The sequence below is a fragment of the Alnus glutinosa genome, chromosome 5, assembly GCF_958979055.1.
Source record: "Alnus glutinosa chromosome 5, dhAlnGlut1.1, whole genome shotgun sequence".
In the NCBI taxonomy this organism is placed as follows: domain Eukaryota; kingdom Viridiplantae; phylum Streptophyta; class Magnoliopsida; order Fagales; family Betulaceae; genus Alnus; species Alnus glutinosa.
The window spans coordinates 32,465,839-32,535,704 of NC_084890.1; the positions used below are offsets into that span (position 1 = coordinate 32,465,839).

Below are 69,866 nucleotides of genomic sequence, written 5' to 3' on the forward strand. Positions count from 1 at the left end.
TAATTGGTTATCACTTGCCAAGAAATTGGTGCAAAGAATCCACACATCCGAGTCTTCTGCGTGCAAATTGGAATTGCGTGTTAAGACGTGCGTTCCATTTGGATGACTTGAAACATTTGGAAGGATATTGGCAATTATTTCTACTCAAATTTGTAAAATATTAAGTTAATTAACTGATAATTAACTTCAAATGCTACTATAATACTATCACATTATCATAATTAATTAATTTATGCGGAGGAATTGTAGATCATGATTCATGAGAGATCTAAGATTTCCTATATTCTACTCCCACATTTTTTCTCTCTTTTCCTTTCCACTGTTATCATTAGTATCATAGCTCCTAAATACATTATCCCTTGCAACTTGTCTTTGCCTCTCAATTTACAAACCAATGTACCAATAACATGACATCCCACTACGGCTTCGAAATCCCTTAATTACTTTTAGCCTTCTCTGTGTATTGTTGCTAGCTAATTGATCTGTAAATTAAATAAGATCGTTTTACAAATAGAAAATATGTAAGTTCACGACTTTGTAAGGAAATCACCAACGAAACTTAGCACATATAGTCATGAGCCCTTTTTGTATTAGTAAAAGAAGGTTAAACATATAAATAAGCACAATAACCATTGTGAGAAATCATTGGCGGCGATAGAACTAAGGTTAAAACACCTTATAATTGACAAGTTATGCTTAACGACCGGAAATATTACTGTAACCTTTGTTAATTAAAAATGATGTGTTTGGCAAAAAGATTATGCATGGTATTGTACTCAAAAAATCATGCACCAGTTAAAGATATATAGAAAATCATACACCGGTTGAATTAGATAGAAAATCATGTTAATGAGGTGCACATTATAATACTAAAACATATATTAACAGTCATAACTATTCTCCTTTTTATTTTATTTTATTTTATCTATCTATTTATCTATCTTAACAGTCATAACTATTCTCTATATGGCATATTCGTGCCCTTAAACATTTCACACGAGGTGGCCGCGCGGCCTCCCCAAGTACCGGGGGTAGCGCGGCCAACCACAGCCACTGGTTTTTTCGTTGTTTAGCGGTCAACTGAAAAATGGACTAGACTTTTGGTTGGTCATGGAAAAGAAGAGGTTGTATGCTTAATTGCGTGTATGCTGGTTCAAAAAAGCCCCACATTACTTGTGTGCTAATTAGTCAAGAGTAATCCCAACGTTCTGACTGCAGCTAGATTTGTCCTGCTCAGACAAATTTCCAACCCATTTTCTAAAGCATCATACGAATATGGAGAAAGAAAAAGTGGTTGGTTGAGCATAACTGAAACTGAATATATATAATACTCTTTATATGGTTAATATAAACATATAAACCCATATAGTTATGTAACGCCCACCAAGACCCTCTCCTTTTCTACTCAAAAGAAAAGAAAAGAAAAGACCCCCTCTTTTGTTGTGTCTTTAACTTCAACTGAAGCTAATTTCTTCATTGTTTGGGGTACCACTCAAGTGATAAACAGCAGCCATCACACCACCAGCAAGCTACCTTCCTCTGCCAACACTTTTGTCAAACTCTTCACCCACAAAATGCGGCCATACCTAATGTAATTCAAGGTAAAACCTTCAAATTCCTCTAGTTTCTGCAATTTTCTTTGTAAGCATAGATTTTATTTTATTGTTCTATTTAGTTGAATGTGCCTCTTCTTATTGGGTATTCTTTTCTTTTGCTTTAAAGATTGGATTTTTATCTGGGTTTTCTGTTTTTGGTTTTGTGGGTGTTCTTCTTTACTCCTTAGAATTGGGATGCCTCTCAAAAAACACAGACCAAATGTTGTGGGCTGTTCGCTGAAACAATGTCATGTAGTTTTCCTATTGGGTTATCGGCATTTGTAGTTTATTGAAATTTAAACAGCATCGTGCATTTTGGAGTTCCTTTCAATTATAGTACTATATGGTACCAAGATGTCGAAAAAAGTTTATAGGGGTTTGATGGACATGTATGAAATGTTGGGTCTGGTACTGATATATATACAGGGGTGGAACCATAGCCAAGGTCTCCCAAAAAATTTTAAATTCTCTTTAAAATATATAAATTTATAACTTTGTCCCCGAAATTTTTTTTGTTTATATTTTGACCCCTTGTTCATTTTGAAAGACTAAAAATATGCATAATTTCTACCGTTAGAACATTCACAACAATTTTCCAACCATTTTACCTATATGTTGGAACAATACCATTTTTTTTTCCAATCATTTTTTTTATATCATTAAAATAATATATTTTCGTACTTTATTCCATAAACTATTTTTTTTTCACTCTCTTTTACCGTCTGTCTTGTTCCTCTCTCGCCCATCACTCTCGTCTCTATGCAATCTCTAATTCTTCTTCCATTTATTTTTCCCAAAATCACAGCTTCCATTTCTTTGTCTCTCTATATATCTCGTTGTAGATCTCTCCATCTCCTTCTCTTCGAGGGTCCCAAGAGGTTTAGTCGCTGCTTCAGATCTCGCAGCGATTCGAATCCCCCACGAGCTTCGATTTTTGCCTCGCAGCTGGTATTCTAACATGTACAATTTCAGCATTCGCCATTTTGTCCTACAAGTAGTCTGTAGTCAATTACCTGTTTGTCCCTTATTGGGTCTTTTTGTTCTGGTTTTGTTTACTGATTTTCTTTTCTGGTAAGGATTTGCAAGTGAAAGTTGAGCATCGTTGTTGATTTCGTCATCGTTGTTGAGACTATATGGTCGGAAAATGTCGTGGGAAAGGGACGAGGGGTTCATTTTCTGGGGGACGAAGAAGGAAAAGGTGGAGACTAAGGCAGAGTTGACTAGGCGTAGCTAAGTTTGTATAAGTTTGTATAAGTTTGTCTTCCTTTACCAAAAATTCTAGTTCTGTCCCTGTATATTTATGATGGTTATGGGCTGAGAAACACACAACTTATCTTTAATTGTAAACAAATGAACATTATTCATTTGTCTGTATCTAAGACACTATTAGCAGGTTAGCAGAAGAAATTGATGTACTGATCAAGCATTCAGAGTTGTCTTTATTGGCTTTTGTTAAGGGTGGTGAAGGATAGGGATGAATTCCAAATCTAGGTAGGTGCACTAATGGGAAGTTTGGAAGAATTTGGAGGAAATTCAAACACTGTGGTGTCTATGTTTAAGAGATGTCAAGTAAAGTTTGTTTGTAGAAATGAGGTTTAGGCTTTATGAATTAGGGCATATTTATTTTTTATTTTTTATAGATAATTAGGGCATATTTATTGTTATCTTATTATTGTCACTCATAATGTCAGTTTTTCTTATTTTAAATTTAGTTTATTAGAATAAATAGAATTTTTTTTCAAACTTTGACGAATTGTTATAAACAGTTTTGGGGCTGATTGAGTTGTTGTTGCAACTTTTGGGAGACAACTTGGTTTGTTGGAGAGCGAGGTATGTAGCTTAGCTAATGGAATTTGAAAAATATCATTTTTACTTGTTTAAACATGATTCTAGAACCTTATGCATGAAAGTAAAATTATTTTTATACTGCTGGATATTTTCTTGTACTTGTGTGAACGTTGAGAAGATTACATGCACTTTGTAAATGCATTACTTGATATTACTTATGGGGAATTGTCGAGTTGTTGATTTGTGGTATTGAATATCATTGCAACTTGATGTAAATGTAATTTATCAATGTTCTTAATGAATTTTACATGGAAAATTAAACATGTGAGTATTTTATAAATTTATCCTTGAGCTTTTGATAATTGATGTCTTCGTGGCATAATTGAAGTCGTTGTGGCATAATTGATGTCTTTGTGGCATAAAAATGATTACTCTATCGTGTTACCTTGGATAGGTTCATAGTCAAAATATTCTTTCGTGGGGAATTTGATTGACTCGAAGTGTTTTGGAATTTGATATGTTATTTAGCATAAACTTGCAATTCCTTTGGCAGTATTATCTATGCTGCTTACAAAACATTAGCTCCTTTTTTTCTTTTCTTTTTTCTTGGTTTAAATATCAAAATTAGGGGGAGGTCACTCAAATTGAGATACTCAATTAGCTGATTGTTGGAATTTGGTTAGGATTAGAGGTTTCAATAAGTACGTCGTTGTATTTGTTATTTGTATTGTTGGAAGATGAGACTTGGAGTTTGTAGTTAAACGTCTGTTTGGATGTTGAATCCAAATATTATTTAAATTCACCGCGCGGATTACGAAGTTTGATTTTGTGAGATAAAATTTGAAAAAATTTGAAAAAGTTGAATAAAATATGATTTATTTATGAAAAAAGTATAATATTATTCCAAATATTATTTGAACCAATTAAACACACCACATTAGACCCAGATTGTGATGCTAGTAGAATATATCTTAGAGGGGAATTGGGATTTATGATTTATTGTGTTTAGCAATTATGGAGTAATTTAACAAGAAAATGTATTTTGTTATTAAGTTTTGTTGGAATATTTATTGATCTCTAATTGATGTTTTATAAGCAATATGGTAGTATAAATAATTGGTTTTTGGATAAAAAAAAGTTGTAAGAAAATGTTACAATTAGTTTTAATATCAATTCTTACTATAAATAGTATTTGTTCTTCTATACTCTTTACCTTTGAACTATTGTGTTTGTCTTTCCTAATTTGCTCAATTTTCAAGAATTCTTGTTCTCTTTTCTCTTTCTAGCTAAAGGCTTCTCTTGTATTTCGCATTTTAATGATATTGCGATTACTTAGAAAAATAAAATATATGTTCTTAGTATGTGTCATGCCCTCCTTTGGGCTAGGGCCATGACAATTAACCCAAATTCTTTTCTAATTGTGACAGTATCATTAACTAAGTGAAGATCATATAGGAAACCATGACAGAAACCATTGTGACCCTTGTCATCAACGAGCTAGTTCAGTTGATCGTCCATGAATCAAAATTGCTAAGGGGTGTCCACCGGGAAGTTGTGGACATTCGAGATGAACTTGAGAGCATCCAGTGTTTTCTCAAAGATACAGATAAAGGAGGAGAGCTCCAAGATGGTGTCAAAATTTGGGTGAAACAAGTGAGAGAAATAGCATATCATATAGAAGATGTAATAGATGAACACGTTCTTCACGAGGCACAACGTCTTCATCAGCAAAGTTTTATTGCTTTTCTCCATAAAATTGGCCATTTATTGAAAAAAATAAAACCACATCATGACATAGCTACCAAGATTCAAGATATCAAAATATCAGTCCGTGAAATCAAGGAACGAAGAGAAAGATATGGTTTTAGTTCCTCAGATCGAGGATCAAGTAGCAGAGCAACAAATGTTACATGGCATGACCCTCGAGTGGGTTCACTTTTCATTGAGGAAGATGAAGTTGTGGGTATTGAGTCTACGAGGGATGAACTCATAAGCTGGTTGGTGGGGGGAGTATCTAAACGCTCTGTGATTTCAGTGGTAGGCATGGGCGGAATTGGTAAGACAACTCTTACTAAGAAAGTATATGAGAATGAATCAGTGAAAGGACATTTTGATTGCAGTGTTTGGATCACTGTGTCTCAGTCATACAACGTGTCGAAGATACTCATGTCCATGATAAAGCAAATCTACCAAGCAAAAGATACTGCTCCGGGGCAAGTAGACATGACAGACGAGATCACACTAATTAGCCAGCTGAGGAAATGTTTACAGCAAAAGAGGTATGTTGTGGTTTTTGATGATGTCTGGAAGACAGAGTTTTGGGAAATTGTGAAACATGCTTTACCATACAATGACAGAGGCAGTAGGATTATCATCACAACACGTAGTGATCTCATTGGTGTTTCTTGTAGAGAATCTTTATCCGATCAAGTGCACAAGCTACAACCTCTATCTCAAGACAAGGCTTGGGAATTGTTTTGCAGAAAGGCATTCCAGACCGAGTTCCAAAGGTGTTGTCCAAGAGAATTGGTGAGAATGTCGATGGACATTGTCAAAAAATGTGAAGGGCTACCACTTGCAATTGTTGCCATAGGTGGTCTTCTGTCAACGAAGGAGAAGGTGCCGTTAGAATGGCAAAAGTTGCTCGATAGCCTCAACTCTGAGCTAGAATGTAATCCCCACCTTACAAGTATCACTAACATTCTCTGTCTTAGTTATCATGATCTTCCATACTACCTAAAGTCATGCTACTTGTACTTCGGCATTTTCCCGGAGGACTACTCAATTAGTGGTTTAAGATTAATTTGGCTATGGGTAGCTGAGGGCTTTATAGAAGGAAGGAAGGGAAAATCATTGGAAGACGTGGCAGAAGAATACTTAATGGAGCTCATCAACAGAAACTTGGTTCAAGTTTCATTTGGGGAACTTGATTACGAGATAGAGAGAAAATATAGAGTCCATGATTTGCTGCATGAAATCATCCTATCGAAGGCTGAAGAGTTGAATTTTTGCCAAGTTCTAGAAGCCGGTGACACAACTTCCCATGAAAAAAAGTCGATGCCTATCAATCCACGGTGTTAGAGAAAATGTTTTCGAGACAAGTAAGTACTCTCGAGTTCGTTCTGTTTTTCTCTTCAACATTAGTGAAATGCCCAGGTCTTTCGTTGTTAAATTGTTCAAAAAGTTCAAGCTTTTGAAAGTGTTGGATTTTGAAGATGCTCCTATTGATTATCTTCCTCAAGAAGTGGGTAATTTATTCCACTTAAAGCACTTAAGTTTGAGGAGAACAAAAGTAAAGATGCTTCCTAAGTCAGTGGGTAGGCTGCAGAATCTACAGACTCTAAATGTCTTGGAAACCGCAATGCCTGAGTTACCAATTGAGATATTTAGGCTTTCTAAGCTGAGACATCTTTTGGCTCATTCTCATGACTACGAAATTAAAAGTAGCTTTCATTCTGTGCGAGGAGTAAAAATACATGAAGGGATTGGATGTTTAAAAGACTTGCAAACATTAGCAAGTGTTGATGATCTTGGGGTTGGTCTATTTGAAGAGCTTAGAAAGTTGTGTCAGTTGAGGACGCTGGGCATTACAAATATGACAGCAAAACGTGGGAGGGCTCTTTGTATCTCCATACAAAATATGGTCCACCTTAAAATTTTGGTTGTAGGCTCCATCAGTGAGGATGAGATTCTAGACTTGCAATCAATTTCTTCACCACCTCCATTTCTAGAGTGTATCTATCTAAGGGGGCGATTGGAGAAGTTGCCCAATTGGGTTCTAGAGCTTCAGAATCTGGTCACACTAATCTTATTTTTCTCATCATTGAAGGAAGATCCATTGTCGTGTGTCCAAGCTTTGCCAAATCTAGTTACCCTTTCCCTCAATCATGCTTATGATGGGGAGCAGCTGCATTTTGAGGAAGGTGGTTTTCGAAAACTCAAGAAGCTCACACTCAGAGAATTGAAAAGATTAAAGATGGTGGAAATAGATAGGGGATCACTGCCTGTTCTTGAGCAACTTGAGATTGGGCCTTGCCCGCATATGAAAGAGGTACCCTCTGGAATCCACCACCTGAAAAGCCTAAAGATTCTCGACTTCTATGAAATGCAGGGAGAATTTGTCCTACGTATGCAGCCAGATACAGGCGAAGATTATTGGAAAGTCAATAAGGTAACTACTATCCGTTTCAAGTATAGGATTAAAGGAGAACGATATCAAATATACAAGCTTGGTGACTCAGACTTGTTGGAGCATCTGCAACAGTGAGTCTTGGAGGATCTAATCGCCATGCAGTTCAGTGATAGACAAGGCATGTGCCTCTGAGCCACAAGACTTCCATGAATTTTTAATTTTTTTCTTTCTAGTTTTGTTATATGTAATGCTAAAATTCTTCACATTATGTGGCTGACTAAGCAAGACTTGCATTGGGCGGTGAGTTCCAACCTAGGCAACAGTTTGAAATGTTACCACAACCTTTTACACTTTATATTGTGTTTAATTTCCTGTTTTTTTGTACTTCTTTTTATTTGATATTTTAATGTTTCATCAGTAAAAATGGTTTGATACTAATCTATGTTACAACTAGGATCTAGCACATTCCACTGTCATAATAGATTAATATTTGTGATAGATTTCCCTATAAATTGGAAATATTCCTGACTTCCAAACTCGCACATTCTACTATCCAATTTTTATTTTTATTTTTTTTTTTTTTTTAAAAAAAAAAAGTATTTAACATACAAAGCTATTTGAAACTCGCTACATCAACATATTGGATTATGAAATGGATGTGATAAATGTGTGAAAAAGAAACAGACTTTCTCGTTTTCATGGTGCTTGAAGCCTACTGAGATCGAAGAACTGTTAGAAAATTGGAAGTGGCCTCGATCTTGTGAAATTGTTCAAGCACAGCAATTTGGCTTTTTATGCCATTGCTTATGAAAACTGATTTTGCCCATCTTCATAATATAATGCTACTTTTTTTTCACATTTATTTTTTAAGTGATTTCTTAAGTCAGCCACTTAAAATAAAAATAATTAAAAAAAAAAAAAGGCACTTAAAACGCACAACTTCAACCGATATGAAATGAATATAAAAAATAGCATTACTCATCTTCATAAGCTAGCAAAGGAGAAGGAAAACACTGATGAAAATCACAGTTAACACATTCTTGGTCATTGTCGGCTTTGGATGAGATTTTGAAAGCTATGCGGTGTGATTGCTGGCAGTGGATGCTGATCATGTACGTGTTTCTGGAGTTGTTCTTGAGACGACAAAGCATTTTGTTGTTTGGGAAAATTACGACAACAGATTGGGCCATTTAGGGATATAGTAGACGTCATTCTATTCACTTCAATTTGCAATAATTGGTTAATTAACAAATGGAGTGTAACAATGTTCTAAAAAAAAAAAATCAAAGTGAAAACCTAGTCATCAACTAGGCAACCAATTTATGTTCACAAAGATAAGGAAGATATGTCTTTATATATTTGTGGTCGGGAAAAAAAAATGTTAAATATACATGATTAAGTGTAAAAAAAAATTATGTCTTTGGAAAGATGTTAAGATAACATAATTGACCGAAATCCATCAGTTTAAGTAATTAAAAGACTTCAAAATTATTTTCACTACTGCTATAAGGAGCGTTCGATCACATCTCTTGGTGTACAACAAATTTCGATTTTAGTAACGTGCAAATTTTGGTGGGTTACTAATATTAGTAACGTGCTAACAATTCGCACGTTACTAAAAACTTTAGTAATGTGCAAAATTTGCACGTTACTAAATTTGGTACATTACTAAAGTAGTAACCCTAAAATTTTCCACGTTACTATATTAGTAACGTGCAAAATTTAGCACATTACTATTTAGTAACATGCTAAAATTTGCACATTACTAAATATTGTGTCAATATAATTTTTTTTAAAGTAATAAAATTTTAAATAATTAGTAACCTAACTAATTTTGCACGTTACTAAATTTAGTAACACGCAAATTGTTTGCACGTTATTGAATTAGTAACGTTCAAATTCTTGCACATTACAAAAATAGTAACATGCAAAATTCTTGCACGTTACTAAGTTGGTATAAAAAAAAAAATTTTAAAATTTAAATTATTAATGACGTGTCAAATTTAACACCTCGCTAAATAATAATGATCTATCATCATCTACCATCTATTGATTTATCATGATCGATCGGATAATTTATCATGATCGATCGGATGATTTACCATGATTGATTGGATAATTTATCGATCCTATTGATCTATCATGATCGATCGGATAATCTATCGATCCTATAGATGTATCATGATCAATTGGATGATCTATCATGATTGATCGGATGATCTATCGATCCTATTGATCTATCATGATCGATTTGATGATCTACCATGATTGATTGGATGATCTATTGATCCTATTGATCTATCATGATCGATCGGATGATCTATCGATCCTATTGATCTATCATGATTGATCGGATGATCTATCGCTTCTATTGATCTATCATGATCGATTGGATGATCTATCATGATGGATCAGATGATCTATCGATCATATTGATCTATGATGATCTATCAATCCTATTGATCTATCATGGTCAATGAGATGATCTACCATGATTTATTGGATGATCTATCGATCCTATTTATCTATCATGATCAATCGGATGATCTACCATGATTGATTGGATGATCTATCGATCCTATTGATCTATCGTGATCAATCAGATGATTTATCATGGATCAATTGGATGATCTATCATGATTGATCAGATGATTTATCATGATCGATCGGATGATCTATCATGATTGATTGGATAATCTATCGATCCTATTGATCTATCATGATCAATCAGATGATCTATCGATCTTATTGATCTATCATGATCGATTGGATGATCTACCATGATTGATCGATCGGATGATCTATCGATCCTATTGACCTATCATGATCGATCTGATGATCTACCATGATTGATTAGATGATCTATTTATCCTATTGATTTATCATGATCGATCGGATGATCTATCGATCCTATTGATCTATCATGATTGATCGGATGATCTATCAATCCTATTGATCTATCATGATCGATCGAATGATCTATTGATCTTATAGATCTATCATGAATGATCGAATGATCTATTGATCGTGATACAGTTTGATCAATCATACTTGACACAGTAAAGGTTCGATCGAACATCCGATCGATCCTAATAAGTACTAGTCCGATCGATCATGATAGGATCATAAGATCGATAGAATATCTGATCGATCAAAGCGTATTGCTCCAATCTGATCTGTAAATCATGAGTAATGTGATCCATGCGTGTTTTTATATATATATAGCTTTTTCTTTTCTTTTTTTAAGTAAACTATATTTTATAGTTAGTTATATACTAACTATAAGATATATGTTATATAGTAAGTATTAATAATTAATTAATATGTTAGTTTAACAAACTATATAAGGCAAAAATGTATTTTTTCAATAAGACAAAAATATCTATAAATTCGAAAATATATATATATATATATATATATATATATATATATATATATATATATATATAAAGAAAAAAAGAAAAATAAAAAATTCAACCCAAAAAAAAAAGACGTTTTTTGTTTTTTGTTTTTTTTTTTTTAAAAAAAAACCCAAAATTAACTTAAAATTAAAAAATTAAAAAAATTAAAAAATGAGAAAGAATTTGATTTAAAAGAACAAACGAAAAAATAATTAATAGTTATGAAAACAATATTTTTTGGAAAAAAGAAAACAAACGAAAATTAAAAAAGAAAACCTGTTTTTTTTTTTATTAATTTTTTTTTAAAAAAAAAAAAAGAAAAGAAAAGAAAAGAAAAGTAATTTTTCTTTTTTTAAAAAATATAAATGAAAATTATGAATAAATACCATTATATATATATATATATATACAAAAAAATTTAATTAAAAAACAAAAAAGCTTGTGACTATTGAGCCTTTTGGGGGGAAGTATGGCGCGCGCGGGGCACGAAAATTTCGTGTCCCGCGCGCTCCTCATCCGAAAGTTTAATTATTTTTTTTCTAAAATTTTAGTAACGTGTAAATTTTCCACGTTACTAAATAGTAATGTGGTGATGATTTCCACGTTACTAAAATTAAATTTTAGTAACGTGCAAATTTTCCACGTTACTAAATAGTAATGTGGTGATGATTTCCACGTTACTAAAATTATTTTAGTAACTGAAAATCACGTGACTGAAATAAGGTTACTACGCTTTAGTAACGTGCAGAAGGGTTTTGCACGTTACTAAAATCTAAATTTTATCTAGTCATATGCACGCGGGACACGAAACAATTCCAGCCTTTTTGGGTCTTTTAAAACACCAATTCCAGCCATTTTTTTCTCCCCATGTGTTCCAAGCTTCCTTGCTTTCTCCCACAAGGTACTCTCTCACTTTCTCTCTCTCCCTCTCTCCCTCCCTTGGTTACGTCTTTTGGCTTCCTTCTCTTGTTTTGTCTGGCTTTGTTTTGTTTGCTAATTAAATAAATATTTAATATTTATCTGTTTTTTTCTTTTCTTTGTTTGGTTTATTTTTTTGTTTTTTATTTTTTTCAGTTATGAAGGTTACATTGTATGAGCAGAATGAGAAACCTTCTTCTGCCCTTGAGTAAGTTCGTTTCTTATATATATATATATATATTTTTTAAGCAAATGTATTTTTTGATCTGATTTCAAATATATGTGCGTCACTTTGTATTTGGGCATGAACTGGTGATAGAATATTCTTCTTCTATAGTTGTGCGTCACTTTCTTCTTCTGTTTTTTTTTTTTTTTTGGTTGCAGGTACATCGGAAGGAGCTGGCCGGCGTCACTTTCTCCTTTTTTATTTATTTATTTTTTTTTGTGGTTTTCAGGTATACCGGAAGGAGCCAGCATCACTTTCTTCTTCATTTTTTTTTTTTTTGGTTTTCAGTTACACCGGAAGGAGCTAGCCATCTCTGTTCGGTCTCTTTTTTCTTTTCTTTTCTTTTTTTTTTTAGGAAGGACCCAGCCATCTGCGTCGTCTTTCTTCTTCTTCTCTTCTTTTTCTTTTTCTTTTTTTTTCTTTTTTTTTTAAATTTTTTATATATACTTTAGTAACGTGTTGTATTAGTGTCAACACGTTACAAGTTAAATTATTATTATTATTATTATTATTCTTTTATATTGGAACTTAGTAACGTGCATTATTTTATTTTATTTTTTTAAAATTTTTTTTACATGGATTTAGTAACGTGCAAAAGTGTTGCACGTTACTAAAATATTTTTTTAATTTTTTTTTTTATATATCTTTAATAACGTGGAACACTTTTGCATGTTACTAAAATTAGTAACGTACAACTGTTTTGCACGTTACTAGACTTAGTAACGTTCAACGTAAATTATCACGTTACTATGTTTACTAGCGTCTAATTTGCACGTTACTATATATTTACTAACGTACATTTTTTTATGCGTTACTATTTAGTAATGTGATCTCTATTTGGACGTTACTAAAATTATTTTAGTAACTATGGGATTAGGAACGTGAAAATCACGCCACTAATTTCACGTTACTATAGTTTACTAACGTGTAAAAGGCTTTTGCACGTTAGTAAACCTAGGTTACTAAAATTGAAAATTTTTTTAGTTACGTGTTTGATCTTTGAGGTGAACTTTTTTGTTTCTGATTTTGATCAAAATCCCACATCTGCAGTACTCTCTCATCTTTTATTTATCAGCCTCACTGAAGTTTTTTTTTTTTTTTTTTTAATTTTTTTTAATTTTTTTTTTAATTTTTTTTTTTTTCCTTTGGTTGAGATACATCTCTGCCACCTCAAATCCCAAATGGGAACTTGACCTTATTTAGTTGACCCTTTTTCTTTTTCATCGCCAACCTAAGAACGTACATCATTATAGAATAGAAAAATATAAAAATTAACTATAATTAAAGTCAACATTTTAAGGACCTACCATCTCATCCAAATCCCCTTGCACATCTAAAAACACTCGGAAACATTCACCGCATTTAGATCGGTTCAAGCTACGTTTACCAGTATACCTACCCAACAACATAAGAAATTTAAAAAAAAAAAAAAAAGAAAAGAAAAGAAAAAGAAAAGATAAAGACTTGTATTGGTTCAGCTAAATTTTCAATTAGTCAAAGACAATATTATCAAAGAGTTCTATCCAAAATTTGTATAAGTTCTTCTCTTGGCCATAAATTTTTGTTAGAGCAATAGAACAAAGAGAGAATGGTTATGGCGTTGAGGTTCTAGGTTAGTGGGTTAGTGGATTTTCCCAATCTCAATCCGTTTCGATGTGATTTTTTAAAACCTCTATTGAAACATTTGTTCAGGTTCTGGGTTTTTGGTGTTTTTTCCTTGGCTGAATTTGAGATGGGTTTGTCTCACTTTGGTTTTTTCTTTATTTATTTTTATTTTTTTATTAATTTTTTTTTTTTGCAGGTGGCGTTTTTGAGTGTAAGCTCTAATTTTTTTGTTTGTTTGGGTGAAGGAAGAGAGCGATAAAGGAGGAGAGGGAGAGAGAAAAAAAAAATTATGATGTAAACAATGAATAAGCAAATTTCATGCCTCTTCTGTTGGATAAAATAAAATAAAATAAAATAAAAGAAGAAAAAAAAAAAAAAAAAAAAAAGGTTGAAAATATATAGTCAAATTTAACTAATATATAGAAGATTCGCCTACTCTGTTTGAAACCAAACAAAAATAAAATAAATAAATAGCCCAACGGATTATATTCACAACACCATCAAACCCCACGGCCTACCCCACCAAAATTTCCGCCCAACCGTTCCATTCTGGCTAAAGATGGCAGCCACCCACGCATTGGGGTGACTTTGAAAGCAAGCCCAATTTACTTGTGTTGTGTGTGTTGATTAGTCAAAAGTAATCCAGATGTCCTAGACCGCAGGCTGCCGCTACACTTGTCGTACTGAGAATGAGAGGTATTAAAAAGAAATGGTCAAAAGGAAATAGCTTTCCAAGGAGAACTACTTTATTTGAACAACTAAAGTCTAAAGCATCATAAAAATATGAAGCTTCGAGGTCAAAGCTTCAAATTCCCCTAGCTTCAACAATGTTTTTGTAAGCATAATTTTTTTTTTTTTTTTTTGTTTTAACGTGACTTCTTTTTTTTTTTTTTGGATATTCTTTTCTTTTGCTTTGAAGATTAAATTTTTATGTGAATTTCCTGTTTTTAGTTTGTGGGTGTTCTTGTTTTAATTCGGTTTGGTTCAAAGGAGAAGATCTAGAATATCGGTGTTTGCGTTTATGAGAAGTAGTTGGAAGAAGGAAATATGAGTGACTTATATATAGGGTGTGTTTGGTAAACATTTTGATAGTACTTTTTTTTAAAACAGAATCAAAAGTAATTGGCAAGATATTAAGAAAAAAAGAGTTTTGAATTTTTTTTATTTTTTATTTTTTAAGTAAAAGTGAAAAAGGTTGTAAAAAGTAATTGATGTAAAAAAAGAAAAAAAAAAGTTGTTATTCTTTTTTTCTCTTTCTAACTTTGTATTTCTCTCATATAGTTTTTGTGTACTTTGGTTGTGCTTTCACTTCTTAATGATATTTCGATTGTTTTTATTTTTTTAACAAAAATAAAAATTAGTTCTTAGTGGGTGTCATATCATGCTTTGGGCATGACACTTAACCCAATTCTTTTCTAATTGTGACAATATCATTCACTAGGTGAAGATTAGAGAGGAAACCATAATAGAAACCGTTGTGATCCTTGTCATCAACGAGCTAGTTTAGTTGATCGTTCATGAATCAAAACTGCTAAAGGGTGTCCACCAGAAAGTTGTGGACAATAGAGAAGAACTGGATAGCATCCGGTGTTTCCTCAAAGATGCAGATAAAGGAGACCTCCAAGATGGTTTAATAACGTGAGTGAAACAAGTGCGAAAAGTAGCTTATCATTTGATGCAATACCTTCTTCAAGAATCTTGGCTGTGGAGGGTTTTAAAAACTTTCAATTTCACCCTTCGAACTTCTAATTTGATGCAATATCCGCCATCTATTAGGGTTAGGCGTAAAATCAAACGGTAGAATGGGTAAAACGATCTTTTGCCATTTGGAGGTGGCCAAAACACCCCTAAGGGCCTTGGGGTGGTTCGTCCAATCTCATTGGCCCAAAAGGGGTGGCACAAGCCACCCCTGTTTTATTTTTTAGTTTACTTTTTTTTTTCTTGATTTTTATTTTTATTTTTATTTAAAAAAAAAATTCTTTGTATTTTTTTTAATGAGGTATATGACACTTGTCATTTTTTGATTGGGTTGTTGTTAGTTTTTTTGATGTCAAATGGACGGAAGTACTATTTGGATATATGCCCATAAGCAAGGTACCGTATGTGATCGAAAACAAAATTGAAATGGAAAAAAATGAAGCTGTTAAAACCAAGAGGGCAAAACGGTATTTAATTTTAATTTTTAATTCAAAATTAAGCGTAAATTTGAAATTTTATAAAAGTTTTAGGTGCATAAAGGTTATTTCACCCATTTTGCCATCTGATTTAATGCCTAACCCAAACGGAGGGGGACATTACATTAAATTAGAAGTTCGATGGGTAAAATTGAGAGTTTTTAAACGGAGTTGGTCGTTTCGAAACGAATAGACTTTCATTGAGTTCAAATTGTATCTTGTCGCAATACACACTTATATAGTAAAAAGGTCAAAAAAAAAAATCGAGGCCGCTACTGGAAAAAGGCCCAAAAATCATAATCACGTAATTGGGCGAGTAATACTATGAGGAGGACTCTTGTCCTGTTTGTATCTTTTTAAATGTCACGTGACTTTAAAATTATAATTAAATCAAAATTTAATAATAATAAACTCAAATTTAATGATAATTTTAAAAGGCCCAAAAGTCAAAAAGTCATAGTCATCCCTATAACATTACTTTGCTTACGCAAACATGTCAAGATCCACGGACCACGCCTAGCCTCCTTTACTCAAACATATCTTTTTGACTCTTTGGTTTATTGTGAGCAACTCGCTTACGCAAACATGTCAAGAGTAATCCCAACGTCCTGACTGCAGCAACAACAGAAACTCAATATATTTGTTATGTCTTTAACTTCTGCTCAGGAAAAAAAAAACTGAAACTGAAACTGAAGCTAATTTCTCCATCGCTTGGGCTACCACTCAAGTCAAAAACAGCAGCCATCACACCACCTGCAAGCTACCTTCCTCTGCCGACACTTTTGTCAAACTCTTCACCCACAAAATGCATCCATACCCAATGTAATTCAAGGTAAAAGCTTCAAATTCCCCTAGTTTCTGCAATCTTCTTTGTGAGCATAGATTTTATTTTATTATTTTATTTAGTTGGACGTGCCTCTTCTTTTTGGGAATTCTTTTCTTTTGCTTTAAAGATTCGATTTTTATGTGGGTTTTCTGATTTTGGTTTTGTGGGTGTACTTGTTTACTCCTTAGAATTGGGATGACTGTCAAAAAATACAGACCAAATGTTTATCTTATTCGTTTCACATGCGCATAGACACACAGACATGTTGAATCCTGCCTTCATCAATGTTAAGAGTAAGGGGTGAGATATCCAATTGTACGTGTAGCTAATTAACTTGCATGGAAATAAAAAAAATAAAAATAAAAATAAAAATGAATAAAGCAAGGAACTAGTTTCTTGATATTAGGAAATGACTTTTGCAACATAATTGGCAAACATAAAGATTGTAACCTAGTTGTTTTGGTTCTTTAAGGTTGCGAGTAGCGACTATCTATTGGACTCTTATCTCGAACTCCTTTTGTAGCTTTGGATCAAATCCAAATGAATACTTGTCGTACTCAGAGAAATTTCAAAGTTCCAACCCATTCTCTAAAGCATCATACGAATATGGAAAAAGAAAAGTGGTTGCCTACACTTTTGTCAAACTCTTCACCCACAAAATGCAGCCATACCCAATGTAATTCAAGGTAAAAGCTTCAAATTCCCCTAGTTTCTGCAATCTTCTTTGTGAGCATAGATTTTATTTTATTGTTTTATTTAGTTGAACGTGCCTCTTCTTTTTGGTATTCTTTTCTTTTGCTTTAAAGATTGGATTTTTATGTGGATTTTCTGTTTTTGGTTTTGTGGGTGTTCTTCTTTACTCCTTAGGATGTCTGTCAAAAAACAGAGAACAAATTTTGTGGGCTGTTCGCTGAAACATTGTCATGTAGTTTTTCTGTTGGGTTATCGGCATTTGTAGTTTACTGAAATTAAAACAGCATCGTGCATTTGGGAGTTCCTTTCAATTACAGTACTATATGGTAACAAGATGTCCAAAATAGTTTATAGGGGTTTGATGGACATGTATGAAATGTTGGGAAACATAGAACTTATCTTTAATTGTAAACAAATGAACATTATTCATTTGTCTGTATCTGTAAAGTCTAACCGATTGCAGAAGATAAATGAGATCAAGATAGAATAAGAAGATGGAGAAATGTTGTTTCTAAAATAGATTTCTGCTTGATACATTTACGTTTACAAGAAAACCATATATAGACTTGTGAGGAAAGACACATCCCGTGAATCAAGTGTAGATAGGATTCGGTACACGTGTGGATCTGTCTTTCCTTAATAGTATTTAGCATAAGAAATTGAGGTACTCATGATCAAGCATTCAGAGTGGTCATTATTGGCGTGTGTACTTTTATTAAGGGTGGTGAAGGATAGGGATGAATTCCACAGCTAATGGGAAGTTTGGAAGAATTTGGAGAAAATTCCAGCGGTGTCGTGTCTTAGTTTAAGGGATGTCAAGTAAAGTTTGGTTGTAGAAATGAGGTTTAGGCTTTATGAATTAGGGCATAATTGACGTTGTTGTGGCATATTGATGTCTTTGTGGTATATTTGATGTATTCATGGCATAACAATGATTACTCTATCATGTGACATTGGATAAGTTCATAGTCAAAATATTCTTTCGTGGGGAATTTGATTGGATCATAGTGTTCTGGAATTTGATATGTTATTTAGCTTAATCTTGCAATTCCTCTTGCGCTATTATCTATGTTGCTTACAAGGCATTAGGTAATTCTTTTATTTTTCATTTTTTTAAAAAAATAAAAAATGAAATCAGAATTAGCTAAAGGTCCCTCGAATTGAGATTGATACTCAGTTAGCTGACTGTTGGAGTTTGTTTACAATTAGAGGTTTCAATAAATATGTCGTTGTATTAGTTATTTGTAGTGCTGGAAGAAGAGACTTCGAATTTTTAGTTTCTTAATATATTGGACCCAGATTATGATGCTGGAAGAATATATCTTAGAGACAAATTGTATTTTTTATTTATTGTTTTTAGCAGTTATGAAGTACTTTAACCAAAAAAAAAATGTATTTTTTTAATAAGTTTTGTTGGAATATTTATATATCTCTAATTGATGTTTTTAAAGTAATTTGGCAGTATAAATAATTGGTTCTTGGATAAAATAGAATTGTAAGAAAATGTTACAATTAAGTTTAATATTAGTTCTTAGTATAAATAACATTTGTTCTTCAAAATTTTTTAACCTTTGAACAACTGTGTTTGCCTTTCCTAATTTGCTTAGTTTTCAAGATTTTTCGTTCTCGTTTCTCCTTCTAGTTAAGTGATTCTCCTGTATAATTTCTGTGTCTGAGTTGCGCTTTCGCTTTTTAATGATATTAAGATTACTTAGAAAAAATATATATATATATAAGTTCTTAGTAGGTGACATGTTCTCCTTTGGGCTTGGGCCATGACAATTAACCCAAATTCTTTTCTAAATGTGACAATATCATTAACTAGGTGAAGATCAAACAGGAAACCATGACAGAAACCGTTGTGACCCTTGTCATCAACGAGCTAGTTCAGTTGATCGTTCATGAATCAAAATTGCTACGGGGTGTCCACAAGCAAGTTGAGGACATTCGAGATGAACTAGAGAGCATCCAATGTTTTCTCAAAGATACAGATAAAGGAGGAGACCTCCAAGATGGTGTCAAAACGTGGGTGAAACAAGTGAGAGAAGTAGCATATCATATAGAAGACGTAATAGATGAATACGTTCTTCACATGGCACAACGTCTTCATCAGCAAAGTTTTCTTGCTTTTCTCCATAAAATTGGTCGTTTATTGAAAAAAATAAAACCACATCATGACATAGCTACCAAGATTCAAGATATCAAACTATTAGTCCGTGAAATCAAGGAACGAAGAGAAAGATATGGTTTTAGTTCCTCAGATCAAGGATCAAGTAGTAGAGCAACAAATGTTACATGGCATGACCCTCGAGTGGGTTCACTTTTCATTGAGGAAGATGAAGTTGTGGGTATTGAGCCTACGAGGGATGAACTCGTAAGTTGGTTGGTGGGGGAAGTATCTAAACGCTCTGTCATTTCAGTGGTAGGCATGGGCGGAATTGGTAAGACAACTCTTACAAAGAAAGTATATGAAAATGAATCAGTCAAGGGACATTTTGATTGCCGGGTTTGGGTCACTGTGTCTCAGTCATACAACGTGTCAAAGATACTCATGTCCATGACAAAGCAAATCTACCAGGCAAAAGTAACTACTCCGGGGAAAATAGACATGACAGATGAGATCACACAAATTAGCCAGCTGAGGAAATGTTTACAGCAAAAGAGGTATATTGTGGTTTTTGATGATGTCTGGAAGATAGAGTTTTGGGAAATTGTGAAACATGCTTTACCATGCAATGACAGAGGCAGTAGGATTATCATCACAACACGCAATGATCTCATTGGTGTTTCTTGTAAAGAATCTTTATATGATCAAGTGCACAAGCTACAACCTCTATCTCAAGACAAGGCTTGGGAATTGTTTTGCAAAAAGGCATTCCAGACTGAGTTTCAAGGGGGTTGTCCAAGAGAGCTGGTGACACTGTCGATGGACATTGTCAGAAAATGTGAAGGCCTCCCACTTGCAATAGTTGCCATAGGTGGTCTTCTGTCAACAAAGGAGAAGGTGCCGTTAGAATGGAAAAAGTTGAACGATAGCCTCAATTTTGAGCTAGAATGTAATCCCCACCTTACAAGTATCACTAACATTCTCTCTCTCAGTTATCATGATCTTCCGTGCTATCTAAAGTCATGCTACTTGTACTTCAGCATTTTTCCGGAGGACTACTCAATCGATTGTTTTAGATTAATTTGGCTATGGGTAGCTGAGGGCTTTATAGAAGGGAAGAAGGGAAAACCATTGGAAGACGTAGCGAAAGAATACTTAATGGAGCTCATCCATAGAAACTTGGTTCAAGTTTCATTTGGGGAACTTGATTATGATATATACAGAAAGTGTAGAATCCATGATCTGCTGCATGAAATCATCCTATCAAAGGCTGAAGAGTTGAATTTATGTCAAGTTTTTGAAGCAAGTAACACAACTTTCCGTGGGAAAAGTCGGTGCCTTTCAATCCACGATGCTAGAGAAAATGTTTTTGAGACAAGTGAGTACTCTCGGGTTCGTTCTATTTTTCTCTTCAACACTAACAAAATTCCTAGGTCTTTCATAGTTAAATTGTTCAAAAAGTTCAAGCTTTTGAAAGTGTTGGATTTTGAAGATGCTCCTATAGATTATCTTCCTCAAGAAGTGGGGAATTTATTCCACTTGAAGAACTTAAGTTTGAGGAGAACAAAAGTGAAAATGCTTCCAAAGTCAGTAGGTAGACTACAGAACCTACAAACACTAAATGTCGTGGAAACCGCAATTCGTGAACTACCAATTGAGATATTAAGGATTTATAAGCTGAGACATCTTTTGGCTCATTCTCATGACTTCGAAATTAAAAAATATAGCTTTCATTCTGAGCGAGGAGTAAAAATACATGAAGGGTTTGGATGTTTAAACAATTTGCAAACACTAGTAATTATTGAGGCAAATCATCATGGGGATGGTCTATTTGAAGAGCTTGGAAAGTTAAGTCAATTGAGGATTTTGGGTATTTCAAAGATGACTGCAGAACGTGGGAGGGCTCTATGTACCTCCATACAAAATATGGTCCACCTTAAATCTTTGTTTGTATTCTCAATTAGTGAAGATGAGATTATAGACTTACAATCAATTTCATCATCACCTCCATTTCTAGAGCATATCCATCTATGGGGGCGATTGAAGAAGTTGCCCAACTGGATTCTGAAGCTTCAGAATCTGGGCACACTAGTCTTATTTTTTTCATCATTGAAGGAAGATCCATTGTCGTGTGTCCAGGTTTTGCCAAATCTAGTTACCCTTTCTCTCATTCATGCTTATGATGGGGAGCATCTGCATTTTGAGGAAGGTGGTTTTCGAAAACTCAAGAAGCTTATACTTAGAGAGTTGAAAAAATTGAAGATGGTAGAAATAGACAGGGGATCACTGCCCAGTCTTGAGCAACTAGAGATTGGGCCATGCCCACAGATGAAGGAGCTACCCTCTGGAATCCAGGACCTGGAAAGCCTAAAGATTCTTGACTTCTATGAAATGCAACGAGAATTTGTCCTACGCATGCAGCCTGATACAGGCGAAGATTATTGGAAAGTCAAGAAGGTAACTATTATCCGTCTCAAGTATAGGATTAAAGGAGAACAATATCAAATATACAAGTTGGGTGACTTGGACTTGTTGGAGCGTCTACAAGAGTGAGTCTTGGAGGATCAAACTGCCATGTAGTTCAGTGATAGACAAGGCATGTGCCTCTAAGCCACAAGACTTCCATGAATTTTTAATTTTTCTTTTTCTAGTTTTGTCATATGTAATGCTAAAATTCTTCACATTATGTGGCCGACTAAGCAAGACTTGCATTGGCCGGTGAGTTCCAACCTAGGCTAAAGTTTGAAATGTTACCACAACCTTTTACACTTTAAATTATGTTCCTTGTTTTTTTGTACTTCTATTTAATTGATATTTTGATGTTTCATCACTAAAAATAGTTTGATACTAATCTATGTTACAACAAGAATCTAGTAGTTGTAATTAGACTTGGGACAACACTAAGGATGTTTTACAATTAAAAGCTTAATTCTTCCAGGGTTTTATTCTCATATGTAATAGTTTTGACAACTTTGAAACTAAGGTGTTCTAATGCATAGTTTATTCGCCATCAGAAATTGTGACTTGTATGCCACAGTATGACATTGGAGTATTTTCATAAAAGAGTAATATTTCTGATAGATTTCCCCACAAATTGGAAATATTCCAGACTTCCAAACTCGCACATTCCACTATCTAATTAAATTATATTAAAGCAAAATTACCTTAAAGAAAGGGTCATGTCGTTTGGCTAAGCATTTTAAGTCTACAGTGTTTAATCAGGCTGAGGAGCATGAATTGCATTCTAATTTACAATAGTTTTCATTGTCTTTTGCAGTTTTTCTTCTTGGCACTTTGATTTTACATCAAATCTTTCAATTCATGGCTTAAGCAACATATAACTGATGGCTTAAGCTAGTGACCTAGTATCACATTAGTGATAATATCAAGATGTTAATGTGTGTTGTCACTATGGACTAGAAATGACAATTTTTTTTATATATATATATATATGAGATATAATACATTATCATCACAAGACATAATTTTTGACAACCTTTATCCATGAGGCAACTTTTACTTATACATTTTTTTACTTTTTAGAAAAAAAAAAAAAAAAAAAAAAAAAAAAAAAAAAAAAAAAAAAACTTAAAGCTAGCTAAGAAACCACCTTGTCACCTGGGCAAGATGGTTAAAAGTTATGTCTTGAGGTGGAAAAAGACCATATATCTTATCTCTATATATATATACTCTTCAATTTGCAATTGGTTATTTATCAAATGGAGTGTAACAATGTTTCTAAATAGAAAATATCAAAACTAGTCATCAATTGGCAACCAATTTATGGTCACAAAGATAAGGAAGATGTATCTATATATATTTGTGGTCGGAAAATAACAAATGTTAAATATACATGATTAAGTGTAAAGAAATTAGCTCCAAGTTGGATAGATGTAAAATGTATGAATGGTTAAGATAACATGATTGATGGATTAAGTAATTTTTTAATAAATTATATTATGATCTCATTAAAACACTTTATCATTATCTTGGCTACTAGAAGGAAAAATTACTCTACTTTGGGAGTTGGGATCCATTGCCTCAGCAATAAGGAGTGTTCGATTACATCTCTTGGTATGCTTGGGAGTTGGGATCCATTTGGATTTACATTTACAGTTTCAAAATATTTGATTTAAAAATAGCAATTTAAAAATATGTGATTTGAAAACTTAATTTTTAAAAACGCAGTTAAGCGTTTAGCAAAATCGCAGTTTCGCTTTGAAAATTATATGCTTTTAAAAACGAACCATGTTGCTATTGAAAAGATAAATTTTTATATGATTTTGAACCGGAATCTTTTAAAAACGCACCCCTAAACAATTTCATAATTTTATTCACAATCGTACTTTTGACTTATGAAAATGCATAGCCAAACGTACTCGTGATCTTTGAGGTGGGCATTTTTGTTTTTGGTTTTAATCAAAATCCCACATCTGCACTCTCATCTTTTATACATTAGCCTCTCCTAGATTTTTACCTTTTTTTCTTTTTTCCAAAAAAAAAAATAATAATAAAATTATTTCCTTTTGTTGAGAGTCAATTGGACGCACATCTCTGCCACCTCAAATCTCAAATGGGAACTTGACCTTATTTTAGTTGACCTTTTTTTTTCTTTTTCAGCTCATAATAAGATCATTACAAAATAGAAAAAATAAAAAGTAACTATGGCTTCATGCATGAACTTCCCTTTCAAATATAAAGTAAACATTTTAAGGACCCTACCATCTCATCCACCCCCCCTTGCACATCTAAAAACACTTGGAAACAGAGAATTTTACTGGTTTACTGGTTCAAACTACGTTTAGTGGTTCAGAAAAAACAGAGGGACTTTTACTGGTTCAGCTGAATTTTCAATTAGTCAAGACAATGCTATCAATTCGTTCATGTCATTTCTAGAATTTTTTACTACACATCAAGTTAAGATATGATTTGGAAACATGAATGGTTTTTTAGGTGGCAGGGAGGAAGACTGGGAGGCAAGAGAAAAATGGTTAGAAGGGAGTGCCCTTCCAGGGAACTACTTACATGAATAATCTCCAGTCTTTCAAGAACCATAAATATATCGAAAAAGAAACTAACCGAGTCAACAAGAAGTAAATGACAAGCATTACCAATTAAGGGAAAGCTCCATTCCACATATCATTAAGCAAAATTCATTGCTAGTGGCAACAATATCATCAACCAGATAAATAAGAGAGGAAACAATGGCAGAGATCGCTGTGACCCTCCTCATTGACAAGTTGGTCCAGTTGCTTGTTCAAGAAGCAAAACTGCTTAACAGTGTCCACAGGGAAGTTGTGGGTATTGGTGATGAACAAGTGTTTCCTAAAAGATGTCAATGCAAGAGCCGAGAAAGGAGACCTCCACGAAGGCATGAAAGCGTAGGTGAAGCAAGTGAGGGAGGCAGCCTTTCATATTGAAGATGTTGTAGATGAATACATTCTTCTTGTAGCACAGCATCGTCATCAGCATGGCTTTGTTGCTTTCCTCCACAAAATTGGCTGCTTGCTGAAACAGCTAAAACCACATCACAATATAGCCATCAAGATTCAAGATATCAAAACATCAGTCCGTAAATCAAGGAACGAAGCAAAAGATATAGCATAAATTCCTCAGATCACGGATCATGTGGTGGAACAACAAATGCTGCATGGCATGACCCTCGAGTGGGTTCCCTTTTCATTGAGGAAGGTGAAGTTGTGGGTATTGAATCTACAAGGGACGAACTTGTAAGCTGGCTGGTAGGGAGAGAAACTAGGCGCTCGGTGATTTCAGTGGTAGGCATGGGCGGGATTGGTAAGACCACTCTTGCCAAGAAAGTATATGAGAATGACTCAGTTAAGGGACACTTTGATTGTCGAGTTTGGATTACAATGTCTCAATTATACAACATGCAGAAGATACTCATGGCCATGACAAAGCAAATCCAGCAGGCAAAAAAATTTGCTCCAGGGGAAATAGACATGATGGACGAAATCACAATTATTTGCAAGCTGAGGCAATATTTCCAGCAAAAGAAGTATGTTGTGGTTTTTGACGATGTCTGGAAGTTACAATTTTGGGACATTGTAAAACATGCTTTACCATGCCATAACAGAGGCAGCAGGATAATCATCACAACACGTAGTGATCATGTTGGCACTTGTTGTAAAGAATCTTCATCTGATCAGGTCCACAAGCTGCAACCTCTGTCTCAAGAAAAGGCTTGGGAATTGTTTTGCAGAAAGGCATTCCAATCTGAGTTTCAGAGGAGTTGTCCCATAGAGTTGGTGAGATTGTCACTGGACATTGTCAGAAAATGTGAGGGCCTGCCTCTTGCAATCGTTGCCATAGGTGGTCTTCTGTCAGTGAAGGAGAAGGTTCCATCAGAATGGCAGAAGTTGTATGATGGTCTCAGTTCTGAGCTAGAAAGTAATCCCCAACTTACAGGTATTAAAAAAATTCTCTCTCTCAGTTATCACAATCTACCTTACTACCTCAAGTCTTGCTTCTTGTACTTTGGTCTTTTTCCGGAGGACTATTCAGTTACTGATTCAAGATTGTTTCGGTTATGGATAGCTGAGGGCTTCATAAAAGGAAACAAGGGCTAACAATTGGAAGAGGTAGCAGAAGAATACTTAATGGAACTCCTCCACAGAAACTTGGTTCAAGTGTCATTTGGAGAGCTTGATTATCAGATACATAGAAAGTATAGAATCCATGACCTGTTACACGAAATCATCCTATCAAAGGCAGGAGAGTTGAATTTCTGCCAAGTTTTGGAGGTAGATGACTCAAGTTTCTACGGGAAAAGTCGACGTCTATCAATCCATGACGTCTATCAATCCATGATGCTAGAGAAAATGTCTTACATACCATTGAGTACTCTCGGGTTCGATCAATCTTTCTTTTAAGCATTACTGAAATGCCCAGGTCTTTCATTGTCAACCTGTTTAAAAAATTCAAGCTTTTAAAAGTGTTGGATTTTGAAGATGCTTCCATTGATTATCTTCCTGGAGAAGTGGGGAATTTGTTTCTCTTGAAGCACTTAAGTTTGAGAAATACAAAAGTGAAGATGCTTCCTAAGTCGATGGGTAGGCTACAGAACCTACAGACATTAAATCTCATTGAGACCCCAGTGCATGAGCTACCAATTGAGATATTTAGGCTTTATACGCTGAGACATCTTTTGGCGCACTATTATGACTTTGAAATTGAAAGTAGTTTGTATTCAATGAAAGGAGTGAAAATACATGAGGGGGTAGGATGTTTAAAAGACTTGCAGTCGCTGACGCTTGTGGAGGCAAATCATCATGGTCTTGGTCTAATCAAGGAGCTGGGAAAGTTGAGGCAATTGAGGACGTTGGGCATCTCAAATATAACTGCAGAACATGGGAGGGCTCTGTGTGCCTCCATACAAAGTATGGACCACCTTAAAATTTTGGCTTTAAGCTCGATCAGTGAAGATGGAATTCTAAATTTACAATCCATTTCATCACCGCCTCAATTTTTAGAGCACATCATTTTAAGGGGGCGGTTAGAGGAGCTGCCCAACTGGATTCCAAAGCTTCAGAATCTTGTCACATTAGGTTTATATTTCTCAGGGTTAGAGGAAGATCCTCTAAAATACCTCCTGGCTTTGCCAAATTTAATTAATCTTTTCCTCAATCAGAGCTATGATGGGGACGAGCTGCATTTCGAGGAAGGCGGTTTCCAAAAACTCAAAAAGCTCACACTCTAAAAAGTTGGACAGATTAAAGATGGTGAAAATAGACAAAGGAGCATTGCCCCTTCTTGAGCAACTAGAGATTGGGCCATGCCCGAAGCTGAAGGAGGTTCCCTTTGGAATCCAGCACCTGGAAAATCTCAAGACTTTGGACTTCTATGAAGCGCCGGGAAACTTTGTGCTGGGTATGCAACCAGATGGAGGCAAAGATTATTGGATAGTCAAGAAGGTAACTACCATTCGTGTCAGGTATAGGATTAAAGGAGAAAGATATCAAATGTACAAGCTCAATGACTCAGATTTGTTGGAGCATCTGCAAGGATGAGTCTTGGAGGACCAACTGCCTTGCAGTTTCACTGAAAGACAAGGTATGTGGTCCCATGTCTGTCACAAGAATGCCTCGAAAATTTTAGCAGTTCCTTTATATATATTGACAAGAGTCTTCACTAACCGACTTTTCATGATTAAGATTTGCATTGGCCAGTGATTTCCAACCAAAGCAACAGTTGAAGAAATTACCACAGCTTTGACACTTTTAATTGTGGTTCTTTTCTGTTTTTTGTACTTTCTATATATTAATATTAGATGTTTCACCACTGAAAAATGTTTCATATTAATCTATTGTATAATAAGGATCTAGATGTGATAATTAATTAGACATTGACCGGCACACTGGATCTTTTATAATCATAAACTTTGATTCTTAGTCTATGGCTTTGCAACAACGAATGGTGCAGCATAGCTAACCAATATCAATCACAAGAAATAAAGACCAAAGGCAGGAAGGACAAAAGCAGCGCTCTAAGCAAGCAGCAAAGAAGAGAACAAGCTTGTTCAAGCATAAAACAGCAATAGTTATGGATTATCATTTTACACATAACAATCATTTTTTTTTTTGATAAGTAAAAAAAGTTCAAGTAATTTTCTTTCTTCTATAAACAATTAGTGCCAATCATCAGAGGATGCAACCTGGTTACCATCTTAGTTCAAGAAAAGATTCAGTCCCAATGCATCTACGTCAAAATCCATATATAAAGGATTAAAAATTGTCCTAAACTTTCAATTGAAGAAAATCAACATTTCAGCATACCATGAATTCTAGCAATTTATTTTTAAACAACCACAAGCCACAACCCATAATACAAAAGCTTACCTGCTCTAGTCTGTCCAAATGGCAATCATGTCATCCAATAATACCAAAACCTTCTTCACAGCCTCATCACCACCAACATCCTTAACCAAGCCCAAAGCCTGATTCAACTCCATCGCTTCCTTAATCTTTGCCTCTCTCAGCAAACGCCTATAAACCCACGTCCCCAACTCTCTTCCCGGCACCAAATTCACACCCACCATCGCCCTCAAAACCTTCAAGGCCTCAAGAACCATCCCCTGCTTACAAAACCCACAAACCAGAATTCCGCAAGCCTTCTCATCCAGCACACACGGCGAGCCCGGCCTCACCATCCAGTTAAAGACTTTCAAGGCCTCCTTGGGCTTGTGCTTCATGAAATACGAAGCAATGAGCACGGTGGTGATGGGAGTGAGGTGAGAATGTGCCACTGGATTGTGCTTGAGGCGGGTGAGGAGGGACATGGGGAGGGCCATGTCGGGCTGGGAAGTGAGGGAGTCGACGAGAATGGAAAGAGAAAGGGATTTGGGAGGTGGGTTTGTGAGGAGGACTGTGGAGGTGAGGTGGATTGCTTTGGGGAGGTGGTTTGAGAGGCAGAGGCGTGGGAGGAGGAGGTTGATCTCTGTGAGCTCTTCTTGGGTTAGAGTTGAGTTGGTGCCGGGTTTTGATGCAGGAGAAACTTCACTAGACGAAGAAGAAGAAGTAGAAGAAGATAGTGCTGCAATGGAAGGTTGGGAGACGAGTGAGATGATGGGTTTTGAGGGAAAGGAGACATGCCGAAGCTGGAGTAATTTCATTCTGATTAAGTGCTGCTTGGCTGCTTACAGTATCGTACATGTTCTCTTCTCAAATCGGAACCGTTTTAATCTTTGTTTTTCGGATAACATCACAAAAAGTGAAAAGGGTACGGAATTACCAAACATTTCAAATTGTAATATTTATTTATTCAAACGTTTTACTTAAAGAATATTTTGTTTGAATTTGCTATTAAATCTTGCCAAAATTTTTAAAATATCCATGTTTTTTTAAAAAATATATATATAAAAAAAATTTGAATGATTCAAGTATAAGTATTTTTGTAAATTCTGTTAAATTCTGACCAACAACTAAATCCAAGCATTTATTTTTTCTAAAAAAAAATTGGTATTTTGAGTACCCTTTCTGATTTAACAGCAAATCCTAATAGAGTACTCTTAAGTGAGACGTTTAAAAACGTAGATACTTCAATTTGAAACATTTGCTAGTTCAATATCCTTATCTCAAAACGGTTTATAATTCGATACCCAGTTAAGTGAGCTATGTAATAGTTCTCTCACAGTAAACTATTTGAATTACTAGCAATTCAAATTACAAAATTGTCGAGAATTTCTATCCCAAGCGCAATATGCTAACAAGTAATCTTTTATTCTTGATTAAGTGACAATATGAAAAATATCTTTAGTTGATACTTTAAAAATAACATTAACATATGAAAATAGAATAACATAATATGGGCTAAGATTTGTCATACCAAGAGAGAGACTAATTGTGTTGCGCATGAGTTAGCAAAAAACCGCAACCAAAAATTTTATAGATAAGGTATGGATGAAATAAAATTTTAGTTGTATCTATGACGTTATCTCATAGCAATTTGCTCTAGATTTTTTTCAATATGAATGAAAGTTGAATTTTTTTTTTTTTTTTTTCTAAAAGAAAAAAAACTCAAGAAGTAAATCACATGAAATGGTACATTATCTACTTCTATCAATGACCATCTTATCTATCTCACATGTATATATCAATCTTGTTCATAGACCAATGGAATGGCAACATAATCAATTCTGTGAAATGCATCCATTTAATAAATTTCAAAGTTTCGTTGCATTATCTTCTTACAGATACTGTTCATTTTTGCCTCTAATTTCAAAAGGAACTCATAATCAGCAGGTTAGAATTCATAATCAATTTTTTTGAAAATTGATTATAATCAATTGATTAAGGAGAAGGAACAATCATCTTTATTAACTGCATTCCTTCTTAAATTTCCAAGAAGTAGTACAAATTACAATATTATATTTCTAAATGATCTGGAATTGAAAGTACAAACTTCAATTATCACACTCTGTAATGCTCCTTTTTTTTTTTCTTTCTTAACAATGATTTATTTCTCTTAGATATAAAAGACAATTAAACTCTTTTTACCATTATTTTCAAACTTATAAATACATCGATTTTTATAGACCTATTTCATTAATAAACAAAAAAAAGAAAAAAGAATATGCCAAAAAATAAAGCCACATATGAGCTAAAATTCACCTAAAACACAATCATGTATTGATATCTATATAAGTTTACATTAATAAAGTCATGATCACTCTTTTACATACACAATTGTGTCTCTCTCGAATAATACATTCATACATACATATATATTAACCGTATCATCAATCAATAATCAGTAAAGAGTTTGCTGCATGGAGCAAATTTTGATTTTTCTTATATACTTCGTTTGTTTCGACGTAAAATATTTTCAACGAAATCATTTTTTAAAAAAATTGATTTTTTTGAAAATATTTTTCAAAGTTTAATTCTTACAAAAAGAAAAATTCATATCAAGGATTATTTTGTCATAGTTTGTACAGCATATATTCCTGCTCAGTGATCACTATTCTTAACAATAATCAAATCAAGTTCTTCAAGCCACATATTCTTTAAACCAATTTGAAAGATGAATATTTCTTTCTTTTCTTTTCTTTTTTTTCTGAGGGAAAGATGAGATCGAATATCTGATTACCCATGCCAGACTATCTAAGACAATTAATATGTAAACAAGAAAATCCCAAGTCCAAATTAAATGGTGGGAAATTTTGAATTAACTCGCTCTTCTTGTTCTTACTTTTGAATGGACTGTGCCAAAATCATCAGAAAATTGTTTTGCAAGGAAGCAACCGACCGACACACGTACCTGAGCATTGTTAATGGTCATAGTGTCGTTTGGGTCTTTGGTCTATAGTGTTTGTAAGATCCCCCCCGCCACTGAGCAGGAATATATGTTGTACGACACCAGCTTAAAATTCAGTTGTGGGATGATGGATCCCCCGAATGGTTGGGATGATATTTTCAGGTGGAGCAGAAATTTCATGCGAGGCAAAAGTTTACATGCTACGGCAATGAAACTATGTTTTGCTGCCGCCGTTTATAACCTTTGGCTCCAAAGGAATGCTCTCCTGCATAATGGTGCTCCCCGTTCTGAAGAAGCTTTGCTTTCCAAGATAAGATGGGAGGTGAAGGTTCGGTTGCTATCCAAATTCTCTCAGAAGTAGTCCAGGACTTTTGTTTCTGGTTCTCTGTTTTTGCTTCTTGTGTTAGCTTTCTGATTGGTTTGTTATAGTGCTACTGAGGGGCTTGTTTTAATTGATTGGTTCTTTTGTGAACCGGGGAATCCAGTTGTCTGGAGTGTGTAGAAGAAGTGAAAAGGGTATTAAAAATGTGACAATATAAGGTATGGATTTCGGCTACCCTTTCGCCCAAGTTACAGCGTAATTGCTTTAGAAGTGATTAGTATTAATGTGTGTTGTCACCATGGACTAGGGATGCCGAAATCAACATGAAATCAACGGTTTAAAGTTAAGGTTGACCTATATAGTCTTATACCAATGCATTAACACGACCTGAATCTGACATGCGACATTTAAGCTATCAATTTTTATCATGAACCGTGAACTCAAGATGAAATTAGTTGGTTAAGGTTGAAGAGTTTGACCCGTTTAATTAAATGAGTAGGATTAGAGTTAATCTATATTTTTTTATACCCATACTCCAACACGCCCGAAACTGACGCATAAAGACGAATTGTCACTCTTACTATTGACATAGCAACACACAATTCTCCAAATCTTCAACCAAATAAAGCATGTGAAAATTTGTTAGTTTGCAGTTGAGCCAAGGATGTTACTCTCTTTGTCGTCAAAATTGCTGAGATTTGAAAATGAATGGATTAGCAAATTAGAATGGAGGAATGAAGGTATACTGACCTGCATAATTGGCTTGGAGGACTTGAAAAGGCATTGGTCGACATGCATATAGGCATTGGTCGAATTTTAAGAGGGTCGAGGTAGGTTCTTAAGAGGGAAATTGTCAATTTGAGCCTCACAACAAAGAACTTGTTTATTATAAATTTACAGCATAATTTATGGATCTCAATTGAGTTTATAATAGACTTATAAGGTGGAATATGATAACATTTTATTCTATTAATAAATCCTATCAGGATAAGATGATTAACCCTATTGAAAATATAATTGTAATGTAATTAAATTAATCTTATCACCAAGGAAGACTATTGCCCCCACCCAGATCAAAACACGTTGCTTTAGAAACTATATGGTTTGAGGATGATTTTGTTGTGTAATGGCTATTGGCTAGCAGCCTAGCAAGTGTAAAGAAATTAAGTCCAAGTTGGATAGATGTAAAATGTATGAATGGTTAAGATAACATGATTGACTGAAATCCATCAGCTTAAGTAATTTCTTAATAATTATATTATGATCTCATTAAAAGACTTTATCATTATATTGGCTACTAGAAGGAAAACTTACTTTACTTTAAAAAAACAAAAAAAAAAAAAAAGGTGTCCTAAATTTTCTCAGCAATAAGGAGTGTTCGATTACATCTCTTGGTGTGCTTGGGAGTTGGATCCGTTTGGATTTACGGTTTTAAAACATTTGATTTAAAAATATGTGATTTGAAAACTTAATTTTTAAAAACGCAGTTAAGCGTATAGTAAAATCGCATTTTATCTATAAAAATTGTGTTTTTAAAAACGAACCATGTTGCTAGCGCCTTGACAAGCCAATTTTATCTATGATTTTAAACTGCAATCTTTTAAAAACGCACCCTTAAACAATTTCACAATTTTATTCAAAATCACACTTTACTTATGAAAACACAGAGCCAAACGGACACGAGATCTTTGAGGTGAGCTTTTTTGTTTCTAATTTTAATCAAAATCCCACATCTGCACTCTCATCTTTTATACATTAGCCTCTCTAGATTTTTAAGCTTTTTTCTTTTTTCCTTTTTCATTCTTTTTTCTAAAAAAAAATAAATAAATAAATAAATAAATTCTTTCCTTTTGTTGAGAGTCAAGTGGGCGCACATTTCTGCCACCTCAAATCTCAAATGGGAGCTTGACCTTATTTTAGTTGACCCTTTTTTTCTTTTTCAGAGCATAATAAGAACATCATTACAGAATAGAAAAATATAAAAAGTAATTATGGCTTCATGCATGAACTTCCTTTCAAATATAAAGTTAACATTTTAAGGACCCTACCATCTCATCCAACCCCCCCTTGCACATCTAAAAACACTTAGAAACATTCACAGCATTTAGACTGGTTCAAACTACGTTTACCAGTCTACCTACCCAAAAATAGAAAAAAACAGAAAGACTTTTATTGGTTCAGCTGAATTTTCAATTAGTCAAGACAATGCTATCAATTCGTTCATGTTATTTCTAGAATTTTTGACTACACATCAAGTTAAAATATGATTTGGAAACATGAATGGTCTTTTAAGGTGGCAGGGAGGAAAATTGGGAGGCAAGAGAAAAATGGTTAGAAGGGAGTGCCCTTCCAGGGAACTACTTATATGAATAATCTCCAGTCTTTCAAGCACCATAAATATATCGAAAAAGAAACTAACTGAGTCAACAAGAAGTAAATGACAAGCAATACCAAGGAAAGCTCCATTCCACATATCATTAAGCAAAATTCATTGCTAATGGCAACAATATCATTAACCAGATAAATAAGAGAAGAAACAATGGCAGAGATCGCTGTGACTCTCCTCATTGACAAGTTGGTCCAGTTGCTTGTTCAAGAAGCAAAACTGCTTAACAGTGTCCACAGGGAAGTTGTGGTTATTGGTGATGAACTGGAGAGCATCAAGTGTTTCCTAAAAGATGTCGATGCAAGGGCCGAGAAAGGAGGAGACCTCCACGAAGGCATGAAAGAGTGGGTGAAGCAAGTGAGGGAGGCAGCCTTTCATATTGAAGATGTTATAGATGAATACATTCTTCATGTAGCACAGCATCGTCATCAGCATGGCTTTGTTGCTTTCCTTCACAAAATTGGCTGCTTGCTGAAACAACTAAAACCACATCACAATATAGCCATCAAGATTCAAGATATCAAAACATCAGTCCGTAAAATCAAGGAACGAAGCGAAAGATATAGCATAAGTTCCTCAGATCACGGATCAGGTGGTGTAGCAACAAATGCTGCATGGCATGACCCTCGTGTAGGTTCCCTTTTCATTGAGGAAGGTGAAGTTGTGGGTATAGAATATACAAGGGACGAACTTGTAAGCTGGCTGGTAAGGGGAGCAGCTAGGCGCTCGGTGATTTCGGTGGTAGGCATGGGCGGGATAGGTAAGACCACTCTTGCCAAGAAAGTATATGAGAATGACTCAGTTAAGGGACACTTTGACTGTCGAGTTTGGATCACAGTGTCTCAATCATACAACATGCAGAAGATACTCATGGCCATGACAAAGCAAATCCAGCAGGCGAAAAAATTTGCTCCAGGGGAAATAGAGATGATGGACGAAATCACACTAATTAGCCAGCTGAGGCAATATTTCCAGCAAAAGAAGTATGTTGTGGTTTTTGATGATGTCTGGAAGTTACAGTTTTGGGACATTGTAAAACATGCTTTACCATGCAATAACAGAGGCAGCAGGATAATCATCACAACACGTAGTGATCATGTTGGCACTTGTTGTAAAGAATCTTCATCCGATCAGGTCCACAAGCTGCAACCTCTGTCTCAAGAAAAGGCTTGGGAATTGTTTTGCAGAAAGGCATTCCAATCTGAGTTTCAGAGGAGTTGTCCCAGAGAGTTGGTGAGATTGTCACTGGACATTGTCAGAAAATGTGAGGGCCTGCCACTTGCAATCGTTGCCATAGGTGGTCTTCTGTCAATGAAGGAGAAGGTTCCATCAGAATGGCAGAAGTTGTATGATGGTCTCAGTTCTGAGCTAGAAAGTAATCCCCACCTTACAAGTATTACAAAAATTCTCTCTCTCAGTTATCACAATCTTCCTTACTACCTCAAGTCTTGCTTCTTGTACTTTGGTCTTTTTCCGGAGGACCATTCAATTACTGATTCAAGATTGTTTCGGTTATGGATAGCTGAGGGCTTCATAAAAGGAAACAAGGGCAAACAATTGGAAGAGGTAGCAGAAGAATACTTAATGGAACTCCTCCACAGAAACTTGGTTCAAGTGTCATTTGGAGAGCTTGATTATCAGATACGTAGAAAGTATAGAATCCATGACCTGTTACACGAAATCATCCTATCAAAGGCAGGAGAGTTGAATTTCTGTCAAGTTTTGGAGGTAGATGACTCAAGTTTCAACGGGAAAAGTCGACGCCTATCAATCATTGATGCTAGAGAAAATGTCTTACAGACCATTGAGTACTCTCGGGTTCGTTCTATCTTTCTTTTAAGCATTACTGAAATGCCCAGGTCTTTCATTGTCAACCTGTTTAAAAAATTCAAGCTTTTAAAAGTGTTGGATTTTGAAGATGCTCCCATTGATTATCTTCCTGGAGAAGTGGGGAATTTGTTCCTCTTGAAGCACTTAAGTTTGAGAAATACAAAAGTGAAGATGCTTCCTAAGTCGATGGGTAGGCTACAGAACCTACAGACATTAAATCTCATTGAGACCCCAGTGCATGAGCTACCAATTGAGATATTTAGGCTTTATAAGCTGAGACATCTTTTGGCGCACTATTATGACTTCGAAATTGAAAGTAGTTTGTATTCAATGAAAGGAGTGAAAATACATGAGGGGGTAGGATGTTTAAAAGACTTGCAGTCGCTGACGCTTGTGGAGGCAAATCATCATGGTCTTGGCCTAATCAAGGAGCTGGGAAAGTTGAGGCAGTTGAGGACGTTGGGCATCTCAAATATAACTGAAGAACATGGGAGGGCTCTGTGTGCCTCCATAGAAAGTATGGACCACCTTAAAATTTTGGCTTTAAGCTCGATCAGTGAAGATGGAATTCTAAATTTACAATCCATTTCATCTCCGCCTCAATTTTTAGAGCACATCATTTTAAGGGGGCGGTTGGAGGAGCTGCCCAACTGGATTCCAAAGCTTCAGAATCTTGTAACATTAGGTTTATATTTCTCAGGGTTAGCGGAAGATCCTCTAAAATACCTCCTGGCTTTGCCTAATTTAATTAATCTTTTCCTCAATCAGGGCTATGATGGGGAAGTGCTGCATTTCGAGGAAGGCGGTTTCCGAAAGCTCAAAAAGCTCACACTCAGAAAGTTGGACAGATTAAAGATGTTGAAAATAGACAAAGGAGCATTGCCCCTTCTTGAGCAACTAGAGATTGGGCCATGCCCGAAGCTGAAGGAGGTTCCCTTCGGAATCCAGCACCTGGAAAATCTCAAAACTTTGGACTTCTATGAAGTGCCGGGAAACTTTGTGCTGGGTATGCAACCAGATGGAGGCAAAGATTATTGGATAGTCAAGAAGGTAACTACCATCCGTGTCAGGTATAGGATTAAAGGAGAAAGATATCAAATGTACAAGCTCAATGACTCAGATTTGTTGGAGCGTCTGCAAGGATGAGTCTTGGAGGACCAACTGCCTTGCAGTTTCACTGAAGAGAACAAGCCTTTTTCAAGCATAAAACAGCAATAGTTATGTATTATCATTTTACACGTAACAATCATTAGAACAAAGTTCAAGTAATTTTCTTTCTTCTATAAGCAATTAGTGCCAATCATCAGAGGATGCAACCTGGTTGCCATCTTAGTTCAAGAAAAGATTCAGTCCCAATGTATCTACGTCAAAATTCATATATTAAGGATAAAAAATTGTCCTAAACTTTCAATTGAAGAAAATCAACATTGCAGCATACTATCAATTCTAGCAATTTATCTTTAAACAACCACAACCCACAACCCATAACACAAAAGCTTACCTGCTCTAGTCTGTCCAAATGGCAATCATGTCATCCAATAATACCAAAACCTTCTTCACAGCCTCATCACCACCAACATACTTAACCAAGCCCAAAGCCTGATTCAACTCCATCGCTTCTTTAATCCTTGCCTCTCTCAGCAAACGCCTATAAACCCACGTCCCCAACTCTCTTCCCGGCACCAAATTCACACCCACCATCGCCCTCAAAACCTTCAAGGCCTCAAGAACCATCCCCTGCTTACAAAACCCACAAACCAGAATTCCGCAAACCTTCTCATCAAGTACACACGGCGAGCCCGGCCTCACCATCCAGTTGAAGACTTTCAAGGCCTCCTTGGGCTTGTGCTTCTTGAAATACGAAGCAATGAGCATGGTGGTGATGGGAGTGAGGTGAGAATGTGCCACTGGATTGTGCTTGAGGCGGGTGAGGAGGGGCATGGGGAGGGCCATGTCGGGCTGGGAAGTCGACGAGGATGGAAAGAGAAAGGGATTTGGGAGGTGGGTTTGTGAGGAGGACTGTGGAGGTGAGGTGGATTGCTGTGGGGAGGTGGTTTGAGAGGCAGAGGCGTGGGAGGAGGAGGTTGGTCTTTGTGAGCTCTTCTTGGGTTAGAGTTGAGTTGGTGCTGGGTTTTGATGCAGGAGAAGCTTCACTAGACGAAGAAGAAGTGGAAGAACATAGTGGTGCAATGGAAGGTTGGGAAACGAGTGAGATGATGGGTTTTGAGGGAAAGGAGACATGCTGAAGCTGCTTGAGTTGGAGTAATTTCATCCTGATTAGGGTGCTGCTTGGCTGCTTACAATATCGTACATCTTCTCTTCTGAAATCTGAACCGTTTTAATCTTTGTCTTTCGTTTTTTGTTTGTTTGTTTACTTGTTGTTTTGTTTTGTTTTTTTGTTTATTTGTTGGGTTAAATACTTAAGGAAAATGATATTTGTACAACAACTTCACAACACTCATTCACATGGGGTGGTTCCAGTGTGTACGAAACAATCCCCAATACTTAATTGGCCTGTGAGATTTCAAAGTTTTTCATTTTTTTTTAGGAGATTCATGTGCTACAAAAAAAAGACCGAAATAATACCTTCATCTATTTTTCCGTCCAAAACTAACAAATTGTCACGTCATCCAACACGTATCAGTGTAATATTGAGACCTGTCCCCTAGCACCACATCTACCTTGTAGTTTGACATATATATATGTGATTTATATAACTTTGAACCCCCTATGATATTATTAATTTCATGTGTTTGCACCATGTAATTTCATTAAGTATCACAAATGGTATCTCAATTTTCAATTGTATACCGGCCACCTGAGATTTTATAAATTTCATTCGATAAGTATCATAAATGCTACATTGATTTTTTATTTTAAGGCTTAAAAAAAAAAAAAAAAAATTGTAGTGGTAGCTTGCTAACAAGTATTCTTATATTCTTGATTACGTGATAATATGAAAAATATCTTTAGTTGATACTTTGAAAATAACATAATATGGGTTAAGATTTGTCGTACCGAAAAAGAGACTAAGAGTGCGTTTGAGATTACAATTTTATAGATAAAAAGTGCGATTTTAAATCAAATCGTTTGAAAATTACGTTTTTAAAAAATCGCAATTTGAAAACGCAAAAAACTACTTTTTTAAATCGCAGGCAATAGAGTGTTTTTTTGAAAATGCAGAATTTTAAAGATTAATATGCGATTTTAAAACCAAACTATGATTTTGCCAAACGTTTAACTGCATTTTTAAAAATCTCTTTTTTAAAATCGCACATTTTAAAATCACTACTTTTAATTTGTACTTTATTGTTTCAAACGAACCTTTATTGTGCTATGCACGCATGAGTTAGCAAAGACAGCAATCAAAAATGTCATAAATAAGGTGTGGATGAAATAAAATTTTAATTGTATGAGTGACGTCATTATTTGCTCTAGATTTTTTCAATACGAATGAAAGTTGAAATATTTCCTCAAAAAACATGCAATCATTTTATGATGTTTAATTATTCCAGTCAAGAGGATAAAAATTGAAGAAAATATTCTTATTGATGTATATGACAAGAATATGAAGTAATTGAATAAAAGAAGAAAGGGGAAGAGAATAACGATTAGAAACAAAAATCAAAAAGGAAGGTTTCTCAAAAAAAAAAAAAAACAAAAACAAAAACAAAAACAAACAAAAAGAAAACCAATAGCACTGTTTTGAACATACCATCACCAATACCAAGGTCGGTCTAGCTTAAAAAAAATAAAAAAATTTAAAGTCTTATGCTCCGTTTGTTTCGACGAAAACTGATTTCCGTCGTTAAAATTTTCGTCGAAATTATTTTTAGAAAAAATGATTTTCTTGAAAATATTTTTTGGCGTTTGGCTCGCATGAAAAAATTACGAAGGTGAGAATCAGAGTCCAGCAAATGCCGCCGGAATCTGGCAACGTCCTGTCGCCGTTTCCAGATTCCGGTGAAAAGGTTTGGCCGGATCCGGCCGGACTCTTCGAGATCCTGGCCTTTTTGGCCAGAGCCGGCTGGATTCCGGCCATTTTGGCCAGATCCAGCTGGCTGCTGACGATGGCCGTATTCCAGCCAGTTTCGGTAGGAATCTAGTCGGCCGGCATCCAGCGACGGTATCGAATTCTGACGCCGACAGGATTCTGGTGGCCCGATGTTGCTGGATTCCGGCGCCGGCTAGATTCTGACGACCGACAATTGCTGGATTTCGGCAATCGGATATCAAACGTGCGTATACGGATGAAAAGTTTAATTTTGGAAAACGATTTACGGTTTTGAAAACCGTAAATCGTTTTCTAAAAATTAATGCTTCGTTTGTTTAGGCGTAAAATGATTTCTGGAAAATGATTTCGGTATTTTACGGTGTTTGGTATGGGCGAAAATAATGGTTAACGGAAATTGTTTTCAGTTTGACCGTAAAAACTTCTTTAATTTTCGGAAAACGATTTATGATTTTTAAAACCGTAAATCATTTTCCGAAATTAAACTCTTTGTTCTTACACGCACGTTTGATATCCGATTGTCAGAATTTAGCAATTGTTGATCGTTGAAATCTAACCGGCACCGAAGTCCGACAACATCCGGCAACGGCGACCGGACGTTGCTGGATTCCGGTGGCATTTGCCAAACTTTGATTTTTGCATTTTGTAATATTTTTGTGCGAGCCAAACACCAAAAAATATTTTCGAGAAAAATCATTTTTTCTGAAAATGATTTCGTCGAAATTATTTTACGACAGAAATCATTTTACGTCGAAACAAACGGAGCATAAGTACAAAGTAAAAGTAGATTCCGCCTAAATTTTCTTTAGCACCAACAAGAAACCTATTCTCCACATTTTTATGTTTTTTTATGAGATATATGACCACTTGGCAGGTTTTGATTGGTTTGACATATAATTTTATTTATGATACAAAATAAAATCTAGATAAAAAAAAAAAAAAAAGTCGTTAAAACCATTATAAGATCATGATTTCTTTAGGACATAGATGTGAGGCTCAATACATTCTCTGTAGAAGAGATGGTGCGCTTGAGCCATTCTTTGTAGAAGAGATGCGCTTGAGCCTATTAGAGTGTACGCTCAAGCCCACCTTTTGTTATAACCTATAATCAGCGTCAACACCTATTAGTCGATGCTAATAATAGGTTATTAGCGTCGACATTGTGGTCGACGCTGATACTTTTCAAATTTTTTTTATACAGTGTCAATTGTGTTGATCACAAAGTCAACACTATTAACCTATTATCAGCGTCGATTCATATTAGTCGATATTGATAATAGGTTATTAGCGTTGTCATTGAGGTCGACACTAATGAGTATTTATTAGCGTTGACCTAATAGTGACATGTTGCTACTATTTGTTTTCCCACCTCAATTCGCGTACGGCAAAATTTCTCATTAGGATATTAGCAACAACATATTAGTGTTAACATAAAAGCCGACGCTAATAGTCACTTGTTAGCATAGATTGTCAGAAGTCGACACTGATAATCAACTATTAGCGTCAACTTTTATGTCAACACTAATAATATCACCGCTAACGGACGAATTTCTTGTAGTGAATATTATATTTCTAAATGATCAGGAATTGAAAGTACAAACTTCAATTATCAAAATGTGTAATGCTCTTTTTTTTTTTCTTTATTCTCTTTTTATACCATTATTTTCAAACTTATAAATACATCGATTTTTATAGACCTATTTTATTAATAAAAAAAAAAAAGCCACAAATGAGCTAAAATTCACCTAAAACACAATCATGTATTGATATCAATCTATATAAGTTTACGTAAATAAAGTCATGATCACTCTTTTATATACACAATTGTATCTCTCTCCAATATTATATACATACATAGATACATACATATAGGGGCGGAGCCGCCTTGTGCCTTCGAGGGGTCCCTCCCAAGGCCCAGGTGGTCTCCAAAAAAAAAGTTTCCTTAAAAAGAAAAAATTTAAATTTTGGCCTCTCTAATTTTTTTTTTATTTTTTATTTTTCAATTTGCCCTCCCCAATACTAATTCCACCCACGCGCACACACACTTTTATATATATATATATATATATATATATATATATATATATATATATATATATATATATATATATATATGAGTAATAATTCATTATCACCTAAATATACAACTTTTCACCACTTTGTCTATGTAACAAGGTGGTCCCTCACCTTAATTTATTTTTAAAAAATAAAAAATCTCAAAAAGTAGTGGGGAACCACCTTGCCACATAGGCAAGGTGGTAAAAAATTATATATTTGGGTGGCATTGAATCATTATTCTATATATATATATATATATATATATATATAAACGGTCTTATCAATCAATAATTAATGCGGTGTGTAAGGGGGAACGTTTACTAATATACATAATACTAAGATATAAAACTAAATTAGAATATTATTCTACATAATCAAAAGTTACCGTTTGTAAATATATATATATTTGAATAAGTTTGTAAATATTTGTTTTTGTTCTATCAAATCTCTCAAAAAACAAAATAAAAGAAATTTTAATTTTCCTTGAAAATGATTCATCTTTCACTTTTTAGTTTTTACTCTGCAGCCTTGCGTACCATTACGCTATATATGCTAATTAAGGTTTTGCGTAATCTCTAAAGACCCACTCTCCAGATGTGGCCACGAGTTAAGTCCATCTGAGCCACCTGATTAACTCTACTTGCATTGAAGGTGGCAAATCTGACGGTGATGGGTCACATGTACTGGGTTGCATTGCATGATCTAAGCCCCAATATCGTGCTATCTTTAATCTCTAAAGCTAAATGTTTTAAAACATTAATTATTTAAATACATGCTAAATCTTTTCTCATTAGTTCTCAATCTCTTCTCATCTCATACACGGATGCGTAAAAGTAATATTATTTCCTTTCTTACTTGAAAAAAAAAAAAAAAAAAAAATCTCATCTAAAGGAAAATCGTCATTCATAAAATTATTTTCTTGTAACATTGTTCTTTTAGATTTTTTTTTTTTTTTTTTTTTTTTTTTTTTTAAAAGAACCATCATTGTAAAAAAAATTCCATACATGTAACATGCCTTAATAATATCAATGACTTCAAAAAAAGAAAAAAAGAAAAAAAAAAGAATATCAATAACTAGAAACAAAACACTTAATTAGTAGTTTCATCATTACTATAAATGAAGTATATCAAAACATATAAATATTTTCCAAGTCATATATTTATGGAAAACAATAAACATTGAAAGAAAGATTTATTTGAAAATGGTAAGGTATAACACTTTCTTTGACAACTATGATGTGGTGAGACCAAAATGAAATTTAATCTTTAAATATTTTCTTTTGAAAAAAAAAAAATTATTTAAACACTTTTTTACCTTTATCTCTAATGTTTAAAAACTAACAATGTATTTCAACTAAATTTCTGAAATTTTTAATATAACCACTCCGTTAGCTATCTTCGTCTTCTTTGACAGAAAATGGCTCACGTGAGGCACACGTGCATTTTTTGGTTCTAAATTTCTACAATTAACCTTTATACATGTTTTAAATTCTCAAAATGACCATATTAAAAAAAAAAAAAAAAAAAACTAAAATAGGAGGTGGCTGAGCCGACCACCCCTATTTGGCCATCGGGAGTGGCCGAACCACCCCCACTCCGGTCAGATAGCCACCCTTTTGTTTTTTGTTTTTTTTTTTTTTTTTTTTTTTTTTTATAAGAAAGTAGGGCCATTTAGGTCTTTTCAATAATTTTTGTTTTTTGGTTTTTTCTAATAAGTTGCCAAATGGCGCTGAGGAAATGTTGATGCTAACACCCTCACGGGCATAATCCATTTCGATACAGATTTTCAGCAATTTATTATTATTATTTAGATCGTTAATAATTCAAGCAATAAATATGAAAAAATTATTGTGAAATAAGAAATTTACTTGTCGGAACAGTCCGTAATTGCTTGGCAAACCGGGCGTGAGGATCTCGTTGCCCCGTCATTCAAGTAGGTTGAGGCGTTGAGCCACTTGAATTGAAGAAACAGGATGAAAACAATCAGGGAGAATTTTTTTGGATAGTATCATAAATACCAACTGAACGTTCGTTCAAGGGATCGGAGGAAAATCCTTTTACTGGCTAGACCCAATTCCAAGCATAGCACCTGGGGATGATCCTCTAGTTCTAAGCTGAGATGATTTGTGGATATTGTTATTAACTACAATCAAGAGGATCATATCATTTCGGAAACTTGAAAGTTCGGTATGGGTTTCGGCTACCCTTTGGCCCAAGTTACAGCGTAATTGCTTCCACCAGCTCTCTCTCTCTCTCTTTCAAGTACAAGGGCGCTGAGTTAACTCGACCACCGAAATTCCATTTTTGGTTTTTTCACTCAGCCGAGCACGCTCACTTCCCCCGGTCATCTTCCATTGCCGAAACCACTGCGTAATACGGTAAGTAAGTTGGGTTCTATTTCTTTTCCTCATCTGTGCCTTATATTGGACTTTGCTTAGATGTGCACACCACCTGTTCGATGAATCGTTTCTACAAGGTCAGTGGTTAAAATATGGGAAATGTTAATAAACTATGAAGGCCCAACAAATTATTGACAAAACTGATTTATTTGTTTCCAACTAGCGTACATGTTTCAACAATACAAGTAGACACAATATCATTTGTTTCTTTGAGCAATGCATGTTTAAAGATATTCTTTGTGACATTATTGCTTGTTATATATTCTTTCTAGGTTGTATGCAACAATGGCTGGAGTGATGAAGAAGTTTTTGGTTGCATCAATGTTTATGTGGATTGCTCCTGTTGCAATTTTGTATGGCTTTAACCATAATTTGCTTCCTGGTAAGATCATCTTGCGTTAATGTCTAAACCATACATTTTAGTTTTCTAATGTGCTAAGTTAATGACAGAGTATATAGGTTTCTATTATCTGTTATCTTTTAGGGTAAAGGGATTACATTTCATAAATGATTTTTTTTTTCTTCTTCATGTTTTTAAAGATACTTGCCTGGGAAGCCTAAGAGTCCTAGTTAATAAATCAACAAGTGCCTATAATTGGCAAGTGCACTTATGGCGCTGTTGGCTTGCCAAAATATTTAACAAGAAAACATAATCAAATTGAGTATGCAAATATCTTGAATCTGCCATGGAATGTTGGCAATTTATCATGGACTTCAGCTTCAAATAGTTTGGGAAAAAAAAAAAAAGCTTTGGTAAGTATCTGCCACAATAGAGTCAATCAAGGTTCTGGAATTGGAAGAAATGGGCTGGAAATCATATATTGGGGCTGACTTAGTTGTAGTAGTTATATTAGGGATTCATGATGATTCCAGTTGTGAGATTGAAGTTCTCATACAGAGTTGTTAGTTATTTAATTTGAGTTCTGTTTCTTTATGTTGAAATTAGAGATTGATGGAAAGAGAACTCCTAGCTGTTGAAGTTGATGTAGAACAATCTTACTCCAAAATCATTTTTTTTTCTAAGCAAATAAGGAAGAGGTACAATGAATCAAAAAACTGAAAAATGGGTGGGCTCCCCAATAACAAACCCAAATGAAAGAGACGGTGGTGAAAAAAGAAACTAGCAATGGGAAATGGGTCCATAAATGATACCAAAGGGACCATAAATGACCCGGTCCTCTAAATCTTGGGCAAAAGCCAAGAAAATGGCCGTATAAAGCGGTTTAAGCACCAAATTAGAGGGCGCAGGCAGGGGCATGACCATTTCTAGACCCTTCAACCTTATTTGAATCCCCAATGAAAAGGACGCGGACAGGGGCATGACCCTCAAAATACCCTTCAACTCTACTCGAACCTTTGCTTGGTAACAACAACAACAACCATTGGGGGGCGGTTGAGGGGTGGGTAACACTGCCAAAATCCTTATAGGATCTATCAACAAGGAGCAATAATCTCTGGATACAAGATCAAGCCATAAAGGATCATGGAGATAATGACCCACAAAATACATCAGACACAGAAAACCATTAATAATGCAGAAATGCAAAACGCAAGCTCTTCCATTGCTCTCTGATCAAATAGAAAAAGAAAAAGAAGAGAGAGAGGTAGAGAACGTATTTTCACCTATAGTTGCTAGTATACCCTTTTCTTAGAAAATTGATGGGAATTTATTCGGTTTCTGCCCCATCATCGACAATGCAAATAAAATTCTATGGTAATTGTACATGGTTTCTACTTTCTCATTTGTGTGTAGCATATTTTTCTGTCTTTTCTTGTTAGAGTAGTAATTGATCTCAAAACCCTTAGTGGATTGCAAGATTGTTATGCTATTCATAAGTATTTTATTGGGATGGACATTTTCTTCTAAAAAATAATTAGTCTGAAATATTTTCTAACCAAAACCTAATTTGGACCCCTGAGTTTAGCTAAAAGCCTAAAAGGTAAATCCACATTTCCATGTAGGTACTCCAATGTTTTAGCAAGTCACATATCTCCATTTTTTTTTTTTTTTTTTTTTTTTTTGAAGTACATATCTCATACTATGATAACTAAGAAAATTGCTATTTACAGTGGCCAATGCAAGCCATTTATGTGACCTTTAAAGGCTGTCCAGAGCCTCTTTCTGGCAAGTTGTAAATCTGTTCTTGTGACCACTAAGATACTGCCCAACTGAACTGTTATGTGGCGAAGTTTAGCTCTTCTTCCAAACGTAGCTTTCACAGTTTTGTTTGGATGAAATTTCTTCCCCTTTCTTTCAGGGAGCAAAATGTCATTTTCATATTAAGTTTCAATGTGTTTGGTTTAATTTAAACATATTCTGTTTTAAGTTTTGGTAAGGGGTCTACTTATAAAAAAAAAAAAAAAAAACAGTTTTGGTAGGGGGCCTATGCAAGTAGGTTATGGAGTTTCTTCTCTAGGCGTTACAGCCAGATGACCTCAATCAGTATTTACTTATCTTGAACAGGTTCAACCCATTTGTCTGCCTATTCTTTGACATTGGTGAGTGGCTTCCTTGCTGTCATCTCAGTGAACGTGGTTATTGCATTCTATATATATATGGCGTTGAAGGAACCATCAGATAAACATGAGCCGGATCCTGCATTCCTTGCTGAAGCCAAAGCTAGTGTCAGTCAGTCCACAAATCAAGCTGAGGATTCTTCACAGTCCGGAAAGAAACAAGATTAGTTTAAGCTTAAGCATTTCTCATGTACCAAAAAGAAGTGAAAATGTGGAATGACTAGATAGTTGTTACTTGTTAAGGTTCCATGTGATGAAATTGTCCTCATGTTCGTTGTTGTGAATGTGATCATCTTGGTGATATGTATTATGCTGTTTCTGTAGAGGTTCTGTTGAAGCAGATTCATCTTATCTATCATAGTAGTTTTTCAAGTCGGACTTGTAAGCGGCTTGTAACTGTTCCATTAACAGTCATATTGGTTCTTGAGATGTAGAGATCATTAGACTCTAATCTTGACGCTAGCTTGGATGGCTCTCATTTATAGCATATGGATTGAAAGAATTGCCTGTTGTCATGTTAATAGTATGAAACTTAAAGAATCTTTTTTCAAAGGCATTTGTGCCAGAAGATAGATTTGAGTATTTCTTCTTGCAGGAACGTGAAAGCTACCTATCTCATATAAAGGCTCTGCAATAAACAGAATACTCTCCTAGCTGCTACAGATCATGTTTGATTTTTGAAATGTGTTTTGGCATCATTCTCTGTACATCTCTTTTGTAAATTTACTACTGAAACTGTAGAATCTACGTGTGGATTCTACAGATTCAATGAGATGGACAAGAGATATGTGAGTTTCACATATTCAGTAGTAAATTTGCACATTTCTTGTCTATCTCCGATGTGCAAGATAATGAAAACAAACATTTCTATTGATTTTTATCTTATTTGTTGACTTGTTTTCGTTATAGAGTTTTCTGCAGTTTTGGTAGTTTGCCCCTAGGCTTGCTTGTTTCTTTTGCATGGGATTTTCCTATTTGTTTGTTTATTTGATTAAATTTATTCAAGTCATAATTTGGTTAGAACTTATCCAAGTAATATTGCTTGAAGATAATATACAGTAAACTGACAGACAATTCAATAAATTCAGACATAAACGGGCAACTAAAGAGAAGGAAATCACTGTAACTCTTGATGAGTAAGGCTACGTGTTCGTACCTTTTGTACAGAAGACCATTCTTACTCCGCAAATATAGCAATTTTCAACATAACTGCCGTCTTTGGGACTTTAATTGAACTGAGTTAATCGGATATTGAATGTTTAAGCTTAATTCGTTTAATTTTGTTTTGAACATGAGCTAGGCTTGAGTTTTATCACTGAATTTGAAATTTGTTCAAACTTGGTTAATTGATTTTTCGAATGAGTTCGAACTTATTCGAGAGCAGCTTAATTGAATTATTCATTTTTTATATAAAGCAAAGGTCATCATTGTTTATATTTTTCATAAAGTCATACTAATCATTAGTTACTTAATTGTTATTAAGATTAGGAAAAATTGCATAATTGGTCTTTAGAGTTGACCTAAATTACGAATTACTCCCTTTGATATAAAACATAATTATAAGGTCCTTGTGGTAAACTAAAATTATGAATCATTCCCTAAAGTTGTTTTCCGTCACCAAAGTTAACAGAATCCGTTAATTTGCCACGTCAGCGCTAATAAGATGGCGACACGTGTTGATCTGAATAAAATATATAAATAAATAATTTTTTTTTTGCCATCTTATTGGCGCTGATGTAGCTTCTAATGGAATATGTTCAAATTTTTAACGGAATTTGATTTTAGGTAGCGATTTGTAAATTAAGCCATCCACAGGGGTCTCTAAATTAAATTTGAAAAACAAAGGAAGTAATTTGTAATTTAGCCCAACCACAGGGACCAATAGTGTAATTATCCCTTAAGATTATAACATTTGATTTAATTAAATAATTTTTTATTATTATTATTTTATTATAAACTTAAAAAAAAAAAAATTGATGTCACCAACCTCATATTTGTAACAAAACATATATGATTTTTATCATGAAATGGAATATCTTTCATATAACTTATAACTTTATCTTGAATCTAAAGCAAGCCTATATGTATGTTTTACGGTGTATATATATAACTTTATCTAGAATCTAAAACAATTCAATGTCTTGTCTATATATATATGTACACACATAGACTTATATCACAATCACAGTGATTCAAGCTGTCTATTATAGTGAGAAGAGAAATTCCTTTCAGCTTTTTAAACATTTAAGATATTCTCATTCCAGAGTCAAGAACAGTACCATAAAAAAAAAAAAAAAAAAAATGAAATTATACAAGTTTAGCTTGTTCAGTAAACGAGCCTAGATTTCTGTTCAAGTTCGATTCATTTAATAAACGAACTCAACTTGAGTTCAATTTAAACAAGTCAAACTTGTCTGTTTATGAAGCTTTAACACCTTCTAATGCTAACACAGTACAAAATCTGTTTGTTAGGAAAACATTTATCCAATGAGTTATGGACACAAGGCAAGCCAAATCTTATTTTACCAATCCCAATTTCTCTTTTCCTTATTTATATGAACTTATCATTACATCAATCATGGTTTCTCCTCAAAACGTAGATTTACATCTCAACAGTTGTCTTTACACATAAAGTGTTCTCTGATGAACTTTTTTTTGTATATAGATAGCTCGTAAGGTCATCCTGAAGTGTTATGCTGTAGGAAGAACAGGATCTGTCCTTTGTGTACCAAGAACTGTCAAATGGATCTGAATATTCACAGCCAGCATTAGCATGATCCTCCTGCTCAGATTCTTTTACTGTAGCACTGGTTCCTTTAGATTTCGTTTCTGCAGTATAATTGCAACTGTTAAAACATGTCCGTAGATTTTTATTTCCTTAATAAGTTGTATCAGCATATTTTGATTCTATTTCCCTGAAAGGTTATTCTCTAGTAAGCTAAACCCTAGATTTTCTTACCTAAATAATATCAAATGATAGAAGGGTTTCTATCGATTGAAAATCAGAAAAATCAAAGGAAAAAAGGGATAATCGATCGCTTCGAGGAGATCGAACCTCAAATTGCCTCAGGCAAAATTATGATTCATTTTCACTGAATATACAGCATCTACACTGTATTTATAGAATAAAGCATGACTTATTTAGGTAAGAAAATTTAGGGTCTAGCTTACTAGGGAGTCAAAATATGCTGATACAGCTTATTAAGGAAATAAAAATCTAGGGTTTCCTAACAGAACAGAGGAAGCAAAAATTGCTAAACGAAGCAAATAAATAATTACCTTATACTGAGCCTTGTCGTAAAGGTTCAGCAATTTGGACTTGATTGTGATGCTGGTTGTCGAGCGGCATGTATTGTGACATGATAGCCATGATCTCCGAGTCCATGTAAGACTACAAATAGGAAGGAAAATTTTTAGGCAGTATAAAGAGCTAATCCAGGATATAAATTAACAAATATGGGCAAAAAGCCTTTCAATGGAGTGTCTTTATATTATATATTACCCGGAGCCTGTATTTGTAGAATATATAACCAGCTATACCAGCTCCCGCCACAGCTGCGAGGACCAAGAAGGTTATGAACCAGCTGAATCTTGATCCATTTCTTTCTGTCAATCACAAAGCAAAAATCAGAAAGAAAATCTTCAATTAATCATTCAGAGCCAGCAAAACCCACAAATTCAATTAATCATCACAAAAGCAACTATATGGAAAACAGATATACCAACTTTAAATGCTAATGCTAACAAACGAACATGGTTAGATGCGACAGGATATATTAAATGCCATTCTTTCCATACATTCTTCAGATTCTCCCTAAATTTTATATATTAAATCTGAATTCAGGAAAGATAACTTGGTGCTTTATTCACATCCTCCAAGCTCAAAATGCTTTATGCATGTGCATCTGCATGAGTTGCAGCTCACAATCACTATTGACTGAAAATATTGGAGAGAGAACATCAAAATCTTTCAACGGATCACAGATTTTTGTCTATAGAATTTTTACTTATACCATATTTGACTTTAAGCAACTCCAGCTTGAATGGAGAAAAAAAAAAATAGACACCATCGAGCACTTTGGCCTAAGAAACCCCACACCTCACAAGCATAATAAACTAAAGGCCCCAACTTGTGAATCATATATGAAATATATACAGCAAAGAACAAGAAAAGAAAAAAATAAAATAAAATAGGATTACAATATTTGAGTCCAAATGCCTTTGTTAGTTTTGTTTTGTTATTTTATTTTATTATTTTTGTTTTTTTTGGATGACATTTATCTAGTCTTTTTGACTTGAATGTGCTTTCTTACCAATACAAGCATCTTGCTCCTTTATATACAGAAGGTTCCCTTTACACTTGCATTCATAACTACCCCAAGTGTTTTTACAGCTGCAACCATCACACTGACAAGCACTACGATCCTTGCATTCGTTGATATCTGGTGCACAACCAAGAGGATAAAGGTGTTGGATGATAGGATATTACATAACAGAAGACATTAAAAAGTCAAATAATAGAGTATATCCATAAGTTGTCTTAAACAATCACACTGGGATGCATGATTACCTTCGCATTTCTGACCGTCCTCACGAAAGCCATGTGGGCAGCTACAGCCAGATAGCGCGGACTCCTACTTTGCACATGAAAGGAACTTCAGTAAGATGGAAGAAAAAATGAAAGAACTGAAGAAGAAAGAAGCAATCGGTAAATGCACAAGAATAGGATAGAAATCACTGAACTGAGCAAGCTGAGAAAGTTACTCCATCTCTACTTTCTGACCAGCACCCTCCATTATTTATTGAGCACCTTGCAGGTCCATAAGCTGTCAATCAAGGAGCAAAAATAAGTAGCCAGTACATGGGATAAAGTCCATTTTACACAGATAAAATTTGTAAATTATAGCAAAAGCATCAACAAAATAGCACTAAACTGCTGGCATATGAGGGATCTCAAACTTTCACTCTCATGTTATTGAAGAAATTGCCAAGATCATCCAAACATATACATTTTCATATGCTCTCATACAGTCGCAAGACCTTCTCACTATGAGACGGGATTACACACCACACTCAGATATCTAAAAACTTGATGGACGAGGTGTCTTGCTTAGCCATTGATCAAAAGAAGAAAAACTCACCTACACAAGATGTATAACCATCTCCTTTATACTGGACACCATTTACAGCAGGGCACTCGCAAACTCTTCCTCTAAATGTGTCCTGTCCAAATTCAAGACTTGACTGTCAGTGAAATATAACTAAATATAAATAAGGAGCTAAATGTCCATAATTCAATATAGAGAATTTTTCAGGAGGAGCATTAATGGCAGAGTGAATTCTAAAAATTTTGTATGTACACCTTGCATGCGGTTATATTAGATTTTATATCCTGCCAACAGCCACCATTGTGTTCAGTGCACTCATTAGTCTCAATATCTGGTAAAATAAAAGTAAGAAGAAAGAAAATATAAGTATATTTTTGAAACTGAATAAAACAACAGTAGTCATTACAGAGTGTAATAATGAAATAAGCATCAACCTCCACTTAAACAAATTGGAGGATCAGTGGTTTCCTTAAATCCAGCACATAAGGCCTTCAGCACAGCAGATCTATCCAATTTTCCTTCAAAGAGAGTGAACTCAGAATTTTAGAAACATGATATAGTAAATATTGTACTAAATTGTAACATGGAAATTTGGGAAACTAAATTATATTCATTGAACATCTACAGGAAATAGGTAAAAATTGGAAAAAGTAAACTGGACAGGATAAGCACAAAAACAAAGCACAAGCAGAGAAGCATTTAAATGGGAAAAAGTAAAAGAAAAAGCATGAAATTAAGACAAAGCACAACCAAATTAGCAGGAACAATGAGAAGGCCATTAATCATAGTTACATGAGCCAACACAAACATCATATGATCCTAACCACCAAAATTTGGAAAAGGCCAGCTTATATATTGAACATATGCTCATGTACTCTATCCACTTTGCTAGTTTATCAATCATATGAATGAGCGAAGATTTTCTATCAATTGTCACCAGTTGTTCTTGTACTGTACCACTTTGGCTGTCATGTTGCCAAGTGTTCCATAAAGGAGAGCCAACATGGAAAACTAAAATGGAATTTTTGAATCTTTCTCATTACTGTCAGGATTTTTAAAGGAAATAAAGATGATTTTTTTTTATTTTTTTTTCAAAAAAAAAAGAAAAGAAGAAGAATATAGCATACTAACAAAAGGCTCTTATAAAACTCCAGGAAACATTCTATACTTTTGGCTGTGGCCATCTTGGATCTACCCATGAATTGTTTCAGTACATGCGGCTTAGAGCTGAAATACAGTTAATGGCTCAGACAAAAGAAACATGGTTGATATATGACTCGGATAGCAGTTACTGAGCAAATTGTCATAAAGTTGCATAACAGCAGAAGCATAGTTTTTATGGGACTAACCTCGATATTGAACGTTGTTAATGACCAATGTTGGCAAGATGGTAACGTCACCACGAGATCCTCGTCCAACCTGATTAACAAAAATTGAACAGTAATTAGAAAAATAATCTGCTGCAAATGAAAATTAGAAGGGTTATGAAAAGACCATATGGATCTTTTAGGATTTTTTTTTCTATTTTAATGAAGAACTATGCGAATTTAAAAAGATTCTGTAATCATTTATAAGAAGGGTTATGAAAAGAGGAAAAATGGAAAAGAAATAAGAAGTATGACCTGACGTTCTTGCTCAGTTTTGAGCACTACATTTTCTGCATCAGCTCCAGGATCACCCATGCATTTTGTAATCTCTTCAATGGGCAGATCTGATTCAATTGGATTATAGCTATTAGAAACAGAATTCGAATAGAATGTACAAAAGAGAAACACCATAGAGTGGTACTTACTAAGTGATTTCATGACATCCTCAGCACATTCTTTACTATATTTCTTCTCCTTCATGGAACACCTAATATGGAAATCAGTCACATAATCCCACCAAACCCATGACCGGTTGCTCTCGTTTGCAACTCTATGCACACATAGTTGCCTCAAGTTCTCAAACACCACATCCTTCCCTTGATAACCCACTCCAAAATCCTGCTCTGGATCCGGTGCACAATATCTTCCATGGTTTATGCATTGGGACTTGCACTGATTACTAAGGATGAAAGCCTGCGGGCAGTACCAAGTTATATAATGTGGAGTGAACTGGGTGTAACCCCCCTTCTCAAGAATCTGAGCGTGACCCTTGAAACTCTTCACAAAATTCATCTGCTCCTCGCAGCGGATCCCACATTCATCATTACTATTCGTCCAAAACTCATACTCAACTCTCTGATCAGGGTGAGGCATAGATTCTCTCCAGTCTATTCGTATAACAACATCCTCACCCTTTTTTAGAGCTTGTTTCAAGCTGTCACCAAAAGACTTCTCTATTAAAGCTGATGGAATTCCAATCTTCTCTACGTACCCATCTGAATCAGTGCTCTCCTCTGGAGAATCCATAGTAATTAGAGGCTCATCAACGCTATCAGCCACTAAAACAGCTGCAGCTCCAGCCTGTTGGCCATTCCATACTTTCAAGGCAAAGTAGCAATCTGCAATTTCAATAGAAAAAGAAAGATCATATATAATTCACTCAACAGAACTCATTCAAAAACAAAGAAATCATAGAGCATTTTTAAATATAATTCAGAAATATTCTTTTAAGTCTTTGGGTGTTGGAACATCCAAGTTTGAGTAGTGTGATTGATTATGTTATCGTGTCCCATGTCAAGCGGTAGTGACAAAAGTGCAGGATTAATAGAATATTGTAAAGCCCAAACTCATTGAGTTCAGCTTTTGGATTAAGGTGGTGTTTTCAACACATTGAATTAAGCTTTCATGTAAGAGACTCTCCAAGGTGTTAGTTCTCAACCCTCACAAACTCAAATCTTGAAAACTGGATCAAAACAACCATAGCTAAGAGGATTTGTTACTTGTTAGATCCACTCTGTAGCGAACAAAACAGCCATAGATAAAGGATTTTGCTAAATATTACTAATTTTTTTACAAGATCTTTTATGTTATCAAATTTACCATAAAATGAAGCCTGGAAAAGAGATGGCAGATATAGTTTGAACCCCTCAAAAACGTAGAAACAAAACAGTAATAAAGGAATGGCATATAAGCAGAGTATCAATTGAATAATTATAACAATGATAAATATAATTATATACACAATAATAATAAAGGAAGAGGCTTTTTCTAACTCTATTTTCCTCATTTGCTGTAGTGTAGGCATGATCTAAAGAATAAAAACAATAGATAATATGGGAAACTGGGTAAAAAACAGAGTATCTATATTCAAGTATGCTCAAATGTCCAAAGCCCAAATCCAGAAAATTTAAAATAACCGATCATCGTAGTCATATAATTTAAACTAGTACTCTTACTGAATGAAACAAATCAAATAAATCTAACATCCACCCATTAATTGAATCGCACGCTTATGAAAGGAATTCAAAACTCATCACAAAGACAAACCACCCATAACAGCAAAGACCTTATTCCATGAACCATCAATGAAATTCTTAATAAATAACTTGAGTTCGATAATCTGATGTTCTCCCCATTAAGATTGAGATAGAAAACATCTAAAAACGAAGGAGCTGGCAAAGTCAAACAATATCCATCACTGCAAAATCTATATGACATGAATCATCAATCAAAATCTCAAGAGACATGCAAATTTAAAGAAATCTTTCACTAACCCATCGAAAGTCAAACTGAGAAACTTAAGAGTACTTAATTCGATTTGCATACCTCCTCGATCAAGAAGAAGAATAGTGGGGCGAGGGAACTTGGCCTTGAAAGGCTTATCACCCTCAAAAGCCTGACACCCAGTAGAACCTTTCTCAGGATAAACCACAGAGCCCAACATGAAGCCTCCATAATCCGGAATTCCAAAGTTCCCTATGGAACCATCACGCTTTGAACGCATACTCAATGGAGATAAAACACTAATACTACTCTTCTCCACCACAAACCTCGCACCCACCTGATGATTCTCAAGAACTGCCAATCCCAATACCAAAACCAAAGCTATGAGCTTTCTGGTGAGAAAAGCCATGCAAGCTTTCTTCTCCATGACCATCATCACCAGCAAGCTCCGAGGATTCTCTGTGTCTCCTGTGTTCTCCGAGGAGAGGAGGTTGGGAAGAGAGACAAGAGACAAGGGGACGTGTGTGCAAAGAGGCTTTGCAACGGTCTTACAGGTGGAGAGAAAGAAAGAGATAGAGTACTGTATTTTGTAGTTGAAGCTTTGTTTGGACTTGGGGAGGTGGGAGGTTTAAGTCTCCCCATCTAACTGTGACGTAAAGGAAACGACAGAGAGAGAGAGAGACAGAGGAGGGTGTGGACGAAGTCAGCGGAACTACCATTTCTATTCTGCAACTACTAGGAAAAGAGATGGCTGTGGAAGTCTTCTTTATTTTCTTATTGGTTTAATTATTTTTTTATTTTTATTTTTTTATTTTTGTAAGTTATTGGTTTAATTATTTGATTGGAGGGTACACGTGTTCTATTTTATTTCTATATTTCTTCATTCCCAAGCTAAACTGATCTTTTTATTTTGTGAAGGGTCATAGTTTATTCACTTTATTGTATGGATGGTGGTTTATATTATTAATTAAGGTGTGACCTAACTACATGCAAGAGTTCCAAGCCCAAACAATAAGCCCAGCAAGTAGCAACATTCCAATCTACCATTGGGTATGCCTCACGTTATATTATTTTATTATTATTATTATTATTATTTTTTATAAAGTGACAATTCGTGCTCACGTGTTAAATTCGAGTATAAGATTATATAGTTGAACCATAATTTGACTTATTTAATTAAATGGATCAGACTCCTAAACCCTAATCTGCTAATTTCATATTAAGTTTGTGTTGAATTCACGAGTTGTATAAAAAATTATCGACCATATTTTTTACGATGAATATTTATATTTAAGCATGTGGTTTATTAACTAAAAGAATTTCAATTAAAACAACTAATTCCACATAACAGATTTGTTTTTTTTTTTTTCAATCATATATTATCATAAAAATAATTGAACAATTTTGCAAGCAATTTTTACTGTGTGGAACAATCTTATGTAGTAGTTCTTTGCAAGTATCATCGTGATTGTGAACTATAATCAGCTTTAAAGGAAAAGCTTAATTTGTTTACTCAAGTATGTAACCTTTGGATATCCTTTCTGCCAAAGTTTCAATTGGGTGATTGCTTGCTTTTATGATATGGATTCACAAGCCATACAAAAGGGCCAAAACAGCTCTATTTTCTTCTCTCCTTCACTTTCCTTTCACTTCATTCAAAATAAAAAATTTGACTGCTAACTCTAACAATAGTACCTACATACATAAATTGTTTTCTATGGTTACACAGAAATAGATAATAAAAAACGCTCACTCAATCGCTTTTTAAAGTTTAAGGGCAATCTGCCGGTTAAACAACACTACTGTATAACCATGTATCCATTATATAACAAATAATTAAAAAACACCTACCAAGAAACACCTCCAAAAATTCTTAAATAAAAACGGTAATCAAACTCCACAAAGGTACGAAGACATATAAAAATAAAAATAAAAACTCTCTATTCAGTCTTCATCTGAAAAATTATTTGACTTAATCATTTAAGACTCTTTCAGGGCTAACGTCACTCTGACGGTGTTCTCCTTATTTTACGGGCAACATGATTCAGCCCGGCCGAGCAAAAAGCTGCATCAACATAGAGATACCGTATCATAAGATTAGTTAGAATCCAAGCAAACCGATAATTCCAAGAGCTTGACTGAATATTCCCACATTCTTGGGGGCAATTCATATGAATTAAAAGACTAACATGCTTGGAAGTTTCCGTCTCCACAAAATGAAGGGACATTTGAGTATATATGCAAAAAATGTGATGGCATATATGTCATACACAAAGTCAATAGAAAAATTGACTGACTCTTCTAGTCTACCTCTTCAAAGTCCTCTTGATGTTCAATCGAATAAGCCTCTTTCAAGGCAAGTTGAGTGTTTCAAGGGGCAATTAATGAATTGATTTTAAGATGAAGACTTTCTTTTTTTCTTTTTTAATCTTTATATTTGTTTGTTTTTAATTCTTTGGTACCACCTATCGAAGTTGCATCGTGATTGGATTATAATATAACAAGTCTTTCTTATTTGTTTACTTAATTTTAGTCTAATTTTGGGTAGGTAAAGTTATAATTCAATGGCCCAAATTATGACAAATTGACAATATTTGATCCAGTTGATGAAGAACATAGCACTTTATTTTCATGGCAATACAAAAATGACAGATTATTCTTAATTTTTTTCCTTTGCCTATAGCTTTTGGTCTGCTAAAAAAATTATCTTTTTTAGTAGCACTTTTTTGTTTTTGTTTTGTTTTTGTTTTGTTTTGTTTTTTTTTTTTTTTTTTTGAATTGTTGGGCCAAGAAGTTATTGGAATAATTGTATTTAGCCCATTTATTGTTATTTATTATTTTTAGGAAAGAATGTTTTAGAGGTCTCTAGGTATGACTTTTAAACAAATCATTAGTTTAAATTTTATCTATTTATTCTTTAAGATTTCAATTGTTATTAAATAGTTCCTTTCAAGTTTCATCTATCTTGTGTTAAATTTATAAATATCCTGTCATGTCATACTCAACCAGAAAAAGACGCGTGTTGCCTTTAATAAGAAAAATGTAAAAAGTAAAACTAATAATATAAATATAAAAAAGAAAAAAGAAAAACACCATAGGTGGAGTGGACTTTTTTTTTTTTTTTTTTTTTTTTAACTTAAATTTTTTTCTTTTCTTTTCTATTTTTCTTTTTTATATGTATATTTATATTTATATATATTTTTAAATTTTCTTTTTTTAATTAAATAGGGCATATGTTCATGTTGCCTTCTGAATGGGTATGATGTGGCAATACTGTTAGGTGGCGATTTGATAAAAAATCATACCGAACCTCTAAACTATTTATTTTCTTATTTTCATTTAACAATGTTAAAAAAGTAATGCTGGACAACACCTGCTCATCCACCTCCTATTCCCCTATGTAAAGCCTATATGTTGTGGTTCCCCTAATAATAATAATAATAATAATAATAATAATAATAATAATAATAATAAAGGCAATCTCCATGCATCAAATATTATGGGGCCCACACATCATAAGCTTTACTAATGGGAGGGGGATGTGGGGATGTTGTATAGCACTGCTCATGTGAAAATTATATTGGAAAATTTATTGTTTCCCACGCCCCCTCTATTATCTTGTTTCTATTTAATAATAAAACTTAATCTTGTCCCAAAAAAAGAAGAAGAGAAGAAGAAGAACTAAGTTCACCTAGTGAATAATAATAATGAATAAATAAATAAATTACAAATCCAATATTAAAAAAAAAAAAATACAAGTTCATAACATAAAAAACATAAATTGTCTAAATATTACACATTCATAAATGGAATATATATATATATATATAAAGGGTATGCGGATGCGGTTATTTTCCACACTCGCATACCCTAAATCATACTTGGACCAACTAAGTCCAATGTTCACGGCACTAAATGGTTTGATTGTTGCCAAGGCCAAATTTTGGTTTGTTTCCTCTTTTGATTTTTGTTTTTTTAATAGTTTATTTTGGTAACATGTTAAACCAAAATGCTTTAATCTTATGAAAACTTAATTATCCAAATAATGACAATAAAAGCTCATACCATTCTTTTATTTTACTTTATTTTTATAATTGAGAATAAAAGATGAAAACAGAACAAAGAACACAAGGAAAACAATGAGAAACCGTCTAAAAGAGATCCTTTCCAGTTTCCACCATCAAGTGAAAGGTCTAAGTTTTGAGCATCGTAGTTTGCACTCCTATGAACCTTCGCGATTGCCTGCCCAGCCGTTGGAGGAGCCAAGCAAATCAAAGATGTTTGAGACCATGACGGAGATCTTCCAATCCAAGATCTCCACCACTTACCATAATTTTTTTTTTAAAAAAAAAATGATGGGAAACCTTTTAAAACATGACCACTTCGTGTATTCATCTTTGTCGAACAAATTTTAGATTATGCAAAGTGTTTCCTCCAGATGGATCGAATAAGACTCTTACTTCGCTAACAGCCATAGCTCTAAAGAATTATTTGCACCAAAAAAAAAATTATCGCTCGAGTCAAACCCATATGGGATTTGCTCACCATAATATTCAACGGAGACAAGCTTCTTATAACAACAACAAAGATGGCTTATATGTCGGATCTTGTTTGCTTGCTTTACGCTTCAGCTCTCTCTCTCTTCACTTCTACACAAAAAGAGAGAAAAATCGTCTATACAATCGTTCCTGTTCAAATAAAGCAAGTGGTTGGAGAAAAAAATAAAAAAAGCCAAGCAAATCGCCACGCTCCGGACTCCGGTGCTATTCTCTACAGTAAACAGAACTGATTCCGATTTAAAACCTTAGCAAAGAATTAGAAATTCAGATAGCATATGACATAAAAGATAAGAGTTTCTTGCTGAACTCAAAGCATTTTTTTTCTTAATCTTTCTTAATAAAATATATGTTTGGAAAGAGATTTCATAAATCAACTTTTTTCATTAAACTTAACATAAATCATGATTTTTGAACGAGTAAAAGCTTCTCTTTTCATTTATTACTCTTAGGCCCTCACAGACTATTTATTTATGCTCTTGATATAAATTTCTTATAAATTGGGTTGTAAGAATTCTTTCAACTCAATTTCTAAAAGTAACATGTATCCATTGAGCATTTAAAAAACACATTTTTTATTTTATTTTTATTAATGATATTAAAAAGGCATGCGAGAAGCACGTGTTATTAAAAAAACATGATTCTCAGATGTTAAGGGACACGTGACATTTTTAGAGAAGGGGTTGAAATTTTTTTCCTACAATCTAGTTTGTAGGAAATTTCTGTCTGCTTGTCTCATATGCATGGGATTATTCGATCCAACCTCCAAGGATTAAGCAGTGGCCGCAGATGTGCCTTGGCCATAAGATTAACTCCTAGGTGCAATCAATAGAGCAAACTTAGTGATGGCCTCAGCTTCAAGCAACCGTAACTTCAGTGTGGTGAACTCCATCATAACTTGGTACCGTGCTTTTTTAATTCTTAGGTCAAACATCTTAAAAGTTTTCTTAAAATATGGTTTCACCTCATACTTGCTCATTCTTTACTTCTTTAAACTTCCAATAATCATATAAACTTAGACAAATGATACTTGTATCACACATTTACATTTGGTGTAAGATTCATGCATGTAAAACTCATCCCATATGCATGAATTTCACACTAAATATGAGTATATGTACAAATAATACATCTCATAAACTTAACATGTGTAGAGAGTTACGATTTCGATTCCTTACTTGGAAAGTTTCCATGAATAGAAATGTTCCGCATTTTGCAACTTTCCTTAAATGGACATCTTTAAATAGAAAATTTCTTTATTTGGAATTTTTTTTTCATTCCTGAGCATACGTATTACGAACCCATTTGTGAGGGGGAAGCTCATTTGCAAAATATTTTGACATTTTAAACATTAAAAACACTTTAAAAAAGCTTGAATTTGAAAATATGTATGAAATAAGCATGATAAGCTAGATATCGAAATTGAAGACATTTATAAGGTAAAACATGTCAATATAAATAATTAGAATTGAAAGCACTTCAAAAAGGCAAGGATTAATACTTACTTTATTATACAATAATAAGTTGCAAGTAGTTAAACATTTAAGGTAATATGTTCATAAATGCAAAATCAAAAAGCAATACTCATAGAATTTAAAACTCAAATTTAAATGGGTAAGAAATACTACTTACGTCGATACCATACTTATAAAGGTAGGCTGGAACTGCTAAAATCTAAATAATAATGTTTAACTATTTAAGTCCTATGTTAGGCGCATAAACCTTAATTAGAAGTCGGTCCTAACTTACATTAATTTTTCTGACGTTTTCCAATTTCTTAGAGAGATTCTTTTTCTTAAAGTACGCTCGGGGCTTAATTTTAGGGTTTATATTTTTGGACTTTACTTTGAAAATAGGGGTTTTATTTCCTTAAAGTCTATTTTACTATAGTTTAACTTATTTTATTATAAATTTCATAATTTTTTAATAAAGTAATTAAAGTAAGGTTAGTCTTGAAATTTCACTTACAAAATGATTTAGATTTTCTTTATAAAAACCTCAAAAATATTTGTATGAGTACTTAGGTCAGAATGACCTAGTTAGACCTTTTCCTAGCAAGATTAACCATCTAAGACCCACAACTTACTAAATGGACTTAAACTAGTATACTTATCACTTACTAAAATTTGGATCAAACAACCATCTAAACATGTTTTAGACAAAAAAATAGAAAATAAAAAATCAAATAGATTCAAAGCTTGCTTTTTTATGCAATTTGTGAGAACTTACTAAATTCTTAGAATAGTTTTAACACTACCTAAAGGGCTATTGATAATAATTATAAAAAAAAAAAAAAAAAAAAAAAAAAAAAAAAATTACTTTAACATTCTTTTTTCTTTCTACGCAATTTACGGGGGAAAGGGAGAGGGGGTAGATACATTAATGAACAAACACAAAATATGGGTGGGGCAAAGGTAACCCAACAACAACCCCATAAAATATTTCAACATTCAAAAGAACCATTTAATATGAGTTTTTTTTGTCATAAAAGATTATGACCTAACCCAAAAATCCATGCTCACGACCCACTTTATGTAAAAGTTAGATTAACTGTTTATAAATTCTAGGGTTTGGATTATGGAATTGTAAATGGAAATGGACAATTCGAAATCTCTGGTCTCCTAGAGCGATTCAAGGTACTCAACTTCTAATTTTCCATTCACCTCTCAAATATCTCTACAATTAGACTCTTGGGCCTTATATACATATAGCCCATAAGTTACACTCTAACAATTGAAATGGGCTTTACTAATAACTACTAAAACTAAGCCCATCCACCCCACTAACACTAATGATACTGTTACACTTTAAAAGCACTATTCATATCATTCAACATCTATGGGCAGTAGGTATAAGATCTTAAATAATTTGCATGATAACCATCATTAATTGGACCATTACGTAGTTCTACAACAATCTCTTTCACAAAAACACCTCATGTGAGTGATCTAGATCTAAATGAAATCCATATTTATAAAACTATGATCTTATTAAACCAAAAGTTTGGATACACTCTGACATTACAAGTTTCTCATGAATACACGGTGAGGTTTATGTACACATGCCTTTGGCTACTCAATGTTGAATCAAAATCATGCAAAGGCTGAGTTAGTTAACTATGATTAATAGTACGTAAATCACCTCATTAATAAAAAATTATATTAAGCTGAAATCATAAGATTTTAATCCCATATATTGCCCTAGGTCATGTGCCATGAATTAAGCTATTAAATTATGCATATCATTAGCACTTATCGTCTCCTTTAGCGGGCTTTCTTCCAATTTTTACTTAGCTAACTAGGCCCACTAACAATGACATGCACATCTAAGCCCGACACTTTGAGCCAAATTACAAACCAAACTATGATACAAACCAAGGCATTTCCGAAGTGAAGTATGTTTTCTATTGGGTTTCAAACTTCTTCTATTATGGAGGATTGTAGATATTTTCCCAAAACAATTTTTGGGCATAAAAACCATCCTTCACACAATCATTTTTCCGCCGGTGTCTAATTTCAATGCAACATGTACAGATGGTATTACTTAATTGGGAAGCAGCAAAGTTATTAAATTTCCACTCTATCAATTCCACTGTCCTCTTCGTTCTCTGAGGTGAACTCCCCTCGAGAGATGATATTCATGAAGGTCTTTGTGGCTTGGCCAACAGCATTAGAAGTCTTCTTTGCAGCTCCAGCAACGACAGGTTGCAAAGAGATGATGGGCAGGCTAGCTCTCTCTTGAATCATTGCTGTATCATACGAAGAATTATGGTCCCAATATATGAAAAAGGGAACAACCAGAAACAAAACCAAAATATGCTTAGAAAAAATAAGAAACGAAATGGAAAACGAGAGTTTGGAAACAAACGGGGACGGGGGGAGCTGATTAGAGGTAGAAGAAGAACAGAGTTGCAGATTTCAACATACACATAGTTTGCTGGCGAGCAAGTGCACCAATTTGACGAATTCCAGCTTCTGCTGCTTGCACAGCTTGAGTTGATTTGCTGACCCCATCAGCTATCTCTTGGCTGCGAACCAAAAGGAACAAACAATGTATAATTTAAGGTTTACGAAACCCGAGTACCATTTTAAAGGAGGTCCTCTGCAGGTTACAGAAGGAAACCCATGTATAGCTTAAAAAGGTGCAATAAACTAAAATGATAATGGTAATTCACCTACAGCATTCCACAAAATGACCAAAAATTGAATTAAATGAAAGAAAGGAGCAAAAGTAAGGATCTTATGGTAACCTTAAGTCACTTAGTTCCAGCGTAAGGTCACTGATCTCCATGCCAGACAGCCTAATAGCAGCCATTGTACTGGGGAGCTCTTCACGAGCTGTATCTGCTAGCTTTGAAAGAGATATTGCTGCTCTTCCCATAGCCTGAAGGGCAACCGGGAAAAACAGATACATAGGAACTAGTATTTAGAAAACAAAATATACCTGCCTACAACATCAAACTTCTGATGTTTACATCTACAAGCAGAACCATCCACAATTGCAAATAAAAAATAAAATAAAAATTGCAAAAGAAGATCCCAAACATCAAAATGCACAAGAAACTAGCGAGCTTCAAAGTTTATGAGAACATCATCAACAGATTATGCTACAAGAATAAAAAAAACTTCCAAATGTCTACCACAAGTGAAAATCCTAAAATGTCAAATAAGCAGGAAACAGATATTGCAAATTGCGGATCTGATAACATCGTTTAAGTTTTTGATCAAGTATGCAGAAAATAGGAACATGAGGTAGTGGCTACAGAGAAAAATTTGAGACCACATAGAATTCCCATATCTGGCATATGAAAGAAAACCTTCATTTTTATGCCAGGCCATAGAAAATTAAGAGCTTTAACCTTGACACAGATAGCAGCAGATATCTACAAAATCTAGACATCATATGATCATACCCAAACCAACTTTTCCGTTATTGGCCTCAAGCAGTAGTATATCTGAATATCAATCATCAAAATCATACTATTTCAACTCTGAATTTTAATGCTGGAACCTAAAGATCTTGGTTTTGGCCCTAAAATTAATGGACTCATACATTAAACAACAGAGATAATCAGAACATTTACTAACAGAACAAATTTGGAGTGTAAAATCTTTGAGGAAGAAACCTGAGTTTAATGTTACCAAGATAGCATCAATCTAATTTTAACATCAGAAATATAACCAAACCCCCAGTAAGTACACCAATCTAGCAACTGAAAAACCAGTTTTCACAACATGGCCCCCAAAGCAGCATGTATGGAGAGCATCTCTGCATACAATTCACCACTAAAGCTTCACATTAATGTTGGCCAGCCAACAGTGAGCTTAAAGTGCATCAAACATCATTCATATCACCAAACCATCAATAAGTACACCATCCCACTAACTGATGTACCAATTTCCACAATATTGCCCCGAAATGCAGCACATAGGGAGAGCTTCTCTATCACAATCACCAATGAAGCTATGAAACATTATATTTCTGGAGATAATCTACAGTAGTGCAGCCAACCTTCTAACAATCCGAGTAGGTTGTCATTCCTCTTCTTCCACTGCTATAGGTATTTGCTCCCCCTTACACTTACAACATAGGGAGCTGCTTACTTTCTTTGGGTGCATCAAAGAATATGACTGTTGATTCTTCACTTCTTTCTTCTCTCCAGTCTTCACCTAAGTTCCTTATTGTTAGACTGCAAACTCCAAAAAAACTCTTCTAGCTAGTCATGATAGTATCCTCTCTTGTTATCATGGTTGAAGTAGATTCTTCTTTTTGATCAATCAAGACCTCATCCCAAACTGTACAAGCTTCTTCCAAACCATACGAATTTCTGGATGTAGATTGTTTATATTCAGATGGATCTTATATATATACAACACCTTTAGGAAATCTGAAGTGATCAAAGCTGTAATCTGTAATACTTGTAAAGAACTCAAACGTGACAATGGTATGCTACAATAGGATGGAAACGAGCTTTGGGAAGGGGGGCTGTTGGGAGGCATTCAACTCAAGTTTATAAAGACTTGATGAAAAAAAAAAAAAGACTACGGATGTCAAAAGAGCTGTTACAAGCACCAAGAGGGGAAGCATACCATAAATCAGGAGGAAAATAATATTCCAACATTTTAGAAAAAGGAATGTTGGAAAAGGAAGACTGGCATAGAAAGGCATTCACCTAAGGTTTATTGCACAAGACAGCTTGACTAAGACCCTCAAAGAAAAAATGTGTAGAAAAGAATGTACTGTTACACTAACACACAGACATGTACAAACATGCATAGATATACACACGTGGATGTATACATATACAGCCGGCTTATTGGAAACCAAATAACAGACTAATAATAAGCAAGAAGACAGACTAGAAGAAAGCCATTAAACCAAGAAAAGTGACATTTTTTATGTCCAAGCACCGCTTATTGTACTGATAATCTCAAATACTTTGTGTGAAGTCTCATCCATCCCTATACCAAAACTAATACCAGTAATTATCCATTTTTCCAAAATCTGACATCAGTAGTTGTTTTTGATGATGACAGCACTACTCAAGCTGACATCCAAAAGATATAAGCAAACAGGACAGGCAAGCAGTACCTAAAACGGTGTCCAAAAGACCTATGCTTCACACAATAAACAATTACACTCAATTCTCTGATCAAGGAGACCTAATACAACATTTTTGGATTTAGGCAGTACCAAATTCAGAAGAATGCATAACAGCACGGACTTGAAAGATTACATGTAATGGTTTGGATTTGACCTTATTTATCTTTCATATCAGACTAATTTGAAGTGCGTTTCCATATATTTCAATGTTTTAGAAATGTTTAGTCAGGAAACAGAAAAAAGGTAAGAGTTGTTAGCAGCTATTAAATCAATTAGCAATAAGGAAATTTTAGGAGGTTTTGGGAGTGGGATTGGATCAACCTTTAGCTATTAGCTGAAACAGCATGGGAAAGGAAACAATTGCGCATAAAGGGGGGAAAGAGCACTTTCCATAAGAACTTATAGAAATTGCTGCAACTAATAAATCACTGTTTGTCCTTAATTTAGGCGTATTGCAAAAGAACAGGTAGTCATAATGTCATAATAGACTTATGTGAGATGAATTAAGCCTCACGTGTAATGCTGGGACATACAAAAAAAAAAAAAAAAACATATTCTGCACTTAAACATAATGTCAGACTACTTACAAATAGTGTTGGGACAGCTGCAATAACAAGGCTAGTAAATGCGACAGAAGTCTGCGAACATTGAAATTAATTCATGATTATCAATAATGACGAAATTAACGTAAATCATAGTCAACAATAAAATTCAAGCTTCCAAGTTTGTCAGCAAAGAATAGCACACATAATAACTACCACAAGTTTAAACCACAGCCTACTCAAACCAATGCCAATTCTTCTGACATATGTAAGTATCAATTAATTAGCAGGGAAAAAATAGCAAATTCTTCTGCTTTTAACAATGAGAATCATTTCATAGTACTGTCCAATTTTTTTTTTTTTTTTTGATAAGTATAGTACTGTCCAATTTTCGATGAAGCATTTCAAAATTTCCTTTGGTAAGTCACAGATTGAAAATAGTTTCCAATCCGTTGTAAATGCCCAATAACATCAGTTGCTGCCTTTTTTTTCTTTTATCTTTTTTTTAGGGGATATGAGATCTTACACCTAACAACAATTTTGATTAGTAAGAAGTGTTAAAGGCCTGTTTGCACGTTCTACGAGAATAGAAATTTAAATTATCATTTTGGATATAGTTTTTCAAAAATTCATCATTATTAATTGTTGAAGTCATTATCATTATTAAAATTATGAGTTCATGAATGCCTAAAAGCGATCCTGAGGCTTCATCTTATTCTGAATAGTTCCATTCAAGCCATGGATGTGCACTTCCAATGCAATGGAGAATTAAACTGAGCTACTCAATGCTAAGGGAAAAGCAAGCATGGCTACAAATAAACAAACAAACCCATTAAAGGTATTGAATGCTACAAGCTTGAATAACATCACAATTACAGTAAAAAAAACCAACAATTTCCTCATACCGTGCAAGCAATGAACGCCAAGAGAAAGAACGCTTGGTCACTCAAGCTCAACTTGGCCACCTGCGCAACATTGGCCGGAACACTGGGGCTCCCCACAGCCACATTCCATTGACTTTGTGAATTCTCATCTTCAACAAAGTCTTCACTCGGAACCTCCTCCACCCCACGATCCTTCAGTTCGGCATTCAAAGGTCTTGCGGTATGGGAAGTGCAAAGCACAACCAATCTGGATGGCTTGGACTGAGATTCCGAGGAGAGTAGGGTGGGCCAAGCAATGGGTTTTATGCAGAATACATTGGGATTCTTTCGCTTAGAGGATGTGTGCGCACAGAACGGAGCAAATGGGTGTAAGGAATTAGTGCTTATAAGAGTAGATTTCATTGTAAATTCAGGGAATTGGGTAAATCACCAATAATAACAATACCAATCATTGAACTTTTTGATACTACAATATTACAAGGGAATCAAGCAATGTTTAAGGTTACCCATCAACTACCACCTGAAAACAGATTCAGGAAACAAGAAGAAGAAAAAGATAAGAAATCTGAATATGGGAAACACACAGTTTGCAAACGTGAAACATAGGACAAAAGAATTAAGAAAAGGGTTCCAAGATACAAGATTGTTTTTTGAGGAAAACACAGTAATTTAGAGCAACAATTACAAGAATTCGTGACAACACAGATAGCATCGTACCTGGAAGTGAGCAGAATTACTACCTCTACTTCATAATCTGTCTCTTGGCAGTTAAGAGGTTCTCTGCCTCGACAGGGACTACTTCAAGAGTTCAAGATGAAATGATAACCGACCTTGTTTTTCTTCTTTTTTTTCCCTTAAAGTAGAAACTGATCCCTCTTATTTTGGGCTTGTTCTTTACATTACATTACTGTTATCAATATTGGCCTTTAATTTCTTGTAATTTTTAACGTCATCCTCGAGTTGGCATCTGCTTCGGTTGCTCTTAATAGTCACACCGGCTCACACGTTTTACTTTTGTGTTTAGGCCCATCACACATGGGAGCCTTGAATTGGACAATTGTGAACCTTGGACCTGGGCTTCTCGAAATCAACAACCTCATTTAAATTTGAAAAAAAAATCATATTATTGGTTCTTGTGGTTAATTTAAAGAGCCCTTCTACACATCATCCACTCATCCCTCCTTCATCACCCTCTTTTCTTTAAAAAAATTTATTTTTATTAAAAAGTTGTCTCTGATGTCAATGTTTAGCATTTCCCTAATTTAAATTACAAATTATTTCATATGGTATCAAAATTAATTTTAAGACACTTGTGGTTGGCCTAATTTTCCAAATCGCTTCTAGAAGTCAAATTTCGTTAAATTTTTTTACAAATTCTGTTAAGCTCCAATAAGATGTCAATACGTATCACTCTTAGTAAAAAGATATAAATATGTTAAAAAAAATAAATATATAAAACCATAAAAATTATTTTATTTTAAAAACAAAGTTTTTGAAAAAAAGAATGAGAGTGGCCGCCCACCACCCCATAGATGGCCGGCATTTCTGACACCATTCCGCTGGAATTCTTGCTCACCTATCAGTCATTTGCGTTTGTCCCGCACCCCCTGCCCCACATCAACCCACCTCGCATCATCCCTCCCCGCACGGGTTCTCCCCATTATGTGCGGTTCGGGGGTGCGATTTTTGCAACTCGCAAAGGTGCGAGGCGATGCCAAAAAATGGGCATCCCCGCCCCCCATATGCTCAGCCCTAGATAGGTGAAAGCTTATCGTTTTTACAAAGGTTAAGCTTAAGATCCAACTTTTTTGACGGGGAT

General features: G+C 34.5%; 10 protein-coding genes across 19 annotated transcripts; 6 read left to right on the plus strand and 4 right to left on the minus strand.

Moving 5' to 3' along the window:
- The first annotated feature begins 4,840 nt into the window (after window positions 1-4,840).
- LOC133869282 (disease resistance protein RPM1-like) lies at window positions 4,841-6,464 on the plus strand. The gene has a single exon (XM_062306235.1). The coding sequence runs from the start codon at window positions 4,845-4,847 to the stop codon at window positions 6,462-6,464; it is 1,620 nt and encodes a 539-aa protein (XP_062162219.1). The 5' UTR covers window positions 4,841-4,844.
- Window positions 6,465-6,531: 67 nt separating this feature from the next.
- LOC133869283 (disease resistance protein RPM1-like) lies at window positions 6,532-7,650 on the plus strand. Its single transcript, XM_062306236.1, has one exon. It carries the CDS (start codon window positions 6,532-6,534, stop codon window positions 7,648-7,650), a length of 1,119 nt encoding a protein of 372 aa, XP_062162220.1.
- An 8,865-nt stretch (window positions 7,651-16,515) lies between these two features.
- LOC133867800 (disease resistance protein RPM1-like) lies at window positions 16,516-22,262 on the plus strand. Of its 2 annotated transcripts, XM_062304557.1 has the most exons (3): window positions 16,516-16,671; window positions 17,189-17,351; window positions 19,184-22,262. In XM_062304557.1, exon 3 carries the CDS (start codon window positions 19,205-19,207, stop codon window positions 22,016-22,018), a length of 2,814 nt encoding a protein of 937 aa, XP_062160541.1. In that variant the 5' UTR covers window positions 16,516-16,671; window positions 17,189-17,351; window positions 19,184-19,204; the 3' UTR covers window positions 22,019-22,262. The 2 variants fall into 2 exon arrangements, with proteins under 2 accessions (XP_062160541.1, XP_062160542.1); XM_062304558.1 differs by having other exon boundaries at window positions 16,516-17,351.
- A 2,317-nt stretch (window positions 22,263-24,579) lies between these two features.
- LOC133869855 (pentatricopeptide repeat-containing protein At4g11690-like) lies at window positions 24,580-29,121 on the minus strand. Of its 3 annotated transcripts, none has more exons than XM_062306952.1 (2): window positions 28,324-29,121; window positions 24,580-24,973 (listed from the first exon to the last, which is right to left on the minus strand). In XM_062306952.1, exon 1 carries the CDS (start codon window positions 29,094-29,096, stop codon window positions 28,329-28,331), a length of 768 nt encoding a protein of 255 aa, XP_062162936.1. In that variant the 5' UTR covers window positions 29,097-29,121; the 3' UTR covers window positions 24,580-24,973; window positions 28,324-28,328. The 3 variants fall into 3 exon arrangements, with proteins under 3 accessions (XP_062162936.1, XP_062162937.1, XP_062162938.1); XM_062306953.1 differs by having other exon boundaries at window positions 24,580-24,982; XM_062306954.1 differs by lacking the exon at window positions 24,580-24,973 and adding an exon at window positions 25,334-25,806.
- Window positions 24,670-26,289, plus strand: LOC133869284 (disease resistance protein RPM1-like). Its single transcript, XM_062306237.1, has 2 exons — window positions 24,670-24,859; window positions 25,082-26,289. Exons 1-2 carry the CDS (start codon window positions 24,670-24,672, stop codon window positions 26,053-26,055), a joined length of 1,164 nt encoding a protein of 387 aa, XP_062162221.1. The 3' UTR covers window positions 26,056-26,289.
- Window positions 29,122-34,010: 4,889 nt separating the features above from the next.
- LOC133869445 (uncharacterized) lies at window positions 34,011-37,777 on the minus strand. Of its 4 annotated transcripts, none has more exons than XM_062306451.1 (2): window positions 37,280-37,777; window positions 34,011-34,412 (listed from the first exon to the last, which is right to left on the minus strand). In XM_062306451.1, the coding sequence occupies exon 1, from the start codon at window positions 37,729-37,731 to the stop codon at window positions 37,285-37,287; it is 447 nt and encodes a 148-aa protein (XP_062162435.1). In that variant the 5' UTR covers window positions 37,732-37,777; the 3' UTR covers window positions 34,011-34,412; window positions 37,280-37,284. The 4 variants fall into 4 exon arrangements, with proteins under 4 accessions (XP_062162435.1, XP_062162432.1, XP_062162433.1 ...); XM_062306448.1 differs by having other exon boundaries at window positions 34,011-34,419; XM_062306449.1 differs by having other exon boundaries at window positions 34,011-34,428.
- On the plus strand, window positions 34,102-36,927 carry LOC133869444 (disease resistance protein RPM1-like). The gene has a single exon (XM_062306446.1). It carries the CDS (start codon window positions 34,102-34,104, stop codon window positions 36,922-36,924), a length of 2,823 nt encoding a protein of 940 aa, XP_062162430.1. The 3' UTR covers window positions 36,925-36,927.
- Window positions 37,778-43,612: 5,835 nt separating the features above from the next.
- LOC133867671 (uncharacterized) lies at window positions 43,613-47,266 on the plus strand. The gene is made up of 3 exons (XM_062304427.1): window positions 43,613-44,226; window positions 44,520-44,629; window positions 46,712-47,266. Exons 2-3 carry the CDS (start codon window positions 44,533-44,535, stop codon window positions 46,930-46,932), a joined length of 318 nt encoding a protein of 105 aa, XP_062160411.1. The 5' UTR covers window positions 43,613-44,226; window positions 44,520-44,532; the 3' UTR covers window positions 46,933-47,266.
- Window positions 47,267-49,281: 2,015 nt separating this feature from the next.
- Window positions 49,282-56,169, minus strand: LOC133868035 (vacuolar-sorting receptor 6-like). 2 transcript variants are annotated; one of them, XM_062304833.1, is made up of 13 exons: window positions 55,565-56,169; window positions 53,665-54,357; window positions 53,495-53,583; window positions 53,222-53,291; window positions 52,307-52,390; window positions 52,127-52,203; window positions 51,906-51,987; window positions 51,508-51,590; window positions 51,335-51,398; window positions 51,078-51,206; window positions 50,267-50,370; window positions 50,044-50,155; window positions 49,282-49,610 (listed from the first exon to the last, which is right to left on the minus strand). In XM_062304833.1, the coding sequence occupies exons 1-12, from the start codon at window positions 55,896-55,898 to the stop codon at window positions 50,045-50,047; spliced, it is 1,920 nt and encodes a 639-aa protein (XP_062160817.1). In that variant the 5' UTR covers window positions 55,899-56,169; the 3' UTR covers window positions 49,282-49,610; window position 50,044. The 2 variants fall into 2 exon arrangements, with proteins under 2 accessions (XP_062160817.1, XP_062160816.1); XM_062304832.1 differs by having other exon boundaries at window positions 49,282-49,593; window positions 55,565-56,167.
- Window positions 56,170-63,399: 7,230 nt separating this feature from the next.
- On the minus strand, window positions 63,400-68,919 carry LOC133869712 (uncharacterized). 3 transcript variants are annotated; one of them, XM_062306778.1, is made up of 6 exons: window positions 68,765-68,919; window positions 68,069-68,567; window positions 67,209-67,259; window positions 64,268-64,401; window positions 63,945-64,045; window positions 63,400-63,766 (listed from the first exon to the last, which is right to left on the minus strand). In XM_062306778.1, exons 2-6 carry the CDS (start codon window positions 68,447-68,449, stop codon window positions 63,585-63,587), a joined length of 849 nt encoding a protein of 282 aa, XP_062162762.1. In that variant the 5' UTR covers window positions 68,450-68,567; window positions 68,765-68,919; the 3' UTR covers window positions 63,400-63,584. The 3 variants fall into 3 exon arrangements, with proteins under 3 accessions (XP_062162762.1, XP_062162763.1, XP_062162764.1); XM_062306779.1 differs by having other exon boundaries at window positions 68,788-68,875; XM_062306780.1 differs by lacking the exon at window positions 67,209-67,259.
- Window positions 68,920-69,866: the final 947 nt, after the last annotated feature.

Excerpts from the sequence above, each read along its gene's own strand:
- LOC133869282 (XM_062306235.1), top strand. The coding sequence starts at position 4,845 with ATGACAGAAACCATTGTGACCCTTGTCATCAACGAGCTAGTTCAGTTG.
- LOC133869283 (XM_062306236.1), top strand. The coding sequence starts at position 6,532 with ATGCCCAGGTCTTTCGTTGTTAAATTGTTCAAAAAGTTCAAGCTTTTG.
- LOC133867800 (XM_062304558.1), top strand. The coding sequence starts at position 19,205 with ATGACAGAAACCGTTGTGACCCTTGTCATCAACGAGCTAGTTCAGTTG.
- LOC133869284 (XM_062306237.1), top strand. The coding sequence starts at position 24,670 with ATGGCAGAGATCGCTGTGACCCTCCTCATTGACAAGTTGGTCCAGTTG. Across the intron at positions 24,860-25,081 it reads TGAAAGCGTAGGTGAAGCAA|ATCACGGATCATGTGGTGGA; the intron begins GTGAGGGAGGCA and ends TAAATTCCTCAG.
- LOC133869855 (XM_062306952.1), bottom strand. The coding sequence starts at position 29,096 with ATGAAATTACTCCAGCTTCGGCATGTCTCCTTTCCCTCAAAACCCATC.
- LOC133869444 (XM_062306446.1), top strand. The coding sequence starts at position 34,102 with ATGGCAGAGATCGCTGTGACTCTCCTCATTGACAAGTTGGTCCAGTTG.
- LOC133869445 (XM_062306451.1), bottom strand. The coding sequence starts at position 37,731 with ATGGCCCTCCCCATGCCCCTCCTCACCCGCCTCAAGCACAATCCAGTG.
- LOC133867671 (XM_062304427.1), top strand. The coding sequence starts at position 44,533 with ATGGCTGGAGTGATGAAGAAGTTTTTGGTTGCATCAATGTTTATGTGG. Across the intron at positions 44,630-46,711 it reads TAACCATAATTTGCTTCCTG|GTTCAACCCATTTGTCTGCC; the intron begins GTAAGATCATCT and ends TATCTTGAACAG.
- LOC133868035 (XM_062304833.1), bottom strand. The coding sequence starts at position 55,898 with ATGATGGTCATGGAGAAGAAAGCTTGCATGGCTTTTCTCACCAGAAAG. Across the intron at positions 51,591-51,905 it reads TGGTTATACATCTTGTGTAG|CTTATGGACCTGCAAGGTGC; the intron begins GTGAGTTTTTCT and ends CTTGATTGACAG. Across the intron at positions 50,156-50,266 it reads TCTACAAATACAGGCTCCGG|TCTTACATGGACTCGGAGAT; the intron begins GTAATATATAAT and ends TCCTATTTGTAG.
- LOC133869712 (XM_062306778.1), bottom strand. The coding sequence starts at position 68,449 with ATGAAATCTACTCTTATAAGCACTAATTCCTTACACCCATTTGCTCCG. Across the intron at positions 67,260-68,068 it reads TGGCGTTCATTGCTTGCACG|ACTTCTGTCGCATTTACTAG; the intron begins GTATGAGGAAAT and ends CAATGTTCGCAG. Across the intron at positions 64,402-67,208 it reads CAGCTGTCCCAACACTATTT|GCTATGGGAAGAGCAGCAAT; the intron begins GTAAGTAGTCTG and ends GTTGCCCTTCAG.